Source organism: Macaca nemestrina, chromosome 9 (genome assembly GCF_043159975.1).
Source record: "Macaca nemestrina isolate mMacNem1 chromosome 9, mMacNem.hap1, whole genome shotgun sequence".
In the NCBI taxonomy this organism is placed as follows: domain Eukaryota; kingdom Metazoa; phylum Chordata; class Mammalia; order Primates; family Cercopithecidae; genus Macaca; species Macaca nemestrina.
The window spans coordinates 73,115,989-73,186,295 of record NC_092133.1 but is presented as its reverse complement, the minus strand read 5'-3'; the positions used below and the strand labels follow the sequence as shown (position 1 = coordinate 73,186,295).

Sequence of the window (70,307 nt, the reverse complement as noted above, 5' to 3'; positions counted from 1 at the left end):
GTTGGTTCCAAGTCTTTGCTATTGAATAGTGCCACAATAAACATACATGTGCATTTGTTTTTATAGTAGAATGATTTATAATCCTTTGGGTATGTACCCAGTAATGGGATTGTTGGGTCAAATGGTATTTCTGGTTCAAGATCCAAGAAAAAACAACCTCATCAAAAAGTGGGCAAGGGATATTAAAATACACTTCTCAAAAGAAGACATTTATGTGGCCAACAAACATGAAAAAAGCTCATCATCACTGGTCATTAGAGAAATGCAAATCAAAAAACCACAATGAGATACTATCTCATGCCAGTTAGAATGGTGATCATTAAAATGTCTGGAAACAACAGCTGCTAGAGAGGATATACAGAAATAAGAACACTATTTGTTTTTCTATTCAAAGGGGTTTTTACTCTTTTAAAAAGTTAGAAAATGATCAGGAAAAAATAAAGAGGAGAGTTACCTAGCCGATATGGCTCCTTTTAGCTCTTGTATCCACCTCCACCCTAGAAGCCCAGGCATCTTATAGCAGGCCACCAATTGCCTACTTGGTGTCAGTGGCCTCAGCCCCTGACTGCAACCACATGACATACTTCATATTTTCTGGATTTTCCAGTTATGACTCCATTTCTCATTTTCTTATTTTCATTCTTGCTATGCCCATATAATTTTATAAATTTCTGAAAATGACCTTGGCTCTTTTAAAAGGTGATTCTGTTTCTCCACACTAGCTTTGGTGCCCCATAGGCAACACTTTTCCAATTCAGTCCAGCCCCCGATCTCTCCAGCATACAGGTGGAGTGTCCACTGAGCTCTATTGGGGCCTGGATCCTATAGGGAAGATGTGAGTATCCTCCATGCTTTAGAATATATGACCACTGCATAGATGCCTTCCAAGCCTTTCAAGCTCCAAACTCATTCATCATGTCTTCTGAAACCCAGAGGGCATTCAAATCAGTGTCCAGCCAAGCACTAACCCCAATGGCAGCCCATCACAGTGCACAGCTAGCTGTAACTCTCAATCCCTCAAATTTGAATGATACAGAAGATGAAAAAAACACCATATTCACAATAATAGGAAAATAGTAAGAAAGACATACTATAGTGTATCCATTCAATGTAATCATATGTGGACAGTCTAAATTGATACTTACAAAGAATACTTAATGATGTATGAAAATTTGTATGATTAAATCTTGTGTAAAAAAAGTAAACTCAATTATACAATAGCCTCCTGAGAAGTAATGAATAAGAGGCAAATTTTTTCAGATGCTGCAAACCTTTATGATTGTCTTGGCTATCTCCAGTGAATACAAGATGGCTGCTGCAGTTCTAGCCATCAGGTGTGCATTCCAGCAGGAACAAACAGGGAAAAATAAGGAGAGAAGAATATTACCTTAATGAGGAAAGCAAAAGCTTTCTCTGGAATTTCTTCAGAAATTCCACAGACAATTATGTTTATGTCCCATTGACCAACACTAGGACACATGATCAGGCCTGGATGGAAAGTAGATAGGGATAAGGAGGTTCGGAACAGGGACTGGATCAGCCAGTCAACACTGAGTACCCCTGGTGGTAACTGAAAAGTCACCCTGAACTTAATCTAGTCACGTCCCTGCCAGACCACAAAATTATTCAAACAAGCCAATCATACCTTCCTAAGTGAACGAAGGGTCACCCCACCCCTGTGTCACTACAAAGTCTGCCTGCTACAACTCCTTCCAATTCTCTCTGCTCCCAAGCAATTCTCGTGTGGTTCTGCAGGCCTGTGGTGTTCTCCCACTCTGGGCTGCGTGTATATATGGCTAAGAAGCCTGCTGTTTGTCTCAGTTGTATGGTGTCAGACGTGTGTTCAGCCATCTCATATTATTTAGGGCAGAGGGTCCCTCCCACAACAAGGAGGTGAATAGAAAGTGATCAGACTACTCTCCCATTTCCCTCTCTCCCTCCCTTCTTTTCTTTATTACTTCCTTGGCTTCTTTCTTTCTTCCTTCCTTCTTTCCTTCTAATACTACATGCCAGGTACTTCTCTGGGCACTGGCATTACAACAGTGGACAAGACACACTCAAGCCCTGCCTTCAGGTAGCTTACCACCTAGTCAGAAAGATATCGGCTTTTATTGTGTATTTTCTGGGGACACATGAGAGGAGCAACAAATCTAGAGCAGTATATATGTATGTGTGTGTGTGTGTGTTTGTGTGTGTATACACACATTAGAAAAAATTGCGGTATGTGAGAGGGAAATAGCCAAGCAGAGGGGTTAGAATGGTGAGAGAGGAGATTTTAAAATTCAGGGTGGCTGAAGCTGAGAGTTTAAGGAGCTTGAGAACATTGTAGTGAGGTGCCTCTACAAAAGAATTGGCTGGGGGAGAAGGTGGAGAGAAATGTAGAGGCCAAATCTTGGAATGTCTTCCCAGCAGAGAGAAGGTTTTCATGAAGGAGCATTGGAATGGTGGAGAATAAGGATAATATCTGCTTCTAGGAAAACCTCAAGGGCTGCAGGGTGGAGAATGACTGGGAGGGTACCACAGTGGAGAGGAAGGTAACTAGGGAGGCTGTGGCAGTAGTTGGGGCAGGAGAATATCATGCACTGAGCCAGCAGAGTGGCAAAGCTACAGGGAGAAATAAAGGGAGTGTCTATGAAGTCACTAGTGACACACATGGGCTCTAAATTATTTTATACTTAAGAGTTTTTGTTTCTGCCATCCTCATAAAGGTCAGAGAAGTAAAATTTACCTGTTCACTCACAGAAGAAGGGTCCAATTGTCAATCACACACTTCATTTTCTGCAATTTCATATCAGTTAGAATTTTCCGCATATGCACTAGAAAATGCAACTACAGTGGCTACAAAAATAGAAACTTTTTCATACAGAATGAAAGGCAGTTGGGTCAAAGATATCAGAGTAGATACTACTCTTGGAGTTTTTCTCATTCTCACAAGATGGCTGCTGCAGCTCCATCCCTCATGCTTTCAAGGCAGTAGAAAGAGTAAGTTGGAAAGGCTGCATCAGCATTCTGTGCCCTTATATCAGGAAAGAGAAATATTTTACAAAAATCCTCTTCCTGAAGGCTTTTGCTTCTTCTTCATGGACTCTGGTCAGCCTTAGATGCATAGGAAGCTGAGATAGCAAGTACTGGTTTCCTGAATTCTATAGAAGGAAATAGAAAGGGAGAAGGGGTTGGGAATCATAACAGTGTTTGCCACAAGTACCTTACAAGCCTGGGTTATATTTGAGAGTGGAAGAGAAAGTCGTGGTGGCAAGCATGTAGCAGAGGTCAGCCACAGTTATGAATTTTATGAAAGGTTTGCTGGGAAACTACATTTAAGAAAATATATATAGTGACTATGATTCCCTCGACAGCACGACTGAGTGATTTGCAATGTACTTGCATTTCATGGCCCTCGTTCCAAATACTGTCGCTCGCTTTCATGTCAGACACTTGAGTTGTTTCAAAATCACCAGGCTGGCCCACTATTAAATTTTACACACACACACACACACACACACACACACACACACACACACACACTTTAGAAGCCCCTCATGTATGGTAAGAAGTGTGCTTGCTCTTCCGATGGCTGCAGCATCGACTTATTGGTTTGTTTGGGCAAATATGCTTTTTGAAAGATTGGAACTAAAGGAAGATTAAAACTGCCCTCTGCCCCAGATCTTGCCAAAAATCTGGAATCTAAATTCCATTAAAGCAGTTTTGCATCCATGGTATCTGATTCTCATGGGAATCTTGCAAAGCAGGTTTTGCTCATCCTTTTAGAAGAGAAAACTGATCCAAAGATACAAAATGATTTGCTTAAGATCACCTAGTAGAGTGAGGGGCTCAGAAACACTTCTTGAGTTCAAATCTCAGATCCTTCAAATGCCGGATAGCTCAAAAGACTGTGGGAGTAGCAGCAAAGCAAGGTGACTGGGAAATGAAGTTCAGCATTGATAAGCTTAACTGTAGTTTAGGAAAATCTGGAAAAAAGCTGCTCTGTAATGTGCTAACAGTGTACCCCAAAACTTAATTGTATAAAACATCAACTGTTTTATTATGCTTATGGGTTCTGTGGTTCAGAAACTCAGACACATCACAGTGGGGAGGATGGTTTGTCTGCTCCGTGATGTCTGGGGCTTCAACTGGGAAGAGTAAAAAGGGTGTGGGCTACTGGCTGGGGGCTGGAATCATCTGAAGACTTTCACTCACATGTCTGACTCCTGGGCTTGGATGACTCCAAGTCTGGGCTCCGATGGGACCCTTGACATAAGCACCCATACATGGCCTTTCCACATGGCTTGGGCTTTCTCACAACATGGCGACCTCAGGCTAATTGGACCTCGTACATGGCTGCCCAGAATTCTAAGAGAATGGATTCCAGCAAAGAAAGCAAAACTGAATGACCCTTTATGGTCTAGCCTTGGCAGTCACAGAGTGCCTCTTTTACCATACTCTGTTGGGTGAAGCAGTCTCAAATCCACCCAGATTCAAGAGGAGTGGATTCCTCTCACTAGGAGGAGTACCAAACGATTCGCAGCCATGTTTTAAAACCAGTGCAGGGGCCCATCTACGTTGGTGACCTTTATCTTGAATGGACATTTGATATGAAAAATGTATTCTATTGTCTTTCTAGAGAGTATCTGTAAATGCATTTATCTGGCCCTAATACTATCACTTACTAGGCATACAACAATAGGAATCATGCCTAGTTTCCCTAAGTCAAAATTTACATGTCTTCAAAATGGGGATAATACTAATATCTCACAGAAGCATTGAGCTTCCTTGAAGGAAGGAAATGAGGTGCGAAGTGCCTAGCAAGGACCCTTTCGATATTTATTTAACACATACATCTGACACTTACTATGTGTTAAACTCTGCTCTAAGCATTTCGCAAAAATTGTCTCATTTAATCCTCATTTATCCTCATGACATAGATACTGCTATGACCCCTATTTTAGGGATGAAGAAACTGAAATGCAGAGAGGATAGTTAATTGTCTATGGTAACAAAGCACATAAGTGACAGACCAGGACTTGAACTGAGCAATACGGTGCTAGAGTCCATACTCTGCTTTGTAGTACACAGCATAGATGTAAATGTATACTTGCTTATATGGTTTCTTGAGCATGCATAAGTGGCAGCATAAGCCCAGGGTTTCATTTTTGGAAAGACTGTTCATCTAGACCAGAGATCCACAAACTATGACTGTGGTCAAAATGTGGCCACTCCCATTCGTTATATATTATCCAGACTGCTTTCATGCTGCAATAGCAGAGTTAAATACTCATGACAGAGACCATACGGCCTGCGAAGCTGAAAATATTTATTATCTGGTCCTCTGCAGAAAAGGTGTGCCTATCCCTTTCCTAGACCATACCCACGACAATCCTTTATCCCGTGTTTCTTGGAATTCAAACACGTTATATCTTTGTTCTGATTAATTCCTTCATTTAACATGTGCTTATTGTGTTCATAATATGTGGCAGCCATAGTTCTAGACCCAAAAGCTACCTGGCAAGTAAGAGACAAAATCTTTGTCTTCACAGAGTGTATGTTTCTGGTTGAGGAAAATAAAAAATATATAAAGAAATAAGCAAAACCCAGAATGATTATAGAGTGTAATGATTGCTGTGAATGAAATGAACAGGATAACTGAGGTTACAGAGGGGACTTCTTATACATAGAAGCCATTTTAGTTGAAAACTCTATAACTGCAGCTAAAAGCATTCTAATGAGAAAGTATGCGGGAAGGAGAAATAAATTGTGATCTCTGAGAGAGAAATAGAAAGCTTCCTAGAAAGTGTAGGAGGATGGCTGCTTAGGGTGAGTGCCACGTGCGATGTGATACTGAGTTGTACATGAAGCTGGTCAGCCTGATTGCATGACTTTTCTTCTCTTCAATGTGAAGCAATGTGGATGCAGACATGCAGAAAATATGGAGTTCAATAAAAGTTGAGATTTTAGAAGATAATAATGAAAGGAAATAAGGTGAGAGGTGACATGAAAAATTTAGCCTGGAGACAGATTTTGTTTGGCTCGTTCACTGTATTAAAACTATACATTTGAATGCCTTTAGATGGAGTGCAATCAATTTGGTTCATCCCATCTGGACAAGTTCTTGCTGTGTTTTCTCTTGCCAGTTTTACTGGTTTATGTTGCCTGCCTGGCCCTGTAAGCTTGTGAGATTGCAAGAACTGAATTGTGATAATAGATGATGGACTCTTACCCGCATGAGGGGGAAATGGAAAGACAGGGAAAAGTAAAGGCTTATAAGAGAGTGGTTGGATTAATTAATTGGACTGAAGTTTTGATGAGGCCAGGAAAAGTTCAAAAAAGTTTTTCTAGCTATGTGATGCAGTCATTAGGAAAGTCTAAATGCAAATCACTCAAGGGCAAGCCTGGGCTACAATGCAGGGAATCCTTTTCCTGACAAAACAACTCCTCTTTTTTCTCTGTATCTGTCCATATTTATACATATTCAAAAGCCACATCCTCAGAATAAATAGAACACACAAAACACCCACATTTCAAAGCAACTATAATTTTAAAAAGGTAAAATATCAAATTCCAGTGAGCAAACTTTTGCACTCCCACATTTGAGATCAGCTGGGGCAGTTCAAAAAAACCTCAAGAGAAGAATTAGCTCATTGTATAGGCAGTGGTTAGAAGTTAATGGGTACTATGAAAAACTGACAAGTCAGATGGCAAAAGGTTACATAAGGAAACACTGGACTAGGGGTATTCAATAAAGTATATGTGCAAAGGTAACCAACAAAACAATAATATAAACCTTCCAAAATGGAAGAAATAAAAGGAGAAAAAAAAAGAAGAAAAAAATTAAACATACACATTAAATGAAAAATAGCAAATAGAATGCAATTAAAAATTATTTTGCCAGAGTTGGAATTAAACATATAGTCACATTGATAAATTAGAATGGATGCTATCCACTTAATAAAAGAAAAACATTTGAAATATTCACAAAATAAGACTAAAGGATATGTTGTATATAAGAGATATACCTAAATTAAAATGATTTGAAATGTTTGGAAAAAGGTATGGGTGGATAAGGGTATACTAAGTAAGTAAGGTAATTGGAATTAAAAATACAGTAAGTAAAAGGAATATATCCTTATAGTAGACAAAAGAGAATTCAAACCAAAAAATTACATTAAATGCAGAAAATTTTTAAGGGCTAAAAGCCACGATCCACAATAAAGATATATTATAGCTATCTATGCACCAAATAATGTAGCAGTCACCTTTAATGAGCAAAACCCATAGGAGATTCAAGGATACACTTTAACAATAGAGAATTTTAACATACCAGTCCCAGTTCTTGTGAAGAACTATCAAGTGGACAAAAATGCATAAGAATATAGAAGACCTAAAAATACATAAGCAAAATGTAGATCTTATGAATATATATTGAATTTTATACATTATTATAAGTTGAATTATGTCTCCCAAAATGACAAACTGAAGTCCTAACCCCCTGTGCCTTAGCACGTGACCTTATTTGTAAATAGGATTGTTGCAGATGTAATTAGTTCAGATGAAGTTACACTGGAGTAGAATGAGACGTTAATCAATTGTGACTGGTGTCTTTACAAGAAAAAGAGAAGAGACAGAGACACGCAGGAGAAGACAGTCATGTGACAATGAAGGCAGAGATTGGGTTGATGTACCTACCAGGCCAGCACTACCAACAATTGTCAGCAAACACCAGAGCTAGAAGAGACAAGGAAGGAGTCCCCCCTACAGGCCTCAGAGAGAGCATGGCCATGGCTTGATCTTGGACTTCTCCTCTCTGGGACTGTGAAACGATATATTTCTACTGTTTTAAGCCTCCCAGTTTGTGGTTCTTTGTTATGCCAGCACTAGAAAATGAATACACACTCTACTCATAGAGAATACAGTTTTTCAAAGGCTCATATAACCTAACCCCCCACTCCACACACATCAAAAGGAAACATCAGTGAATCCCATATGTTAGCAGTATTACATGCACATGCAACAGTCTCTGATCAAAATACAGTTAAATGAGAAAGTGTCAATATAGTAACAAAAAAAGAAAGAAGAAAAAAGCCATGTTAATAAAATTCAAACAAAAGAAAAAAGGGTTAATAAAGTACCTGGAAAGTATAAAAAAGTAAACCCTCCATTATAAAAACTCTTGGTTGAAAGAGGAATTATGGGGAAAAAAATGAACACAAATGAATTAAATTCTAAACTCAAAAAAGAAAAGAAAACCAAAGTATGAAAAAATAATTCCAAGATAGGAACTAAAAAATTATCATTACGAACAGAAAAATGGCAAATCTAATTAACAGATAAAATCCTGTTTTTTTGAAAAATTAACAAAATAGACAAACCACTAGCTAACTTAATCAAGAAAAGAAAAGGAAGAGAGATCTCTAAACAAATAATTCTGAAAATACAGGTGAAATGGAAAATTTCCTAGGGAAATAAAGTTAATAAAATTGACACCATTAGGGACAGAACACTTAAACCAATTTTCCTAAGAGAAATAGAGACAAAGTTATCAAGAAACTATCCGGCAAGACGGAATCTGACCCAGATGGTATCATAGATATTAATAGTGTGACAGATGCTATCACAGGCAAACTTCATAAAACCTTCAAAGACTGGGTAGCTCCAATGCTCCATATATTGTTCCGGAGCATTAAAAATGAAGAAAAACTTGTTAATTACTTTTATGATGCAAGTGTAACATTGATATGTAAACATGATAAAGAGAATACAAGAAAAATATAGACCACTACCACTTTTAAATACATTATCTTAACAAAATGACTGAAGTTAATATTGCCAATCATGGGACAAATTTGCCAATAAGAATGGGCAAGGAAGAGGTAAAACTTCCGAATTACGCACCGAGAAAGACACAGTATCACTTTTGTTATATTCTTAATAAAAAATGTAAAACACCAGTTTAGTCATAAAGAAATATCAGACAAACTCCAACTGAGGGACATTCTATAAAATAGCTGGCCAGTACTCTTTTAATTTGTCAAGTTACGACAGACAAAGACTGAGGAACTGTTTCACATTAATGGTTATTAAGAATGTTACTGAAATCCCAGGTTCCCCCCCCCATTCCCAATTTAATAATGAAATAAACACTTTTCTTAACTGGATAATTTTTTTAAAAAAATAGTAAACTCATTGTTGTTCATTAGAAAAAATTAGTAAGGGCTCAAGATATCACCAAAATATTTTCTTTGAGGGGTGTGTGTGTGTGTTTGTGTGTGAATTGACCAAGGAAAACACATAGCTCCCTTCAAAAGTGTTATTCAGGTACCTGGGAAATTCCTGTTGACCCCTTTATCTGGGCAAATGGAATAGTCATAATTAACCAAACGTACATGGTCAGCAAATGTTTCTTCTTGGATGCAGGGTGTTACTGTTTTTCTTGCAAGGGATAAACGGATAGCAGCTCATGGGCTGGATTGGAAATTGCAAAATGTGTTTAAAGAAAGTCTCATTTTTGTACAATGCCTGAGCCCTTCTGAGCACTCACATTGCTCCTCCTTAAATGATCCACACTAGCACTTTCTAGCCCATCACCACGGTTTGATCAATAGTCGTGCTGCATATGAAGTTATGTCTTACAGGATGTCAATATTAACCTTTCAAGTGTGCATCTTTCATGATGTATCCATCAATAGCACTACTAAATATGTTTTATATGCTGCAAGCACTTATTTCCACCAGGCAGGGAAACTGACATTTCAAAGCTAACTACCTTCCATCAGGACACTCTGCCTCCTGAAATCAAGGAGGCATCTCACCTGACTGAGCTGGAACTGACCAATCCTGTGCTTATCATGGAAACTGCAAGGCAGCACCTCTATACCCTCTGCAAGGGCAAATATTTTTAGCCCAACACAGCACCTAAGATTGTCTTGAACACTGAGTAAATGCTCAGTAAACATTTACCAATTGGTTTCACCATGAATCAACACCATTCATTTTTTGATGACTACACTTTTTCAATCACTTGTTACATGGTAGGTACTGAATAAAGGGTTTGCCAATTTTAAGTAATTTCATTTAACCCTCAGACAAATCTCAAAGGTAGATAATATTATCCCATTTTATAGATAAACAAGTAAAAATAGGTAGGGTAACTTCCCCAAAGTCACTTAGCTGTAATAATACAAATGGGAGAGCCAGTATTTGCAGCTGTGAATGACATGAAAGTGATATTGAAGCATTATTGAATGTATCAGCACCACCCATGGGGAACAGACCTTAGGAGCCCTCCCTAGTATTTCAAGTCTGTCCTGTAGTTAGGGGCATTATGTGCTATTACCCTAGTTATTAAAATAACTCCATTATCTAAGAATATTTTGTGGCAAGGTTACTAGAAACAAAATTTAAAATTTTGCCTGAGGCACCATGATGCCTATAGTAGTTTCCTGTTACTATGATAACAAATTGCCACAAAATGTGTGGCCTACAACATCACACATTTATTATGGTACAGTTTTGGAGATGAGAGATTCACAGTCCACCTCTCTGGGCTGCAGTGAAGGTGCTGACAGGGCTGACAACCCTGCCAACAGGTGGCCCCAGGAGAGAATCTGTTTCCTTGCCTTTTTCAGTTTCCAGAGGCCACCTGCATTCCTTGGCTCATGGCCCCGTCCTCGCATCACTCCAGTGTCTTGCTTCTATCGTCACATCTCCTACTCCTGTCTCTGATCATTCTGCCTCCTTCTTGTAAGGACCCTGGTGGTTACATTTGCCACACCCAGATAATCCAGGATCATCTCCCCATCTCAAGATCGTTAATCTCATTGGCAGAGGCCCTTTTATCATATGAGGTCACGTATGTAAAAATTCCTGGAATTAAGATGTGGACATATTTGCAGTACAATATTCAGCCAGCCCCAATACCACAGGTATAAAATTTCCGAGTGAGGTGACACACCAAAATGGAAATTTTCAAAGTAAATAGCCAAGCCCAATTTCTTGACTCTTGAAATCCCTCACCCACAGTGAGGGCATAACATGATCAAGAGTGGATTTTGAGAGGAGGAATTCTTCGGTGAAAACGGGGCTATGAGCTCTTCCCCAGGGGAAAGGAGAGGAAGTACCAATCACCTCACTTTATGTCTTTCAGGGAACCACGCAGGGAGCTGATATATGTCCCCTAGAGTTTGGCCACAATGGGGACCATATCTGAGGACTCTCAGAGCAAAGGGCTGTGGCTGCTGGCATCAGCATCAGGGCCAAAGGAAGAGGTTAGCACTTGAAAAGAACATTAGGTATTCCCTATGTCCCCATGCTAGACCATACAGGAAAAAGAAAGTGACCCTTGGGCCATTTGAGAAGTCTACCATTGAGTACTACCTGGAGGGGCAATAGGACTGCAACAGAGAGACACCTGTGAGGGGCAGTCCTCCAACAAATTAGGTCCCAAGAGAGGCCTGAAGGAAGAGTTGCACTTCTCATATCACAGGACTGCAGTTGGAGGAGCCCAACAAAACACCTCAAACATTTTAATCACCACTTTAAACACTAGCGGGATGGGTACGACATATATTATAATAGTGCCCTTCAAACAACGGCTCTCTCTTTTCCCCTTCCTGCTTCAACCTGGGATGGAACTAGTGAGTAGCAGAGGAAGTAAGCAGAAAAGAGTGAACATGTCAACCACAACTCCCTTCCCAGTGAGTTTTCTGCCCTCTGACTGCCCAGGGAGGCTGAGGAGGTTTAATCATCTAATTGAGACTGTATTTGAAACCTACAGTGACCATACATTCTTCGATGACCTAAAAGTCAGCAGAGAAGGCTGTTGTAGTTTTATCCAGTGGCAGGGAAAATGTTGCCTCATTTAATAAATTAAAGAAAATGGCAGCTGACTTTATATTGGGAGCGGTGAGGAGGAGGAGGGAAGGCATTTAACAATGCAGCTCAGGGCAGGAGCCTGAGAAACCAATGCAAATACTAGGGCAAAGCGGAGCAGAGGAACACCGGAGGGCTGGAGAAAACAGCAGGGCTTTGGACAGGGAAATAGGTTAGGTCAAGGGGAAGGCAGGGAGTTTCAGGACCTCATTTGGTTTCCCTTCAGGACATTTGCTGAATCTTGGAGCTGCACAGGATAGAGGCTAAAAGCTTAAGTGACAACTCTTTGAAAGGGAGAAGAGAATTCTTAGCACTATTGTGTGACAATAATCAGAGTTCAGGATATGCCAGTGGGAAGAACCTAGGCTCTTGGTTGAAAACCATGAAACCTCAGGGGCAAACCAGATATAGTCTGTGTCTTGCCAGGGCTTTGACCCATCTTAGACTCAGGACATGGATTGGATCAAGGGGGTCAGCCTTTTTACTCTATTTTCCCTGCAAAGGGAAACTTCTTCTGCAGAAGAAGTTAGCATAAACTTGCATCTCTATGTTTTTAGTATATATATATTTATAAAATATATTATATATTTATGTTTAATATATATTTGATTATATACTTAATATATTTATAAATAAATATATTGTTACAAAATTATATAATTATAAAATAAATATATTGTTAAAAACAAAGAATGTATACATAGGTACTCGCTGTTCTTTATCATCAGAGAGATCCAAAATAAAACCATCATGAGATATTGAGAATGGCTAAAATTTTTTTTAAAAGCTGACATTATCAGGTGTTGGAGACTATGTAAAACAACTGAAATATCTTATATCTAAGGATTCCCTGAAAGTCTTTGACTAAGGGTTGGGCTATACTTGCACAGGACAAGATTATTTGAGGATTTCCAAAAAGTAGGCTCTATGGAGAGGAAAACAGAACTTTTGAAAAAATATTTGGAAATATTTACTATAACTAAGTATACATATATACTACAAGCCAATAATTCTACTCTTTGATATATACCCATATAAATGAAAGCTTATATCTATGAAAATTCATGTACAAAAATGATTATAGCAGCTATATTGATAATACCTTCAAACTGGAAGCAATTTCTGTGTACATAAAAAGTAGAATAGTAAGTAAAATGCAGTAAATTCAGACAATGGAATAATACATACAATGGAAAAAACATTCCTACAGATTACCGATACACAGGACAACATGGATGTTTTTAAAGGCATTGTAAAATGAATGACGTTAGACACAATAGTATATAAAATATTATTTCATTTACATGAAGTTTAAAAACATCTGTAGCGATAGATAATTCGAATAGGTTATCCCTAGGAGTCTAGTGACTGGGTAGGACTGGAAGCAAGATTGCTGGGATTCTGAAATATTCTGTATCTTTGATCTAGGAGGCTGTCACGCAGTCATCACACATATATTATAATTCATCAGATTGTAAACTTAAGAGGTTTGCATTTCATTGTATGTGTTATAGCTTGATTTTAAAAAAACTAGTCACACAAGAACACAGGACTATGCAGCCAAAAACTAAGATTAAAATAATACAGAAAATAGATATATTGTGATTAGGCTGACAAAGGCTTTAAGATAAATGTGATTAATTTAGTGAGGACAATAGAGTTAAAGATGGACAAAGTATATTAAGAGATAGAGAATTTTACTAGACAAACAGAATATGTTTTGAAAATTAAATATAATTTCTAGAATTAAATAATGCAGTATCTGGATTCAGCTTTTAGCTATGATGAAGAAATGTACTGAACTAGGCCTTCCATTATTAATAAATAGAAAAACACAAAAGTTTATCAAGCATTAGACAGCAGGGAGCACAGGTCTGTGGTCCCTGAAGAAGAGAAACTGAAGGAGTGGACCCCACTCAATAATGATTGTCCTAGATCTCTGCTGAGAGATAACTTTCAGATCATGGTGCAGGAAGCTGAAGTGCTAGCAGAGTTCAACACTCTTGCTGAACTGAGAAGGCAGAGATCTGAGTGTGGGGCAGCTGAGAGTCTGGAATCTGAGGATGGGGCATGAGAAAGGAAGAAGTTGTGCAAAGAGGAGATTCAGAAGCACATGTGGAAGTACATGAGGTCACAATTCTCTGGAAGTCTGTGACTACAGGCTGGGTGTTACTTGCACAGGACAAGATTGTCTGAGATTTCCAAAGAGCAGGTTCTACAGATATGAGCAGAACAGAGAAACTGTTCTGTGATAGAGAACAGTGAAAGTCTAGCCCAGCTGTAGTGAAGGAGGTTGTAGTGAAGACATCCCAATAACACCTTATTGCCATCCTAAGCACCCAGATAAGATACTAGAAAGGCTACATCTTACGAATAAGGACCTACTCTAGAAAGTCTATTCTAGAACCTCCCTAATACAGTCTAAAACCAAAATCTGGCAAAATTCATAGAAAGGGCAATTTAGAAGAGAAGTCATTCCAAGTTAAAAAACAAGTTCAGGAAAAAGTTCAGAATTTTCACTGATCTGGTCCAAGAATGGAAAACTAAGCCTATACAAATTAAAGTTGATCAGTTCATAATTGAACCTCTTACCTGAACAAAAATAAACTATCCTCAGAATAATATAATAAAATCTACAGTCTCTACAATGTATCATCAACTATTTAGTAGAAAACAAAAACCCACTAGAATTGGAAAAAAGTAAAAAAAAAACTGTGACCTATAATCAAGGAAAAAGAAATAGTCAGTGGAAACAGACCCACATTGCCCCAGATGTTAGACTTAACACACAGAAACTTTAAAGCAGTTATTAAAATAAATTCAAATATCTAAAATAATATATGTTCAAGGAAATAAAATATAAAAATATACTCTTCATAAATGAACAGATAAGAAAACTGTTCAGAGAAACGGAAGCCATAGAGAAAAAAAATAAAAATTTTAGATCTGACCCAGGCGCGGTGGCTCACACCTGTAATCCCAGCACTTTGGGAGGCCGAGGCAGGTAGATCATGGGGTCAGGAGATTGAGACCATCCTGGCTAACATGGTGAAACCCTGTCTCTACTAAAAATACAAAAAAAAAAAAAAATTATCTGGGCGTGGTGGTGGGCGCCTGTAGTCCCAGCTACTCGGGAGGCTGAGGCAGGAGAATGGCGTGAACCCAGGAGGCGGAGCTTTTAGTGAGCAGAGATCCTGCCGCTGCACTCCAGCCTGGGCGACACAGCGAGACTCCATCTCAAAAAAGTCTGAAAAATTATAGTGAAATGGAAAGAAAAATAGATGTGTTTGGCAGCAAAAGGGAGATTACAGAAGAAAGTGACAACACATATAGATAAATAGAAATTATCTAAATTTAAAAACAGAGAAAAAAATGGGGAACTGTAAGCAGTGCATCAGGTACCTGTGGGACAATATTAAAGAGCCTCAAATAGATATAATACAAATCTCAGGAACAGGAAAGGGTGATGGTAAGACAGGAAAAGGTTACGAAGAGTTAATAGCTCAAATATCCCAAATTTGATTTTTTTAAAAACCCACATATTTACAGATTCAAGAAACCTAGGAAACCCAAAGCAGGATAAACACACATAAATCCCTAGGCACAATGCAGTAAGATAGTTGAAAACCAAAGCTTTTTAAGAGAAAGCATTGAAAGCATCCAAAGAAAAACACACTTTATATACGGGAGAAAAATAATATTAACTTCAATGAAGACCAGAAGATAGTAGAATGAAGTATATATCTAATGAAAATACACTTTAAATTGAGGATTGAACTGTTGGTTAAACAAAATCTGAAAGAATTTGTCAATAGCAGATCTTCATTGTAAGAAATGCTAAGGGATATTCTTCAGACTAAAGAAAAGTGTTACCAGATAGAATCTCATACTTACAGGGATCTATAGGAAATAACTAATTTTTATTTAAAATTCTTGTTTTAAATTTTAAAATTAGTACAATATGTGTATCTACTCTTTGCAAAAGGAAAACATTGGAAACATGCTAAATGCCCACCTGTTTTGTCATTTAATTTTATATACATCTATTCAAGATAAAAACTACAAAGACATTAAATATAAAATTGAAGATCTAAATGACATAAGAAGATGTTCATGGGACCTTAAATTTTTTGTTTCCTTTAAAAAGCATTCTTTTCTTTTCTTTTTTTTTTTTCCTTTTTTAAACATACATAATTAGGGTTTAATTTATTTGGAACCTCATATGCACATGGGCCCTGGGTGTTGTCTATTACACGCAAGCCTGCCTATGTCTCAACTACAAGCCTTAAAAAAGATCAGTCAGTAACAGATGGAGACCTGATGTGACAATAGCTCATGGAGACAACCTCTAATGCCCTGAGTCCAGGCCTCTTCCCCCAGCCCCTGTTGCTGAAGACATATTAGGGTGGTTAGCCCTTGAGCTCACTTTCTGGATCTGAAAGGGTCATTTTTATAAATAGAGTCTTCAGAGATAGACAACCTACTTCCTGATGTATCAGAGAAGAGGCGGAACAACCTGTCCATGTTCCCTGTGGGGATCTAGTCGTGGCATGGAGGCTTGTCTACAGCCTGATTTGGTGTGCATGAGCGTCTCAGCGATTATGTTAACATTTCCACACATAGTGTATTACTTTCCCATTCCTGCTGTAACAAATTACCACAAATTTGATAGCTTAAAACAACACAAATTTGTTATCTTGCTGTTCTGGAGGTCAGAGGTTCGAAATGGATCTCGGTGGGTCAAAATCAAGGCGTCAGCAGGGCTGCGTTTGTTTCTGGAGGCTGTAGGGAAAATCGATTTCCTTGCTTTTCCCAGCTTCTAGAGGTCTGGTGTTCTTGGCTTGTGGCTCCTTCCTCCATTTTCAAAGCCAGCAGTCGTGGGTCAAGTTCTTACTGCATCTTATGGCTTTAGCGCTCCCTTCCCAACCTTCGATTTCCCTCTTTCTACATTAACCCTACTGCAAGGATAAATTCTATCATAAGGTGAATTTATTACCATCCCTTATCCTATCTGCTGCCTTGATTCCCTTTTGCTGTATAATGTAACATATTTACAGAGTTCTGGGATTAGAAACGTGGTGGGAGAGGGCATTATTCTGCCTGTCCCACAGAGACCTGTCTTCCCTCCTGCATCTCCTTGTCCTCAGTCAAGCCCCAGACACTGGTCTTCAATGAAAAGGGGTAAAGTAGAGGCAGGTTTGGGAACAGGTGCACACAGGAGCCTGGAAGAACTTTGACTGGCTTAAAAAGCAATAATTTGATTATTTCTGAGAAAAGTGTGTAAAATCTATCCCTATGATTGTGTGTGTGTTGCTATAGTTGGATACATATGAGTTCATGATTTTTATATGCTCTTGATAAAATTCTGCTTTTATCTGCAGTCCTTTATATTTCTATCTGTAATTTTTGTGTCAAGTTTTATGTCATTGATATTGACAATGTCACACTAGTTTCCTTCTGGTAATATTTGCCTGTTTTTTCCCCCAAAATTGTTATATTTAACTTTTCTGCATCATTTTTTGTGTCACTAGCTTAAAACTGGATTAGGTCCCCCCTCCATTCAGTTAGATAGTACCTGCTTTTAGTAAGTACATTTAATCTGTTCCTACTTATTTTGACTCCTGAGGTGTTAGTACTCTTCTGCCATCTTATTTTGCCTTTCTTTTTCCGATCTTTCTTTCTTTTGTCTTGTTTACCTTGTTCCCTGCCTCTGTCAGTCCCTCTTTCCTTACTGAAAATAATGTACTATTGAAAAATTATAATTAAGTGTATTTGTTAACATTTTAGGAATGGAAATACAATTCTAAAATTATTTTTATATTATTTCCTGAACATAGAAATTAATTATCATGCTTTAACTACCCATTAACACATTATTTAACCACCTCCTTTTGAGCTCTCAGTTTGATCTAATAGAACTTAAAACACACAAAAGAAAACCCAAAAGACTTAAAATTATTTGTTAATATATTACGCAGATAAACTTTTCTAACAACAGTAAAATAAAATTAGAAATAAATATAAGAGACAGTAAAGAACAAATATAAATTTGGAAATAAGCAATCAGGCCTTTAACCCTTGGATTAGAGGAAAAGCTGCAATAAAATATACACACAAGTAGAACAGAATTACAATGGCAATATTGTAAAAGCTTCTAAGATGCAGTTAATGTATTACTCAAGGTAAATTTATGTCCAATTTATCTTTTTTTAAAGATATTTATAATAAAAAGACAACTGAAAACAAAAGAGTTATTCCTATAATGATGTAAGGAAAGACAAAACAAAATAAAAGTGTACTTTGAAGTAAGTTAAATGAAGGGCAAAATAAAGCCAGAAGCAGAAAATGAAAACAAACAAGCAAAAAATAAATGAAAAAATAAAAGAATGACAATGCACATAATAAACTGAAATTTTAAGGGAAAAGAGATCAATAAAATAGATTTTTATCCTATAATGTATAGATCAGGAAGACAGAAATTAAATAAACAATATTGGCAATGGAAAAGAAGGCTAATGTATAGACACTGCAAATAAAAATTGTTTAAAATGCTATGGATAATTAAGATCATAAATTTGGAAAAATTAGATGAAGTGGACAATGGTTTAGAAAATTACTGATGGCTTAGAAAACAACTTGAATATTTGGATAAACAATAACCATTAAAAATCAATTTTAAAAGTCTCTCTTTTCCAAACAACAACAAAATAATTTTATAGGAAAGTTTGTTATGCTTCAAGAAATATATATGTTATAAATTGTTTTGGAGAATAGAAGATGGAACACTGTCCAGCTCACTCTCTTAAATTAATATAACTTTGACAGTATACTCTGACAAATAAATAAAATTATAGACCACTTTCACCTGTAAACATAAATTCAAGAATCCTATATATAATATGATTAATTGTAGGTCAGCACTGTATTAAGTACATATAATATAAAATAGCAAATGAAGTAGTATGAATGTATCTTTATAAAGAAAATATATATATATATAGCTGTATATGGTTTATATGCTTATTTACTTGTGAAAACTATGCAAGCATAGTTTATTATGAAACAAAACTATGCATTGCATGTATGGTAATATGGTAACGTTGTATTACTATGAAATACATTAAATAAATGTTATATTTATGGATTACATATTTAATATGTATTTTAATATATTTATTAAATAATACCTATAAAGATGTTAAATATTAAAATGTTTATTAATATATATTTACTCTATATGTGTATTAAACCAAGTAAGGATGATTTAATATCAGAAAATCCACTTATATGAGTCATGAGACTAAAAGAGTAAAGAGAAGGAAATATGATCATTTTAATAAACATAGAAAAGGAATTTAATGCAATGTAACACTCATTGTGGAATTTACAAAAGGTAAAGATCTTATCAAAGATCTTTGCAAAATGAAGGAGTTTGGCTCAGTGGCTCAGGCCTGTAATCCCACACTTTGGGAAGCTGAGGTGGGAGGATCGCTTGAGGCCAAGAGTTCTAGACTAGCCTAAGCAACACAGTGTGACCTCATCTGTACGAATAAATAAATAAATAAATAAAAATAGCTGTGCATGTTGTCATGTACGTGTAGTCCCAGCTCCTCATTAGGCTGAGGTGAGAGAATCACTTGAGTCCAGGAGTTCAAGGTTGTAGTGAGCCATAATCATACTACTGTACTCCAGCCTGGGCAAAGACACTGTCTCTAAAATAAAATAAAATAAAATAAAATAAAATGAAAAGCAAAATGAAGGAACCCTTCCTTAACTTGATAAAATATTATTTCTCAAAAACTGATTGAAAACAACATACTTAGTGGTGAAACTTTAGAAACCTTTAAAACCTTTAAAGTTTGATGCACAATGAATATTCCTGCTATCACTGCTTCTATTTAACATTTTATTAGAGCTCCTCACAAATGGAATAAGAGAAGAAAAAGAAAAACTGCAAGTGTTGGAAAGAAAGGAAGCAAACTCTTTTGCAAGAATCTTATTTTCTATATTAAGAAATCCAAGAGAATCTGAAAAGTATTAGAAACAATAAGATTACTAGATAGAAGACCAACATATGAAAATTTATAATATTTGTATATGCTAGCAATAACCAATTAAATTGTAATTTAAAAAATATAATTTCCCACTACAATAGAGGTCTTAGAACATCATAGATAAAATATATTTTAGTGGTAAACTTAAAAAATATCTAAATAAGTAGAGAGATGTAACATGCATATTGGTGAAAAGTTTCAATATCCCTAAATTTTTCTTTTTCTCCAAATTTATGTATCCATTAAATGCAGTTTCCTTCAACAAGTGTGAGGGAAAATAACTCCAATTAATTCTAGAAAACAAATAACAAATAAAATAATCAGGAATGCTTGCTATAAATGTAGTACAAATGCCAAAATAGGCTAGAGTCTACAAATACTTTTCTGGAAGTCGAATTTTGATGACATGTGATAATATTACCATGAAGCAATGGGCTTGCTTCCCAATGTGCATAGAAGCCAAAACTATGGCACTGTTTTGTTTTGTTTGTTGTATAGAAAACAAAGGCTTTATCGTGAGGCCCACTGGTAATGAGACTGGAGGTAATGTTCAAATCTGTCTTCCTGATTTGGGGTGTAGACAAATTTTATGGGTTAGGGAGAACAGGTTGGTATGTGGAAGCATTGATAAGGCAGGCTTTGATTGAAAGAACTTCAAACAAGACAATTTGTGGAAAGGCATGGAAAGGGGTCTTATCACCGGACATTCCTAGACAATGGACCCCTCTCTTTCAAAAGTATTCCAGGGTTCACATTCTGGCCATATCTCAATCTTTTGGTTTCATGGGTGTGGGGGCTGAGACTCATACAGATATACAGATATCAGACAAAACACACCGATAGTGTAATCTCCAGGGAGGGAATAATTGAGACTAGGACTCAGGTCAGGTATTGAAGTGGGTTCAGATGTACGTGTGATATTTTATTCCTTTTTTAAAAAAAAAAAAAAAAGCTTAAAGCAAAAATAGCAAAATGTTCAGATTTGCTGTACGTTAACATATAGATAGTAGGTACATACATGTTCATTATATTTTACTTTTCTAAATGAGTGAAATTTTCACAATAATAAAAATATGAAAAGCAAAAGTTAATTGCAAAACTTCATACTCTGAGTCAGTTTTGTTTAAATTGTGTGTGTGTGTGTGTGTGTGTGTGTGTGTGTGTGTGTGTGTGTGTGAGAATTTGCTAGGATTGCCATAACAAATACCACAGGCTGGGTAGCTTAAGTGAAGAATTTTCTTTTCATACTTTTGGAAGCTAGAAGTCTGAGATCAAGATCAGCAGGATTGTTTCTTCTAAAGCCTCACGTTGGCTTGTAGATGGCCATCTGCTCCCTATGTCATCATAGAGTCTTTCCTCTGTTTGCATCTGTGACTTAATCTCTTCTTATAAAGAAACTAGCCACACTGGATTAGGCCCCACCCTAGTGACTTCATTTTACCTTGATTACCTCTCAAATGCCTTATCTCCAAATATAGTCACTTTCTGAGGTTCTGTGGACCAAAATTCCAGCACATAACAGTGTGCATAAGAGTATATGTGTGCTCTACAAAGAGAATAAAGTACCTAGGGATATAGCTAAGAAGGGAAGCAAAGGACCTCTTTGGGAAGAACTACAAATCACTGCTCAAGGAAATCAGAGAAGACATAAACAAATGGAAAAACATTCCATGCTCGTGGTTATGAAGAATCAATATGGTAAAAATAGCCATACTGCCCAAAGCAGTTTATAGATTTAATGCTATTCCTATTAAACTACCATTGACATTCTTTACAGAACTAGAAAAAACTATTTAAAATTCATGTGGAACCAAAAAAGAGCCCGAATAGCCAAGACAATCCTAGGCACAAAAGAACAAAGCTGGAGGCATCACACTACCCAACTTCAAACTACACTACAAGGCTATAATAACCAAAACAGAATGGTACTGGTACGAAAACAGGCACATAGACCAAGGGAACAGAATAGAGAACTTAGAAATAAGACGGCACAACTACAACCACCTGATCTTCAACAAACCTGACAAAAACAAGCAATGGGAAAAGATTCCAAATTTAATAAATGGTGCTGTGATAACTGGCTAGCCATATGCAGAAAATTGAAACTGGACCCTTTCTTTATATCTTATACAAAAATCGACTCAAGATGGATTAAAGACTTAAAAATAAAACCCCAAACTATAAAAACTGTAGAAAAAGATCTAGGCAATACTATTTAGGACATAGACACGGGCAAAGATTTCATGACAAAAACATCAAAAGCAATTGCAACAAAAGCAAAAATTGACAAATGACATCTAGTTAAACTAAAGAGCTTCTGCACAGCAAAAGAAATTAACATCAGAGTGAACAGACAGCCTACAGAATGAGAAAAAATTTTAGCAATCTATCCATCTGACAAAAGTCTAATATCCAGAGTCTACAAGGAACTTAAATTAATTTACAAGAAAAAAAAAACCATTAAAAAGTGGGCAAAGGACATGAACAGATACTTCTCAAAAGAAGACATTTATGCAGCCAACAAACATGAAAAAAAAGCTCAATATCACTGATCATTGAAGAAATGCAAATCAAAACCACAATGAGATATCATCTCATGCCAGTCAGAATGACGATTAAAAAGTCAAGAAACAACAGATGCTGGTGAGGTTGTGGAGAAAAAAGAATACTTTTACACTGTTGGGGGGTGTGTGAGTTCAACCATTGTGGAAGACAGTGTGGTGATTCCTCAAGGCTCTAGAACCAGAAATACCATTTGATTCAGCAATCCCATTACTGGGTATATACCCAAAGGAATATAAATCATTCTATTATAAAGATACACACTCATATATGTTCATTGCAGCACTATTCAAAATAGCAAAGACATGGAATCAACCCAAATGCCCATCAATGATAGAGTGGATAAGGAAAATCTGGTACACCATGGAATACTACGCAGTCATAAAAAGGAATGAGATCATGTCCTTTGCAGGGACATGGTTGGAGCTAGAAGCTGTTATCCTCAGCAAACTAACACAGGAATGGAAAATAAACACCACATGTTCTCACTTGTAAGTGCGAGCTGAACAATGAGAACACATAGACACATGGCGGGAAACAACACACATTGGGGCCTGTTGGCGGGGGGTTGGGGGGAAGGAGAGCATCAGGGAGAATAGCTAATATAGGCTGGGCTTAATACCTTAACACCTTGGTATTAATACCTTAATACCTAGGTGAGGGGTTGATCTGTGCAGGAAACCACCAAGGTGCACATTTACCTGTGTAACCTGCACATCCTGCACATGTACCCCAGAACTTAAAATAAAAGTTGAAGATAAAAATGAAGTGTGTGTGTGTGTGTGTGTGTGTGTGTGTGTGTGTGTGTGTGTACACAGAGTATTTTTTCATCTTCTCATCTTCTCCTTTCCCGTACAGGGTCTCAGTCTTGATGTAAATTTATCAGCTCAAGCTTGTCTTGCGTCTTTCTCCCAGAAAGTTAAATCACATACACATGGGCATCCCCTGTGAGCATCTGATTCCTTTCTCCACTGTGCTACCCCAAACACCCCTGTCCTATGAGAGGGTACCCACTAGGAATTTGAGAACATTTTTCCCTTGAAACATCAACTTTATATCACTTCAAATTGAGCCCCACAAAAACAACTATGCCACATGTACCATGGATTATACTGTTGGCTTACTCCATGTGTTCTCTCTTATGAGGTTCTTCTTGTTAGGTTTTCTTTTGTCACAGTATTTCTGTCTTTAAAAAGCAAACAAATAATCACTGGTGTGCGGGAAGTAAGAATCTATATGGACAAGTGTTTTTAAAAGAATCAAATTAAAAATGTCCTCATTCTCAGCAAACTAACACAAGAAAAGAAAACCAAACACCACATGTTCTCACTCATAAGTGGGAGTTGAACAATGAGAACACATGGACGCAGGGAAGGGAACATCACACACCAGGGCCTGTCAGGGGGTGGGGGGCTAGGGGAGGGATAGCATTAGGAGAAATACCTAATGTAGATGACGGGTTGATGGGTGCAGCAAACCACCATGGCACGTGTATACCTATGTAACAAACCTCCACGTGCTGCACATGTACCTCAGAACTTAAAGTATATTAAAAAAAAAGATCTCATCGTACCTAAAATGCAGTAAAAAAGAAAATCTTCCTTTGCACCTAACTGTAAATTTTCTATTCTACTTCGATTTAGTGTTTTTCTTTTCCATTGATCATCTCCTCTCCTCCTTATAGGTAATTAAAAAAACTAATTCATGTCATGTGACCTGAAGGAGTACAGACTCATTTAAAGAAAGAGCACATTATTAGAGGTGAGAACTGAAGCTGTCTCTAAAATGTGGTTTAAAAACTATTTACTTTATCTGTGGTGTCTGTGTCTAAACTCAAATGGCTACATTAGAGGTGAACCCACTTTTTGCAAGAATTATGATTGTACAGATCTAGAGAAAACTCAGCTTAAATTATGATCATTGACACTGAACCACTGAGTACAAACTAAAGGAATAAAAAAGTCCTAATCTTCAGGAGGAAATTGGAGAGGAAGGATTTTAGGAATTTTAAAATTTGTAATCCCATCTATTGAAAATCCACATCATCAACAATTATTTTCTGAGCATAGATTGGGTGCACATTTTCCCACTTCGTACTTGAGTTACATCTAGTGACCTAGGGAAGTCCAGAACAAAATGTAATACACACTCATGCAAGCCCCCTCAGCTGTCTTCCAGGATTATTAAGTACCCAGCACTGTAAACTCCTACTTGTTTCTTTAAAATTGTTAAAGCAGAAATGCCAGCATGTCAATAGCTAAGCAATATCCAGATCATATATTATTTCTTTCAAGAGGCTGGAAAAAAGCACCATGCATGCCCCAGTGAGGACAAGACTAATCACAGACCCAGTGCCAAGCTGTGGAGATTTCCCTGGAGAGCTCATCTTTTCATTACATGTCACAGCTTCTCTCAGTCAACATGCTCTTCAGAGCAGCTTCCCTTCCATCAATAGGCATCACCATTCTGGGGAAGGAGCTCTGTAACACAATCTACCTAGTAGAAGACTGTCCTGGTACAACAGTCCACAGTAGCAGCACACTAAGAAAACAGAGAGAGACATATCAGCATGTAGACCAACAATTGGGAATTCATGGTGACTACCTGCCTTGAGTACTTGGGCAAAACAATGTGGGCTGCCAACAGCCCACGTGTCCCTGCTTCTTATACTGTTTGTTGTCTTCTTCATCCATCCACACATACAGGTATGACAGGCTTTGGAAGCATGAGTGTGCTCCCACAGATGTGTGCATACACCAACACCAACACAAACACACACACACACACACACACACACACACGGACACATATTTAGGAGGAAGAGTGTCAATACAGTTTGTCAGTCTGCTTTTGAAATTCCTGCTTAGCTAGATCCAGATACATAACCCTTAGGATCATAGAAGGCTGCAAAATTTTGCATTATCGCCTTTCTCATAGACTGTTCAGATGAGGTTAACTCTGTCATTCCGATATCATCTGTAAAACAAAATCTCTTCTCAGCTTTGCTCATTTGCCCATTTCTGGAAGTCCAGATAAATGCATTCATTTATCCATTCAGAATCAGTGCAACTGACCCTCGTGATGGTGGAGAACACTGAGCAGTGATGGCACGCAGTGTCAAGAAATCACGGCAGCACATGGGTTGACTTGGCCCAAGGTCACCAGAAATCAAGAGCTGCCTATAGTGACAGAGGCCTCAGGCAGATCAAACAATGATGGATGGACCACAGATAGAGCACAATGCTGGCCACAGGGTGAAAGAATCTTAGGGTACTCTAGGGTTCCTGAGGGGTGGGTGAACTCTTTCCAGCTCTAAAATTCCATGGTTGTTGGCTCAGAGTTGCCTCCGTCTTGCCAGCCACAAAAAAAACGAAACATTCACTGAAGTGGTATTGAATTGACCCTGCCAGGGATGAAATGTTCTTTCTTTTCTTGTTTGTCCCCAAGCTGTACTGCATTCCCCTAGCCACACTGCTGGGAGAGCCAAGATGGATGATGAAGCATTGTTAAAATATTTCGCTGACAATGAATAGAAATGAAGAGATTGTCAGCAAGGACTTCTGTAAAGGTGGCAGGGACGACAGGAGAGGGCAATTGTTTTCTGAAGTACAGTTGTCACTCTGTGTTAATAACTGCACATGACCTTTCCGTGACAAAGGTTCTTTGCTGGGTTCCACAGTGAGTGGCCAGAATGATTTAAAATGTGAGCCTTGACAAGAGGGGGACAGTGCATTTGAGTGAGCAAAGCCCTGCACTTTGTTTTCTCCAAAGCCTTTGCTTGTCATGGAAGCTCTGTGGAAGGCGAAAAAGAAGGGAAAGGTGAAAAATACCACAAGCACCACTCCCCAGAGCACGCTATGCTTGGTAACTGAAGAGTTTCATGCTTAAAACTGCAATTCCAGTTTGTTTTAAAGATCAACGAAGGCTCCATTTCTTCCTTTTGCCTCAGGGATAAATGACTCAAAATAACTTATAAATATTTGTGAATCTCTCTTTACCACTAGACCTACCCTAACCTCCCAAGTTAGACTCCCCTCTCATTAAAATTGATTTCCCAGTTCAACCCCCACTCTTCCCTTGATGTCTTTGTCCAATGCTTGTTTTGTATTCCTCCTGCCAGCTTTCCCAGAGCTTCATGTGCACTGATAGCCACTATACCGTGAGCTGCCAGCACCAATCTCAAGCTCTCTGGAGAGCTTTATGCTATATTATCCTCAGCTGTTGTTTGGCTAGGATCTTCTACTTCTGTGTGAACCCATCAAGCTTGCCTTGTCTCTAGGAGTAATAGAAATTCAATAGAAAGATGCTGATTTAATATGGAGACCTATTAGTCAAAGTCTAGTAGGTTCCAGGGAATAGCAGGAAGGGTCAACTGTGAGCTTCCCTCCCAAGACACTTTCAGTCCAGCAGTACAGAGGCAGCCAGAGGGGAGCTCATGGAGGAGGCCATTTAAGAAGACACCTTCCAAACGGAGATTGCAGGAGCAAGGGACCTAAGAGCAAGGTAGTCCTAAAGGCAAGATGTCTTAACTTTGCATTGGCCAATCTGAGGCACAAAAGGTGAAATGATTTCTATTAGCAGAGATCAGCAAAGTTGGGAAGGTGTAATACTAGCAGGAACTAATAATAATGTTCACAACATTTCATGAACGCGTGCTAAGACTCAGGACCTGTGCAGAGAGCTTTACATTCAGTCTTTCATGTCATCCTCACTTTAAACTGAGAGGTTGGTTCATTATTATATAAGAGTAACTTTTATAATTTCCACTTATAAAGTAGAAATTAAGCGATTAAATTACTTTCCAAGGTCACAGAGTCAGAGAGTCAGAGAGTTAGGCTGAATCCAGGGTTCTGCCAGCACAGTCTGTGTACCTTTGGCCTTCTACCATTTATGTAACTTCCTTCAAATAAAAAGAAAACAATAAACTACAATCAACTGAAAACGCCTTACCCGTGTGCCTGATTTCCTTGCTTGTTGTGAATGCCGAGCCTGGCCTTTTCTGTGTTGGGACTCCAGGTGTCATTAAAAGCATCCATCACAGAAGAGATCTTTCCCTAAAGGGGCTTGGTTCCCTCACTCGTAAAATGAGAGGGTCGGACCAGGTAATCTCAGAGGTACTTTCTGGTTCTTACATACTATGATTCCAAACAAGGATAGCCATCCTTGAAGACTGTAAATTCCAACCCTTTTTACAAGCCCTAAAGAGGAAGGAGAGGAAAGAAAAATTGATCACATGCTTGTGCAAATTTAAGTAATAGAGAACAGAGATGCTACCCTTGTGAATTCCTGGGTGATATGCATGACTTGGAAAAGGAAGAAAAGTATTTCATGTAATACCATAGGGCACCTTTAGCTCAGCCTTTCTTCCCGAAATAAAAATACAACCAAGGTTTTCAAGTTAGTTGGTGGATGGATCACCCTGTTCTCCCTCATCATTCTCCTATGATTCAACAAACATTAGAGAGAAATTTTTCTGCTTAAGTTCCTTCCTACAACAGAAGTAAATATCTTACTTTTATAAAAATACATTTCTTAAAGATAAAATACAATTCTACAATGCTGTTTCAGATAGATTTGCCATAAGTCAGATACCCTCGTTCAAATAATGGACTATGAACATCATCCATCTTGGGGAGTCACGAAGTACAGAACTTGGTCTTATTAAGGTGCTCTGTTATGAGGCCCAGTCACTGATACAATGAATTGTTTTTCAACAGCACTGTGGCTGCCACCATAAGTCTTCAGCTTGAATGAAAAGGCAATTAAGAAAGGAACTTGGAACAAGAAACCCAAACTAAATACTCTTCTTTTTCCAGTTCTAACATAATTAAAATGGTGTATAACTGCCAGCTGGCTAAAACTAAATAAAAATGTGCAATTAAGGGACACCAGTGAGACCAGCTATATCTCACAAAACTCTCTTTCCTGCTAGTGCCACTTTATTCTTACTTTACTTTCTTGCAGGAGTTTCTGCTAAGCTGTAGTAAACCCTGCATGTAGGCAATGGAAAGGTTGCATATCCTGATTTCCCATTTCACAACCCTCAGCTACTCTAGAGGTGGTTGGCCCTGAGGGATTTAATGCACTTCCTGCTGCTTTGCACAGAGCCCATTGGCCTGAAAGTGTTCAAAACCCATAGCCCATGTTACCTTCTTATGTAACCATGATAAGAAAGCCTTAGTCTTCCAAGAAAGCAAAAAATCATACTCCATCAAGGATTGTAATAGCAATATATCATTGCATTAAAAAATACTATAAAACTTAGTGACTTAAAGAAAATTATATATAATTATTATCTCATTTTGGGTCAGGAATCTGGTCATGGCTTAGCTGGACCATTGACTTGAGGGTCTCTCACAAGGCTGCCATCAAGGTTCAACTGAAGTAGGATTTGCTTCCCAGCTCATGCAGCTGTTGTTGTCAAACTTTAGTGCCTGGGGTCCAGTAGCACTAAGCCTCAGATTCTTGCTGGCTGCTGGCTGGAGGCCACCCTCATTTCCTTGCCATGCAGTCTCTTTAACACAGCAGTTTCTTTCATCAAGGTCAACAAGACAGAGAGTCTTGCTAGCAATCTTTTATAACCTAATTATAGAATTGACGTCACGTCACCTTATATATTCTCTTGATTTGAAGTAAGTTACTAGTTTAGTCAGCCAATGGCACTCAGCAGGAGCAGATTACACAAGAATGTGAACACCAGGAGGTAGGGATTATTGGGAGTTGTCTTAGAAGGCATCTACCACAAGAACAAATAGGGTTCCAAGACGTGACCATCCCCAAATGATAGAAGCCAAGATCTAATCAATTAGATTAGCCTCCTGCCCAATTTTTACAGCAATATTAACATTCTAGGAAAAATACACCCTTCAGTTACAGGTGCCCTCCTCCTACTTCCAATATGACCTACTCATGTGTGATCATCACAGATACTACTTGGAAATAGAATCTTTTCTTTTATAGTAGCTAAGCCTAGAATGCTATATTATTTCTCACATAATTTACAAAGGTAACTCTTACAGTTTAGTTGCTGTTGATGTGACCTACAGATACACAACACTTTTAAATTTACCAATAAATCCTTGTGGCAACTTGGGCAAGTTACTTTTCTGTTTTGGACATAAATTTCCTTTCCTGAATGGTATTTCCTAGGTTGTCTTCCAGGGTTTTTATAGTTTTGGGTTTTACATTAAAATCTTTAATCCATCTCGAGTTAATTTTTGTATACGGTGTAAGGAAGGGATCTAATTTCAATCTTCCAGTTATCTCAGTAGCATTTATTGAATAGGGAATCCTTTCCCCATTGCTTGTTTTTTTCAGGTTTGTTGACAATCAGATAGTTGTAGGTCTGCAGTCTTATTTCTGGGTTTTCTGTTCTGTTCCATTGGTCTACATGTCTGTTTCTGTACCAGTACCATGCTGTTTTGGTTATGGTAGCCCTGTAGTATAGTTTTAAGTTGGGTAGCATGATGCCTCCAGCTTTGTTCTTTTTGCTTAGGATTGTGTTGGCTATTCAGACTCTTTTTGGTTCCATATAAATTTTAAAATAGTTTTTTCTTGTTCTGTGAAGAATGTCAATGGTAGTTTAACAGGAATAGTACTGAATCTATAAATTGCTTTGGGCGGTATGGTTATTTTAATGATATTGATTCCTTCTATCCATAAGCATGAGATATTTTTCCATTTGCTTGTGTAACCTCTGATTTCTTTGAGCAGTGCTTTGTAGTTCTCCTTGTAGAGATCTTTACCTCCCTAGTTAGCTGTATTCCTAGGCATTTTATTATCTTTGTGGCCATTGTGAATGGGAGTTTGTTCGTGATTTGGCTCTTGGTTTGAGTGTTGTCAGTCTATAGGAATGCTAGCGATTTTTGCATATTGGTTTTGTATCCTGAGACTTTGCTGTTCTTGCTTATCAGCTTAAGAAACTTTGGGGCTGAAACGGTGGGGTCAACTTGTAACGGGGAGCTGTGTGTCAAAAATTCCCACACAATAAATATCATGGGGAACTTTGTATGTGATACTGAATCCTGATATTCTAGAGCATTTAAAAAATATAACTCCAACAGAGTTCCTTTTGAACTTTCTTTGGTTGAACACTATAAAATGTATTTCTTTTGCATTTAGTGGCCATGATGTATAAAAATGTGTATCTTTAAACATTTTATGACAGGTCTCAAGAACTGAGGAACTGAACAGACAGACTCATCTGCCCTATTTTGTGCTTCTTCTGGGACATACACTCACGCCTATGTTGCCTTTTTGAAAAGTACAAGATCCCTAAAGACATTCACACTGTTGGACCTAGTACAGCTACAAGTTGGCAATTATCATAGGAAAACAACCAGAGATATACAGGGATGTATACTCCAGTGTTATTTTTAATATCGAAATTCAAAGCAATTAAAATGTAAAATAGTTGCAAAAAGGTTAAATAAGCACTTTAGGTATATATATAATTAAATTGTCTGCAGCTTTAAAACTCTTGCTTATTGGTAGTAAAATGTTACCATGCCCATTTTACCAGTGAGGAAACTAAAATCAGAGAAATTCAGTTCCTTGTACAATGTTAAAGTGTTATAACCTCTAAGTTGGAAAAGCAACCTCTGGCCATTTAGTCCAACTCTAATTTAATGTGAGAGCCTTCTCCATATTGCCCTAAGTCATTTTCCAATATGCCTGCTACTTCCAGTGGATGGTATGATAGACAGAATAAGGGACCCCAAAGATATCTTCATCCTAATCCTGGGGAGCAGTAAATGTGTTATTTTACATGGCAAAGATGAATTAAGTCTGCGGATGAAATTAAGGTTGCTAATCAACTGACCTTAAAAGACAGATTTTCTTGGGTTATCTGCATGGACCCAGTGTAATCATAGGGGTCCTTAAAAGTGAAAAGAAGAAGCAGGAGGCCAGAGGAAATTGTGACTATGGAAAAATGGGTGATTGCAGGCTACCTATGGAAGCTGGAAAAAGTGAGGGAACCATCTCCTGTAAAACCTCCGAAGTAATGCAACCCTAATTGATTTTTGTCCAGTCAGGCCCATTTTGAACTTCTGAACTTCAGGCGTGTAAAATAATACATTTGCATTAATCTACTAAGTTTGTGGCAATTTTTTAGAGTACCCATAGGAAACTAATACCCAGATAGCTCTTCACTTCCCCAAATGGCTTCCACATTTGAGATCTTGCAAGGCAATGTAGAAGATTGAACTAAATATTTATTGACTAGGATAAACCTGAGAGATACACTTTGCAATGAAAGATAGACTTCATAATACTCTTCTGATGTCTCATTCAAATCTGAATGCAAAAGTACATTTTAATTCATGGGAATTATGTTCTATAACAGATCTCACCATGTTATCTTGCAATTACATTCCACATTGGTTGCAGAGGCTACCTCCCAAATGTGGCGGTACATGGTATCTTGAGATCCCCTGGTTTCTTAAGAATTCTTAGACATAGATATGGTGATTAATTAAAGGTCTCATTCAGTGAACAGATTGTAATAACTGATGAAATTGAAGGCTTATTTAAATGCTATTCATAACCTATATCCTGGACATTTTCAGTAGGGATTTAATAAAGAGTGTTTTACAATTTACCAGACTTAAATTGTTAGAGAGGAAATAAAAGTCATCACCTTATATATTAATCGTTAGATTTCATAGTTGGTCATAGTTATTTTATTTATTACCATTATCTGCATAAAATACAATATTCAAATGCATATAGACAGTCACATGTATTCAGGGGCTTATAATCTAGGAATAGGAAGCTTGGTTTCTCTGTGTGCCCTTTGTTGACTTTCATGAACCCAAAAATGCATTTCTAATTTTGTGGGGACATCACCCAATAATGCAACTGCTGTTAAAAGATCACAAATTAAATGGTAAGAACCGAAGGCAACATGGAGTTTTTCGAGAGCAATCTTAGAGCTTGGAGAATTCATAAACCAAGTAAACCTTCTGACATAACTATAAAATGTGGTATAAACCCTAGAAAAAAATGGTCATCTTGAAAGGGTAACAGCACTTTTATGAGAATTCCAACCGCACCATGGCAACATCAACCCGTCAAAGCAAATGAAGGGTAGTAAAAGTAAAATTAAACATGATGAAGGGGACACCAGCTTGCTAACAGCTTTCCAAGCAGTAAAGCTTTCAAATGTTATCTCTTCATTGGTCTGTTCAATCACACATGCCTGCTACCAAGCTTTATCATATTATGTATCTTTCTCATCACTGCAGCCTGCCACAGCTTTGATGGACTTGTCTGTGTATTCACAAAGGAGGGGAAGAGAGCGCTCCCCATCCCCCACCGCACCCCTCCTCGTGCGCCCTCATTTCTCTTCTGTAATTCTTCTCTCCCACCGTCCTCTCTTGCCCTTGTTCGGATGTCCAACATGAGTCTCTCTGGCATCCACAAAGGTTGTTGTGCAGCTCCGAGCTTTGGGGACTAAATATAGATCAAAGCCCCATCCTATACGCAGTCATCCAAGAAACAGGTTCCAACGTGCGTCTGACTTTGTCTTCTTTTTGCTTTCAGAAATCATTATCCTTTCTTCCTCATGGTTCTTTTTCCTCCTTATAATCCCTCTTCCTTACCCCTTCTACAACCTCCTACCGGGAAAATTGTGAGGGCATTTTCATGTGTTAACTAACGGACTCGTTAATCCCCTGGTCTGAATACCTTTCCCTGTTTGCACGGACCCAGAAATCTCAAGGTTACGTTTATTCCCTGACCTATTCCACCACCGGGGAGTCAGGACAAAATTCTGCCCCTTTCTTTCAGTGCTGTAAACCTCTCTTAACTCTATTTCCCAGTTCGAAACAAATAAGGTTCCCATTCATTGTGCGTGTGGTGTTTGCATATGCCAAATTCCTCAGCCTTTAGACCATATGAGTTATTCAACTGTATGAGAAGAAAAAAAGAAACACAAATGACTAAACAGCCAACTTAGGCCTCCCATCGCCCACACAGTGATGGGGATATAGGAGAAAAAATAAAAAGCCCGGATGCCACGCTGTGGTGCTTACAAATAGTCAATAGGGGGTGGAAAGGGAAAGGAGAAACCAAGAAAAGAAAGGCGAGGTTGCTGCAGCCAAGTGTCTCATAAAATTGCCATGTTTTAGCCTGAGTTTATTGTCTGTTAGTGTTGGTAATTGAATTGCTTTCTCCACTGTGAGCTAGTATGGGAACCCACCTCCCTTTTCTATGATCAACATTGAAGTGTGTTCCCAGTTAAATCCGCCTCTTTGATTCATTCATCCATTCAACAAACAGGGAGCCTCCACTATTTGCAGAGTAGGACTCAGAATGCATTTGAAGTCTGAGAAAGGGCAGCAGAGAACCTATGTATGAGTACTTAGAGAAGATTCCTACCAGCACATTGAGGGCTGCACAATAATACACTCTTCTCTGCATGTCTGCCTCATGAGTCCAGTCTCAGGTATTTGGTTGCCCTAGCTGTAGCCTCCAGCTGGGAACCCAGGTGTCTGTTTTTGCTATTTTTCCATCTCTAATTCTGTCACTAAAGAATTACTGTATAGTTCTGCACCTCCTATCTACAGTTGCTGCTTAAAGCACAGGTATTTATTTGGGGGATACACTAAAAATATAAATGAGATTGTGGTTCCAGAAAGAACCGTGTCATTGTGTGTATGCATAAACACACACATGCATGTACGTGTTCACACATGTGCACGGACACACACACACATTAGTTGTATTATTCTTTACTTCAGTTGATCCTAATATAATTAAAGCAATTAATATCTCTTCCCAAAATGTAAGAATTTGGTTACGTGGTGCGGTTTACAATGTCAAAGGCAACACATTGTACTTCTTGGACGGTTGTCATGTAAAGAAGGCTGCATCACAGAAATTTAGGGTAGAGAACAGGATTGAGGTCTCAATAAGTAGAGACCTGTTATTCTAATCACAGCCTTTCGCCAATTTGCTCTGCGACCTTGGACTAGTCACTTTTATTTTAAAATATAAACAGACACATAAATAAAATTACAAATAGGTTTCTATCTATAACTTTAACACCAACTATATGTGAAAACCAGAAGTTTTAGTTTGCTAGGACTACCATAACGAAATATTACAGACTGGGTGGCTTAAATGACAGACATATATTTTCTCCCAGTTCTGGAGGCTGAAAGTCCACCATCAAGGTATCTTTGGGTTTGATTTCTTCTGAGGCTCCTCTCCTTGGCTTGTTGATGGCCACCTTCGCACTGTACCATGATGATGGCCACCTTTTCTTTGTAAACATGTGTCTTGGATATCTCTTCATCTTCTGATAATGGCTTTAGTTTAACTTGATCACCTCTTTGAAGACCTTATCTCCAAATACAGTTCTATTCTAAGGTAATGGGGTTAGGACTTTAACATACGAATTTTGGATGGACACAGTTCAGCCCATAACATTAGGTGTTAGGGCTACAAACTAAATGGGTCAAAAGGCAGTCATTGAGACAGAAATAAAGTTCATTACACTGCAGTGTAAGAAGTGCAGCAATAGAGGAGCCACTGACTGGGTAGAGTGAGGGTACAGAAGTGAAATCAGCAAGTAAGTTTGACAGGGTCTAAGAAAATATCAAAATGGAGACAGTTTTTGCCCTGGGTCTTGCAGTCATAGTAGGAATTTTCCAGGGGAAGACTAAGAAAATGAAGGGAAAACATGAGGAAGTGGCAGGGCATTTTATAAGGGTAGATATTTAAGGTCAACCCAATGGCCTGTGTAGGCCAGTGCTATCTCACAGTAAGAACCTATTGTGATACTTGGGAGGAGAGAAATGTTTCCCACACATCCTCAGCCAATTAGACCCTTAACTGGTCTAAATCTCACTTGAGCCTATTTGAACCATGGTGAATGTTGTAGGTCTGTACTCTGTGTGCAGTGCTGTCTGAGGGTCCCTGGAGGATAGAAGAGACATGAACCCTGTCTCTTCACAATCTAGATAGGAAGATCAAACAGTTGAAGTAACTGGGATAACATTACAAATCAACAAATGGATAATTCCTAAAACTACTCACTTCCTCCCCTTAAGGTATATGTTTTCTCCTGGATAAAAAGATGAATTTTAGACGGAATATTCTCTAGGCTCTGCTAAATGATCAAATGGGCTATGACAGGGTTTCTCGAACTTGAGTAATATCCTAAAAAAGAAACACAGATCTTCTCCATGTTGGCTTAAATTATTGACATTACTTAAGAGCATAGACTCAGGAGCCACACTACCTGGGTTTGAATGTCATATCTGCCATTTACTAGTTCTAAGATATTGGTCAAATCATTAAACCTCTCTTTGCCTCAGTCTCCTCATCTGTAAAATGGGGATAATAACAACACTTATATTCATAATATTGTTATGAAAATTAAACGTGTTAATATTTGCAAGGCACTTAAAAAAGGTTCCTAGTATGTTATAGGTGTTATGTACATGTTAAATAAAATTTTCTATAAAAGTATAAGGTAAAAGTAGGAATGAAATCTTTATGCATATAGCTTTTGGGTGTAAAAACAATTTGAAAACTCCTCAGCTATAAGGTAAAATAATTTGAAAATTAAGACAAAATAAAACTAGGAAGCAAATGAAATTCAAATTTACAATATTAATTCAATGTGACGAATCATGTTTTTGTTTAAACAAAATCATAGAAGTTGTCATTAATTACATAAAGATTTAGACTCAGATCTAGTTCTACAGTGATTTTGCTTCTGTATTTTGACTCTAGTAATCATGCAGAGGAAGTCTGTGTGCATGCATAGTAAGATTTTCCAAATGCTATGAATACCTTTAAGACTTTGTTTGCTAAATCAGAATAATCAGACCTCATTCTTTATCAGCACTCAATTAGTGAGCACTCCTGGAATGCCAATTTTAATTAAATGTCATCATTACATTATTAGCAAACCCTGCATGAAATTGTTCCCTAAATCAAAAAGTTGCTCAAGTCAGAAAATCGGAGGCCATTCATGATTTCAACCTCTTTATTCTCATCCTTGAACTGAGCAAATCTTGACAAGTATTTTTTGACTTTGTCTTTTTCTTGTCTACCTTGCCAACAAATGTGGCAACCATTTCTCTGGGTTTCTGCCAAGCCTCCTAACTACTCTCCCCCTCCACTCTTATGCTCCCAGTTTTTCTCCTTACAGAAGTTTACAGAAACTTTAAAAATATAAATATTATCCTGTCACTCTGCTGACCAAACTCAACTCTGATCAGCTCCAGGGCCCAGCATTGTTGGCAACGTCCCATCTCTCCAACCTGTCTGAAGCCATCTCCCCTCATACACTACCCCAGCCATGCTGGCTTGCATTAATTTCCTGCTCATGTAGTCAAGACTTTGCAGGCCTTGTAGCCTTTGCCCATGATCCATGATCCTTGTCTCTGTGGAATGTTCATTCCACATGGCTGGGTTTTTCTCCTCCTTCAGATGTCTGTGTAAAAGCTATCTCCTCAGAGAGGCCTTCACAAGCCTTTCTAATGACATTATTCCTGATCCCAGTTCATTATTCTTTATCACATGATATTCATTTCCTTTATAGAATGTGTCACCATTTATAATCATAGTGATAGGGACAGGAGGCAGGGAAATTCTGGGCAGATGAGGGAGGGCCCTTGGCCAGGGCACTGCCCTCAAGTCAAAAGGCCTAATACCACCGTCCAAAGTGAGAACTTACATTCTTGTTTTCTCACTCAAATGTTGCCTTTTCCAAAACCACCCATGACCCCACCCTGCCCCACCCCCCATCCTGTGCCCATATAAACCCCAGGCTCAGCCAGCAGAGAGAGGAGAAGCGGCTGGACATTGGAAACTATGGTTGGATGTCAGAGAGAAGTGGCCAGGGATGGCCAAACTCTAGGGGAAGATTACCGTCCCGCTCTGTCTTCTTTTCATCTCCCCTTCCCACCAAGAGCCACTTTCATCAGCAATAAAATCACCTGCATTTACCACCTTCAATTTGTTCATGTTACTTCATTCCTCTGGGAGACTGGACAAGAACTTGGGTGCCACAAGTGTCGGTGCAAAAGGCTGTCACACTGACCCTCCACTGAGCTATTAACACTTAAGCCATCTGCATACAGCAAAGCTAAAAGGGCACTGTAATACTTCTTCTGGGCTTCAGTTGCAGGCACACTCCCCTAGATGCTGCTGAGGGACTGGTACAGAGTTCACCCTTGCTGGTGCCCAAAAGCACTCAGCCCAGCTCCTGCATTCGCTTATCTCTACTCCCGCTCCCACAAGGGGTGGAGCAGTGAGTGCTTGCCCCTGCCAGCCCCCATATACTCCAGTTCCTGCCCTCGAAGGGGTCAGGAAAATATCCTGCTTTGATAGGCTTATTTATTTGCTTATTTACTTTTCATTCCCTTTGTGAGAATGTCAGCAACTTAAGCTCAGGCATCAAGGTGGATTCATTTACCTATGAGTACCGAATACATAGCACAATATCTGGCATATAGTAGGCACTTTAAAATACTTCATGAAGAAATGTTTACTCTAAATCCATTATTGGTGGAATTCAGATCAGAAGAATTCATTGTATATTTACTACATTAACTCCAAAATGTACTTCTTCAAGTGGTCCATATAGATAGGATTTCAGTAATACATCTTTTTGAAATGTGAATACAAGGCTGGGTGCAGTGGCTCACACCTGTAATCCCAGCACTTTGGGAGGCCAAGGCGGGCGGATCACAAGGTCAAGAGAGACCATCCTGGCTAACATGGTGAAACTCCGTCTCTACTAAAAGTACAAAAAATTAGCCAGGCGTGGTGGTGGGTGCCTGTAGTCCCAGCTACTCAGGAGGCTGAGGCAGGAGAATGGCATGAACCCGGGAGGCAGAGTTTGTAGTTAGCCGAGATCACGCCACTGCACTCCATCCAGCCTGGGGGACGGAGTGAGACTCTGTCTCAAAAAAAGAAAGAAAGAAAGAAAGAAAGAAAGAAAGAAAGAAAGAAAGAAAGAAAGAAAGAAAGAAAGAAAGAAAGAAAGAAAGAAAGAGAGAGAGAGAGAGAGAGAAAGAAAGAAAGAAAGAAAGAAAGAAAGAAAGAAAGAAAGAAAGAAAGAAAGAAAGAAAGAAAGAAAGAAAGAAAGGAAGGAAGGAAGGAAGGAAGGAAGGAAGGAAGGAAGGAAGGAAGGAAGGAAGGAAGGAAAGAAAGAAAGAAATGTGAATACAGAATCTTGGGCCATGGTGCCAGTTTTTTGTTTTTGGCACATTGTATTAGTTTTATGTGGTTGCTGTATCAAATCACCACAAAGTTAGCAGTTTACAACAACCCAACTTTATTCTCCTACAGTTCTATCATTCATAAATCTGACATAGATTTCATAGAGGTAAAATCAAGATGTCAGTAGGGCTGCAATCTTTTCTGGAGGCTCTAGGGAAAATCAATTTCCTTGACGTTTTAGCTTCTAGAGGCTGTCCACAATCCTTGGCTAATGTCCCCACCCCTCCACCTTCCAAGCCAGCAATGATGAGTTGAATCCCTCTTACATTGCCTCTGTCTCACCCTTATTTGGTCATGTATCTCTTTCTGACTTCAGCCAAGAAGGATTCTTCACTTATTTATTTATTTATTTTTTGAGACGAAGTTTCACTCTTATTGCCCAATTCTCCACTTTTAAGGAGCTTGCATGATTAAATCACACCCACTAGAATAAATCCAGGATAATATCTCTGTCTCAAGGTCTGTGACTTCAATCTTATCTGTAAGGTACCTCTGTCATGTAAGTAACATTCCCAGATTCTGGGGATAACTCATCTCTCTCAGCATTATTTTCTACTTAACTGATTATAAAACCTTCAGTCCTCAGGTATGCTATAATATTTTCATTATCCTGAAATTATCATAAACACACAGCATAAAATGGACCCTAAAAGCAAGTGGATATCCTTCCCATGTGGTCATCCAGATGGCATGGGATAGCTGTATACAAATATATGGGTGTGTAATCAAACCACAATGTTTAAAAATTTTCCTTCCTCCACAACAGGAATAAACCTTGAGAACATTATGCCAGGTGAAATAAGCCAGTTGCAAAACAAATACTGTATGATTCCACTCAGATGAGCTAACTAAAGTAGTCAAAATCATAGAAATATAAAGTTAGAATGGTGGTCTCCATGAACTGGGGAGAAGGCGGCACAGGGAGTTATTGTTTCGTGGGTATGGAGTTTCAGTTGGGCAATACGGAAAAGTTCTGAAGATAAATGGTGATAATGGCAATGGCATATATACACATATAGCACTACATAGCAATGAGAATGTACTCAATGTCACTGACCTGTGCACTTAAAAACTGTTAAAATAGTTATTTTTATATTATGTATATTTTATCTCAATAAAAATATTCCCCTCGCAAATGTATGAACTCCTGAGAACATAATATATTCAGACCCATGGGGTTAGAGTCCCTAGTTTGAGTAACACGGTGTATCATACATGCTTATAATCATTGAGAAGACAAAATAAGAGGGTTGTTGCATGGTAGGGCTACTTACAGAAGTGTGGGGCTACCACACTTCCTACCTTATTTTCAGGTACTCATTCATACATGCACCTCTTTTTATATTTCTGTTGAACAGAACCTAGAATTACCTGTTGGTAGGATAAAGTTCCTCAAAAGTGGAGATTTCACCCCAATTATCCTATGCCTTTTTGAGTTCCAAACTTGATGTTCCAGTCAAGTATAACCTGGAAGCTTCTTTCTCAAGGCATCTGTTATGATATGGCCTGGCTCCTCAATGGTCCAAATCAATGTATTTCACCATTAGTGAGATAAGCATCTTAATCAAGTGCTTCACATATGGGCTCTGGATTTAGGGTCATCCTTACCTCCACAACAGAAATGCCTGCTGTGTTGACCTATGGGCCATCAACCCTTAATTGAGTTGTGCAGACTCTATACCTAAAGCACAAATCATGGAGCACAAGCATATTATGAGAAATGACCAAATTCAACCTCCTTATTTTACATGTTGAAAAACCATGCACACGTATGTTTATTGCGGCACTATTCACAATAGCAAAGACTTGGAATCAATCCAAATGTCCATCAGTGACAGACTGGATTAAGAAAATGTGGCACATATACACCATGGAATACTATGCAGCCATAAAAAGGGATGAGTTCGTGTCCTTTGTAGGGACATGGACGCAGCTGGAAACCATCATTCTCAGCAAACTATCGCAAGAACAGAAAACCAAATACCGCATGTTCTCACTCGTAGGTGGTAATTGAACAATGAGATGACTTGGACACGAGAAGGGGAACATCACACACTGGGGCCTGTTGTGGGGAGGGGGGAGGGGGAGGGATGGCATTGGGAGTTATACCTGATGTAAATGACGAGTTGATGGGTGCTGACGAGTTGCTGGGTGCAGCACACCAACATGGCACATGTATACATACGTAACAAACCTGCACGTTGTGCACATGTACCCTAGAACTTAAAGTATAATAAAAAGATAATAATAATAATTAAAAAAAAGAAAAACCAATGCTGGGCTTCCCAAAGAGAACAAGAACCTGAGGACATCACCCTTCTTGGAGCATCTCTGTTGAGTGGAAAGGGTAAACATGGAAAGTCTGTCTCTTCTTGCTAGGAGCACTGCGGTTTAGTTCAAGACACTCTGCGATGATCCCAGTACGTCCTCCCTTTTGTTCCATGACCGTAGCTCAAAGGTAAGGGCCTTTCTTGACCCCTTGGTTAATGCAGAGGCAGATCAGACCCTTCTATCCTCTCTGCTCCCAGGATGTTCAGGCCACCAAGCTGCCTCAGCCTTTATCACAGGTCAGTGCATGTGTTTATATGTCCATTTCCTTCTACTGAAGATTTCCCAAATGATATAAATAAATGTCTTTCCAACAAAGAGAGTCTGTGGTCAAATCATTGTTGAAATGCAGAGTCAACAAGGTCTCTCTGGGACTTCTTAGTGCATTGAACCTATGTGCATTGTGGATCTCCATCAGGGTAATAGGTGGGAGGTAGAAATTCACACATTTGTGACGTGCAAAGTTCTATTGTTAGGGCATAGCAGGTGGCCCCTTGAAAAATACTGCTTTATCTCGGTTTGAATGCCCTGTACCCAGTTATCATGTGTTAGTCTTCTTTGTGCCCAAAACATATAGCACTACACTGAGTACATGACAAGTTAGAAAACATATTTAATGAAAGAAAGAGTCATGTTAGGTATTTTTTCAAATTCTCAATTCGCTCGTCTTAGACCTAAGATTAAATGTTATTTCACTTGGTGGTTTTAAAGTGTTGGAAAGGAGGAGTATTTGAATGAACATAAATTGATAAACTGGAAAACACTTGGTGTAGTTTGTGTTGCCGTCAATATCACTACTACCACTACCATTCTATCACTACTAATAAGTGATACATGGAGAATTATTTCTTCCTCTGTAAGTATTATATATAGCTCCTAAGTTTTCTTATGAATATATATATATATGTAGTTTTAGACTGGCATATGTTCTAAGAAATGTGATGTTAGGCCATCTCATGGTGGTGCAAACATCTTGGAGTGCACTTACACAAACCAGGAGAGTATCGCCTACTACACACCTAGGCTATATGGTATGGCCTATTGCTCCTACACTACAGACCTCTACAGTATATCACTGTACTGAATGCTGTAGGCAATGATAACACAATGTTATTTGTGTATCTAAAGGCAGAAAAGGAAGAGTAAAAATACAGCGTAAAAGATAGAAAATGGTACACCTATAAAATGGAACTTGCAGGACTGGAAATTGCTCTGGGTGAGGCTATGAGTGAATGTGAAGGCCTAGGACATTACTCTATACTACTGTAGACTTTATAAACAAGTATACTGAGGTTATATTAAATTTACAAAATTATTTTCCTTTTTGTATAATACATTAATGTTAACTTACTGTAACTTTTTAACTTCATAAACTTTTAATTTTTTTAAAACTTTGTGACCCTTGTGTGGTAACACCTCAAAACAGAAACACATCTCACAGCTGGGCAAAGGTATTTGCTTTCTTCATATCCTTCTTTGATAAGCTTTTTCTTTTAAATTTTTTAAAGCTTCTTACTTTTTTTTTTAAAAACTGAGATGCAAACACATACATTAGACTAGGCCTCCACAGAGTTAGATCATCAATATCACTGTCTTCCACCTCCATGTCTTCTCACACTGAAAGGTCTTTGGGGTCAATAACACACATGGAGCTGTCATCTCCTATGATACCAATGCCTTCTTGGGATACCTCCTGAAGAGCCTGTCTAATGCTGTTAGGAAGTTAAATTTTTTAAAAAAGTAATATAAGGAGTATATACTCTAATATAACAATAAAAAGTATAGTATAGTAAATACATAAACCAGTAACATGGTGGTTTATTATCATCATCAAGTATTATGAGACAGGTGTGGTGGCTCAAGCCTATAATCCCAGCACTTTGGGAGGCCAAAATGGGTAGATCTCTTGAGCTCAGTGTCTACTAAAAATACAAAAAAAAAATTAGCCAGGAATGGTGGTGCAACCCTGTGGTCCCAGCTACTTGTAGGGGCTGAGGTGGGAGGATCACTGGACCCCGGAGGCAGAGGTTGCAGTGAGCCAAGATCGCACCACTGCACTCCAGCCTGGGTGACAGAGTGAGACCTTCTCTCAAAAAAAATTTTTTTATGTCCTATACATAATTGTATGTGCTATACACTTATACAACTTGCAGTGCAGCAGGTTTGTTTATATCAGAGTCACCACAATTACACGAGTAATGCGTTGTTTTATGTTACCACTGTTCCATCATCAGGCCACAGGAATTTTTCAGCTCCACTGTAATCTTATGGAATCATCATTGCACATATGGTCCGACATTGACTGAAATGTCATTACGCAGTGCATGACTATAGAATCAGGTAGAAAACACAGTTGAATGGATCATTTGCTGAATTCTTGCTTTCCAAGTAGCCTATGCCTAAAAAAAAAATAGTACCCAAGTATCTAAATAAATATTTAATTGGAACCCTCATTCATCTGGTTGCAGTTTTGGTTGTAGTAATAATTGTTATTACTATAATTGTATATATGATCATTATTACTACAATTAAATGTGTGTGTATATGTGTGTTGTATATTTATGTGTATATGTATACACACATACGATGACATATGTCATTTATTGAGCAACTATTATGCGCCGTTTGTGGTGACCAGTGCTTTACAATATTATTCTCATCCTCATAGTAACCTACAAAACTGGCATTTTAAGAAGAAATCAAGGCCTAGAAATGTTACATAACCACCCAGAGGTGTAGGGACCCTGTGCTTTAATTCTCTGAAGAAGCCTGGAAATATCTGCTCAGCTTAAAACAGACTTGGTCATACCTTGCATTTATCCTGCTTACTGTGATGAGTTATAGCCTATGCCTAGAACAAGAAAATTCAAACTGAATAAAGGGCAGAGAGTAGCCAAGCAACAGAGAGTAATATTTGGAGCCTAACACTGTATTACTGTAACTCAAGACCATCCAAGGCCCAGAGGAAGGGCAGTTTGCCTAAAGTCATAATGAACATTTCCATAATGTTGATCATATGCCCAGCATTATTTTCAGCTTTTTACTTCATTCAGCCCGTGCTCACAGCATCCATATGAGGGTTATAATTATTTAAATCATTTTACAGATAAGGTAAAACAGAGGCCTAGAGAGTTGGAGTAATTTGCCCATTGTCACAGGTAGTAAGTGGCCGGCTGAGATTTGGACCCAGGCAAACTAGATTTAGCAATCCAAGTGCTTAACTCCTGCACCAGTACTAGTAATTTCAGCACATCTAATGCCTCTTTAAGTCATGTTCCTCCTCAGTTGCCAAGTCCCAATAAATCCAAGGTTTCTTCTAACCACGTTATGTCATAACCATTATTACCTTGTGATGTCTCATTACCGTAACTGTTTCCCAAGTGGCTTTAAGCTGGTTCTCCCATCTGTGCCTCCACAAACCTCCACTGTAGTCGATGGGCCATAGGCATTCAGCTGCTCCCCCTTGCAGTCCAATTTTATTCCTCCCCACTGCTCAAACAACTCCCAGAGTTTTGCTTTCTGATGCAAGGTTTACAAGGGCATCATAATCACACAATTACCCTCCAACAGGCCATGCTGACAATGCAATCATCTGTCAGGAAACGACCTAAGTGGCTCCTGCATGGGACTGTCTGGACTATACTAGGCAAAATCAGGTTGGTGCCATCATTCCCCCTAATCAAAGGAGGACAATAGAGCTCTCCATTACCCAGAATGGGAGCAGAGTTTTCTCAGCCTTTCCTGTTCACATACTGAGATTCACAGAGAAGCCACAAATGGAGGGGAAAAACATCTCAAGACAAAATGCCTTTGTCCCATTTCTTTAACTAAAGAGAGTTGAGCATGTCTTGTCGAAGGCTCTTGGAAACCAATTAAAATGTTCTCTGCACATCTTTTCACTGAGTAGTGTAGTCCTAGTGTTATCTGGCAAGTTTATATTCTGCAAAGCCAAAATGTAGTCATTTCATCTAGTCAATGAATAAGGGAAAAGATTGATTTAGACACCTATAGGACCTTTAGGGCACAAAGCCCCTGTGTCCTACTGATGCTGAGTAGGTAAGGAAAGACCATTTATCTCATTGCATTATGAAAAATTCCTCCCTCACATTGTAATATGAAAAATTACCAATATACAAAAAAGTTGAAAGGATTTTACAGAGAACATCCATATTCAACCCCACCCTACTTAAGTTTTATTATGCTTCCTTTATGTCATATCTATCCATCTGTCCACCCCACTGTCCCGTCTCATTTTAAAATGCATTTTAAAATAAATTCCAGCTGGGCAGGGTGGCTCATATGTATAATTCCAGCACTTTGGGAGGCAGAGGTGGGAGGATCACTTGTGTCCAGGAGTTCAAGACCAGCCTGAGCAACATAGTGAGACCCTGTTTCTACAAAAAGTCCAGAATCAGCCAGATGTGGTAAGGCATGCCTCTAGTCCTCACTACTTGGGAAGCAGAGGCAGGAGGATCGCATGGGCCTAGGAGGCAGAGGTTGCAATGAGCTGAGATCTCACCACAGTCGGGGTAACAGAGCAAGACCCTGTCTCAAAATAAAAATAAATAAATAAATAAATAAATTAATTAATTAAAATAAATTGCAGACTTTGATACTTTTCCCCAAACACAGACTATTAATTAAATTCAATATTTATTTGAATTTAAAAGTACTTCTTTCTCACCTTTCAGTTTGGAGACAAAAATTGCTTACAGTATAAGGTAGAAATGTTAAGTGGAATCTTCACCGAGTTTGAACACATGCATACGTCTTTGTAATCCAAACCCCTCTCAAGACATAGAACACAACCATCAGTCTAGGAAATTCCCAATCTGTCCTCAATCCCACCTCTCTAGAGTCAACTACTATTCCATCCCCACCTCCTGTCCCATAGATTAGTTTTGTTTGCTCTAGAGTGTTATGCAAGTGGAATCATAGAGTTGGTACTCTTGTCTGTGAAGTTTCTTCCCCCAGTGCAATGATTTTGAGATTTATCCATGCCATTGTGTGTATCGGTCTTTGATCCCTTTTTATTGCTGGATAGTATCTTCTTGTGTGGATATACCACAACTTTTCTATCCATTACTTGTTGATGAACGCCTGGGCTGCTTCCACATTTTGGATATTGTGAATAGAGCTATTATGAATACTCACATACAAGTAATTTCCCTTAGGTAAATACTTACTTAAGAGTAGAATTACTAATGATAGGGTAGGTTCATGTTTAGTTTATAAGAAATTTTGAGACCTTTTTGTCAAAGTGGTCATATCATTTTACACAATGTTTGAAAGTTCAGTTTGCTGCACGTCCTCATGGCCCTTGGATGTTCAATCTTTTTAATAATTCTGGTGGTAGTGTCGGAACCTCATGGAGGTGTTAATTTGCATTTCCAAGATTACTAATGATGTTGAGCATTTTTTCAGGTATTGATGGCCATCCATATGTCTTCTTTTGTAAAGTTTCTGTTCAAATATTTTGCCTCCTCCCTCATCCCACCTTTTTTTAACGTGAGGGCTGGGTCAAACCTTGGGTCTCTGTCTGGGGAGACAGATTCAGGAGAGTACGTGCATGTGCAGGCGTTAGGAAGCTCCGATTCATCCCCGCATCTCCACCACCTGCCCAGACTCCAAAGAACCAGAAGAGATAATTTTTGAATAAATGTTGGTTGCACTCCTCATTTGCTGGGCTCTGCCAACAGGCAGCAGGAATTGACGGCTTGTTAGTAAAGCCTGGCCCCTTTGTGAGATGTTTTCAGAATGATTGATTTACAATAAAGTGGTTCCTGGTGGGTGCATGCAGGTGGAACTGATGCGGATCGATTCCAGTGGCGCTAACTAATCAGCTGTTTAAACTGGCAGGGAGAGTGCTCAGTGACAGACACAGCGCGACCATCATTTTCCCCCTAAGATTACAAATTAACTTGTTCAGGTTTGCTGGGGTGTGTGACAACTTGGGGCCAGCCTCAGAGGCGGGGAGGATGGCTGTGGCTTCATGAGGCCTCTCTGGGATCCGCCTTTCCTATCAGGCTAGACTTGGGCAAACAGCTCTCTGGCTGGAGCAAGAGCTCTCATGGAAGATACCGGGATTTTCCTTCACTGAAATCCACCCTGCACCAAGTGAGGGGGGGCAGCTGAATTTCAAAGGGTCCACCCCTCTGTTACTCTTTTCCTTTTTCTCTTAGCCTTTTGCTTGATCCCGCAGCAGACCTTTCCCTTCCTCCTTTCCTTTCTTCACATAGGATGAACATGGAGGGAACCAACCTCTTCTTTCTTCCCTCTGCTCTTGAAGATAATTCAATATCACCAAATCTGGCTGGGCGCAGTGGCTGAAACCTGCAATCCCAGCACTTTGGGAGGCCGAGGCAGGTGGATCACTTGAGGTCAGGAGTTCGAGACTAGCCCGGCCAACATGGTGAAACCCCACTCTCTACTAAAAATACAAAAATTAGCCGGGCATGGTGGCGGACACCTGTAATCCTAGCTACTCGGGAGGCTGAGGCGGGAGAATCACTTGAACTCCTGGGAGACGGAGTTTGCAGTGAGCCAAGATCATGCCACTGCACTCCAGCCTGGCCGACAGAGTGAAACTCCATCTCAACAACAACAAAAAAATCACCAAATCCAAGCTCTTCCCAGTTGAGGAGGGCTATTACTGTGTTTCATTTTGTTTTGCTTGTAAGGCTCTTCCTTTTATAACAGGATTAAATTGTGGAACCGTTTCAGCATTCAAATCTTTGCTTTTATAATAGTAATTGCAAAACTTAATCCTGAAAACTATGAGGTTGTAGGCTGAAGAGGTCAGATTCAATGTGGAGAGCAAGGAAGGTAACCTTGGAGGAGCTGGTGTGACCTTGGCCCAGTCATGGCCACCAGTAGGAAGACCTGGTCTGGCTGTAGACTCTGAACAAATTCTGGCCTCTTGCATCCGGTTGATATGTCCTAACTCACAAAGGTTTGTAAACCATTATCTTATCCTCACCATAGCTCAGTGAGAGGCACAGGGACTGCCATGTTATATATGAAAAAGTACAAATTACAGGACACCCTCACATAGATTCTAAAAGCCATGAAACCTGACCTCCAGTGCAGGTCTTTGGATGTTAGTATTTCCAATTACTGCTATAGAAGATTGAATTAGCAGGCCAGATATTATATATGTGTTTTATGAATTGTCCAGAAAGGCATTTCAGTATTAGAAGGTGAATCTGTTACACTCCAAATTTCCACTTCAGAAGGAGTTGTTTCTTTAGAACTTGATACCATTATTCTTAGGTGCTTCCGGAAGAGGAACCAGGTAAGAGCTGGGACAGGCTGCATCCAGATATTAAAACTTAGTGTAAAGCTCCAATAATTAAATCAGTGTGGCCCCAGAGATAAACAAGCAGACAAATGAAGTAGAATAGGTGGTGGCTTTGTAATAAACTACAGGATTAGAGAAAACAAAATATGATAAAGGAGGCATGAAAAACCTGTGGAGAGAGGATGGGAAAGATTAATCAACAAATGGCTCTGGGGCAACTGGATAATTCTTAAGGCAGAAAAAGTATATTTAGATAGTATGTTAGATACTATCTAACACCATTAGATAGTATGATAAGGAACAGATGCCACATTCCAAGATAAATACCAAATATTTCAAGATTTAAGTACAGAAATCCAAATTATAAAAGGTTTTAAGGATAGGCATGGAGGCTCATGCCTGTAATCCCAACACTTTGGGAGGCTGAGGTGGGTGGATCACAGGAGGTCAGGAGTTTAAGACCAGCCTGACCAACATGGTGAAACCCCGTCTCTACTAAAAATACAAAAATTAGCTGGGTGTGGTGGCTCATGTCTGTAATCCCAGCTACTTGGGAGGCTGAGGCTTGAATCCCGGAGGGGGAGGTTGCAGTGAGCTGAGATTGCGCCACTGCACTCTAGCCTGGGCAACAAGAACAAAACTCTGTCTCAAAAAAAAAAAAAAAAAAGTTTTCGAAACATTTAGGTGATTATTTAAGTCTTGGAATTAGCAAAGATTCTAAGAGGAAAAGCAAAGAAAAATGAATATTCATAAATTTACGTTAAAAAAGACCTGTATATGTACAAAACAATACAAATATTAAAAACAAACCACAGACTAGAAGGAATATTTGCAACAAAGATGCTTAAGGGTTAATCTAACTTAATATATAAAATCTTGTTAAAATAGATAAGAAGAACAGGAGGCTCAGTGCATAAATTGAAGCCAAGGATAGGAAGAGATAAGTTATAATGGAAGAAATAAAAATGTTAAATTACCTTTTCTTTGTAAGTTCACCAGTAAACAAAGGACTAAAAATTGAGATAATGGGATGCCATTTTTTATCTGCCAAATTAGCGAAGATGAACATACGATAATACTTAATGTTAGCAATCATATGATAAAACAGACACTCCCATGCACTTATGGATGAAGGTTAAATTGTACAACTTTTCTGGCCTATATGTCATGTTGCTATGGTTTTCTCTGGTCTTATCTCAAATTGCTTTCTCCTTTGCTCTCTGTTTCAGGGTAAGGAAATATTTTTTAAGTTGGTGTCATATAGATTTTCCATATTCCTCAAAAGCTCTCAGACTTCCCCATCTGCTCTCCCTCTGACTTTATCCTCCTCCTTTTCATTTCTCTCCTCTTTCCCCTTTCCTCCTCTCTTTCCCCTCTCTCCTCCTCCTCCTTCTCTAATTTCCTTGCTCCTTCCTTTCTTCCATGTTTATACCTCTTCTCCCCTTCTGTTCTTCCTCTTCCTCTCCCTTTTCCTCTATGTCATCTCTTGCATGCCACTTAGTTAAACCTTACTCATCCCTGAAATCGCAAATCAAACATCACCTAATCAATATAGTCTCCTTACTCTAAAAGGGTCGCATTATCTGGTGATTTGCTCTCGTAACACCTTGTAACTTTTCCTTGGAACACGAATCACAATCAGACCTTATATATTTACAGTTATTTGATTAAAATGTTCTCCCTCATAGGATTACATGAACTATGTCATTTTTAGCCATCACTGAATCCCCAGTGTCTAGCAAGGCGCCAGGAAGTAAGTTGATATATGTTTGTTGATGTCTTGACAGCTGACTTTCCAAAAAGCCACCGGAATAAAGCTAAGCTTACTAAACCTACTGCAGTAATGGAGAATGCCAACTTAACAGAATCTTAGTCATGTCTCAGAGAGAGTGGTCATGGGTAGAAATCTTTAGGGTTTAGAGATCTAGGCTCCGGTGATTTAAGGGAGGTATTTCAGTATAAGAATTTCACCAGGAGTGACTAAACCTTATGATGTAATGGTTTAAAATAGGTGATAATAAATAAAACAGTGGGACAAGGATCTTTAAGCAAGTCTTGGCAAGTAAAAGTAGTTTGATTCACGAGCTATTTGCACACACAGGCAATCTATTGTTTCGACAAGGGATCTGTTTGTCCATATGTACAAATTAATTATTTATATTACTTAGTTCTCAGAAATTTTCTGAAGCTACACGTGAAATTATTTATTGGTTTACCGCCTTATCTTCATGGGCAACAATTTCCTGGAAGAAAGAGTAAATTCATATTGATATAGCTGGCTTCAGTTCTCAGTCCTGAGAATTCAGCTTTGTGGCAGCAGGAGGTCTCAGTTTTCAGATGAATAAATAGAATGCCATTTTGGTAGTATATAGTGAAGTCCTTAAAAATGTTTTTACAATATTTCCTAGTAGTTCCTTCCTAAGAGTCTATAATAAAAAAAATCAGATATACAAAGTTTTACGTGCAATGGCTGGAAGTGTCTCTGTGGGAAATTAGGGCGACCATTGAGAAGCAAGATGACTCAGTCCTTGGGAGAAAAGAAGGGCCTCTCCTTGGGAGAGCTTAAGGAGGGAGAAGCGGAGGTGAAATGAAAAAGTTGTGAATAAATTCTCAATTTTGCTTTTGATCCACTTGTGGAAACCATGTTCAATATCTGTTGAAGGTTTCTCCTCTTCTCTGCTCAAACCTGGTCACATGTTCTAAGAAACACATGCAGATAACTCAAGCTCCAGAAAAGCATACAATTAAAGCTGTGACTATAGTCAGTAAATGAATGGTAGACGTGCTGATCTCACCTCATGTCAGAATAACAATCTCCTGGTGAGACTCCAGGGTGGGGAAAATGCTGCAAATTCCATGTGGTGCCAAGGCTAAGGTTTTTTCTGAATATCTAGAGCTCTTTCTCTGACTCTTCTTTATCATAACAATGCATATAACGTGCAAAATACACTCACTTCCTTTTTTCTTTTTTGTAAAAAGGATTTATTTATTTATTTTTTTTGGACTGAGGTCTGTGGCACTGAGTATGTGGGAAGTGAGACCCTAGATGGTTGGCAAGACAGTAAGAGTGTGAATTGTGGTTCTATCAGTGAATAGCTCCTTAATGGCTGGGCTTATATCCCAAGATATTTTTCAAATAAATTTCCTAAGATTAGGCAAATTGCCAGATGATAATAGAAGAGGGCAATCAATGTTCGTTTTTCGAAAAGGGAAAAGTATGACAAACTATACATCTGAGTTTTTTTTTTTTTTTTTGATCAGTGTTACAGTATGAAATAATACAAGCTGGTTTATGAGTACTGAGGAGGAAAAGCAAGTCCCACCAGGACCCAAGATAAGGTCATTAGAAAAAAAAATAATGACTGACAAACCCTATTTACTGTTCTTGGTATTGTTTGTAGATTAAGAATTTGTAGATATTGTACCTGGATTTTCCCATGGCATTTGACCAAGTTTTCAAAATCGCTTTGTGGACAACTATCGAGCAGGGACACTCCCTCAGTAAGATGACAAGTACCTAGATGAAGGATTGTACTCAAAAGTACGGATTAATGTGTTAGTTTCAGTCTGCAAGAAGATTTCTACTTATGCATATTCAGAGTAACTCTGAACCACCAAGGACTATTCATAATGAGATATAATTTTATATTAAGTAGTGCTAACATCCCAATAAATGAAGGTTATATTTGGGGTCGATTAAAATATTGTATGTCCTGCAATAGAAAATTACTAAATGTCTCCTGTCTCACAATCTTTTCAAAACTCATGAGACTTGCTGTTTTAATGATGATAGATTTGACATTTTAATGATGATGCTGTTAATAATGCTGATGATACTTTCATTTGGGTTACCTGAGTAAACAGTTTCTGGATCAAAATGTACAGTTTTGTTGAGTTATTTAAACAGAGCATACAGGTTCTTATTCTCATATTACATATTGGTGTCAAATATACTTTAACCAATGATTGTTAACTTCAACCAATGGAAAAACAAGACTCAATATTAAAGAACTCTTCAGTATTCAGAAAGTAGATAAGCTGAAGCTAATTCTGAAAGAATTAGTCAAAGTATATGAAAATAGGAAAGATATGAATATTATATTGCTGTATCTCATTAAAAGAGTCATTTGCCTAGCACATGTAATTGTGATCTATCATTCCGGTCACCACCTGGACCATGTTAGGGAGTCTGGCTATTAATGAGTAGATGATAATTCATAAATAGTAAGGTTATAGATGTCAATTCCTTAGTACTTACAGATATATAAATCTCATAATGCATGTGGTAGCCAGATAAAATATAGAATGTCCTGTGCAATACCACAGCATCATGTATTCTACGAGAGTTATGGGAAAATATATTTTGTAATTATTTATTCAGCAGGTATTTATATATTCTCTTGTGTGGTCCCAACATTCATCTAGGTACCAGGGATATAGTAGAGAACAAGACACATGAATAAAAGGAAATGAATGGGGAACAACAGATTGAATAAATGAAATAAAGCAGAGTGATGTGTGAGAGATTGTATGGTGGTGGTGAAGGCATACTTTACTTTGAGTCAATGAAGAGGTGCCCCATAACTTGATTCCTGAATCATCTGGCAAAATGAGCCAGTCATGTGGTGATGAGGGCAGAAAGTTCCGGGCACAGAAAGGGAGAGGAAAAGCCCAGGAGTGAGAATGAGCATGGTGTGTTCTACGAATCAAAGAAGACTTTCATAGTTGGAGTGTTATGAAAGGGTTAGAATGAATCTGATCGAGATTGAGAGGTGGAAAGGGGCCAGCTCACCTGGTGACTGCAGCCCAAGGACAAGATGTTGTTCTTTAGCCTAAGCAAAATGACAAGTCATTGGAAAGTTTTAGGTGAAGACGCGATATTACCTCATTTGTTTTTAAAAGGGTACTTATTAGGTGTTGAAGATATCATGGAGTGTATATGAGTAAGCATGGAAGCAGGGATGTGAGTTAGAAAACTACTGCATTAGTCCAGGCAAGAATGAGGTTGACTTGCACTAGGGAGGAAGCTAAAAGACAAAGAGGGTTCTTTCAGGATGTATTTTGAAGGTAAAGCTAAGAAAACTCGATAAGCTATGGATGAAGTGAAGTATCATGGAAGTGGAGGAAATCCAACCTGGCCAACATGGTGAAACCCTGTCTCTACTAAAAATACAAAAAAAAAAAAAAAAAAAAAAAAAAATTAGCTGGGTGTGATGGTGCACATCTGTAATCCCAGCTACTTGGGAGGCTGAGGCAGGAGAATTGCTTGAACCGAGGAGGCAGAGGTTGCAGTGAGCCAAGATCGCACCACTGCACACCAGCCTGGGCAATGGAGTGAGATTCTGTCAGAAAGAAAGAAAGAAAGAAAGAAAGAAAGAAAGAAAGAAAGAAAGAAAGAAAGAAAGAAAGAAAGAAAGAAAGAAAGAAAGAAAGAAAGAAAGAAAGAAAGAAAGAAAGAAAGAAAGAAAGAGAAAGAAAGAGAAAGAAAGAAAGAGAGGAAAGAAAGAAAGAAAGGAAGGAAGAAAGAAAGAAAAAGAAAGAAAGGAAAGAAAGAAAGAAGGAAAGAGAGACAGAGAGAAAGAAAGAAAGAAAGAAAGAGAGAGGAAGGAAGGAAGGAAGGAAGGAAGGAAGGAAGGAAGGAAGGAAGGAAGGAAGAAAATGGAGGAAACAAGGATGGCTTCTAATTTTGGAGGCTGAGTGAAGTTAGTGGATGGTGGTGCTGTCATATGTCTATTAAAAATATATACTGATGCTAAAGACTGATGCTAAAAATATATACTGATGCCACTTACATGGGCTATTTGGTCAGGCACCTGGTCAGTATTTATGTTCAGAACAGCACCAAGCAGAGATAAACAGAATCAAAAGCCATGACAACATTACTTGAAAACTTTAATCTGGCTATGTCTAAACCCAGAGACATGTTGAAGTTTCTAGTTATGTGAGTCAGTAAACTACCTTTTTGCTTAAGCTAGTTTGAGTTGAGATTTGATCAGTTGCAAACAAAAATTATAGACAAAAATATTGTCTCATTGAATTTGGAAGGGGAAGACAATTAACATTTGAATTCCTTGAGGTTGCCAAGAGTAATAATACAGTCTCAGTTAAAGTTAAAATAACTTTATGCTTAAGGTTGAGAGATCTGGGGCTCAGAGATAAGAGACTTGCCTGAAGTTGCATACATTTTCAGTAGAGTTATGATTTGACCACTGACGTTTCTGACTTCAAAGACCATGCAATTTATATTACGCCATGCAGGAAGAAAACATAGAAACTAGATTTAAAAATAATAAAATATACTTTTTGATTCCTCTATTTCTTTTAGTTTCTTCTAGAGTTCCAAAACTGAGAGAGAATAAAGATGATTCTTGAAGCATCAGAGAAATAGTTGAATCTCCAAGAAGTTTCTTTGGTAGATGTTGTGTAGTGTATGAGCTGTTAAGCAATCAATCATGGGTGGATTTCAAACCTGCTTAGAATCTTAAAGTGGAATATTTCTAGCCTAATTGTCCATAGGCTAAGGCTGGAAAATGTTGTCTTTTTTCCCCCTTGCTCAGGGAGACCAGATTTCATATGTATGCAGGAAATGTGGAGCCAAGCTAACCATTCATTTCCATATTTCCAAGCAGGCTGGGTGAGATTGACGAAGAAGGGCCAGTCGGTATGAAATCACCATCACAGATTCATGCTGGGGAAACTCTTCTTGAGAGCGGTACAGAGACAGGAATACAAGAGGGGGTTCTTCCTAAGTGGAGAGAGGTGATAATTAAACATAATTTGTAGAAGAAAATTAATAGTGATGGACTTGAATCCTTTATAGCAAATGTAAATTTCAAAGCAATTTTGTGTGGAGAAGTAAAAAGCTGTAATATATGTCTGAGTGGTATATGCTGACAGTAATGGTCCTCTTGTGTGGTGAGTTATTAAAGACTTTCATCTCATGGTTTTCAATAATGAAAAGGGAGGCAGTTTGGGAACATTTTCTGAGATTTGTCCCTTATGTTGATTTAGCTTGTATGATCAGTAGGTTATCTCAACAGCTGTATGGAAAAGGTTAAATTTGCTAAAGAGGTAAAAGACTAAAATGTGAGAAGCATGCTACTTTAGAACCATGTATTATTTCCTCTCTGATACTAACAAACTATGACTAGGAGTGACTCATTTAATCTCTCTGAGGCTTCGTCTCCACACCTTGTCCAAATATCTTGTCCATCACTTTTTCCAACTCCAATTATCTCTGATTCCTTTCTTTGATACAAATATCTTCTTGAGAATGAGCTTTTCTTCCCCTCTTTAAGGACCTTACCCTGAAGAAATCTCAGGGACATTTTGCTTAGGTAATTTTCTCTCTGTTTGAGAAATTTTCTTCCTTATATTTGAAATGGATTCAAGAATCGGCTCTAGGACTAGATCTCCTTCATTGAATAAGGTACACAGATAGTGAAGGATTAAAGCCATACTGCAAAGCCTGTTGCTCAAGCCTTCACAAAGGTCTGCAGAAGGAATTTGTCTAGAAACCAACAGTTCTGCTTAACCAGGTCACAATAGAAATAACTATCGGTTTGGGAAGTTCTTGAATGTTCCTGGCTCTGAGGATTATACCACAAGGAAACCAGAGATAGGACTCTGAAATAAGGAAGTGGTCATATTTTTTGATAGTTTAATATATATATTAAATATCAGAGGAGTTAAAAATCAGACTTCATGTTAATAGATTTTATGGATCTTAATAAATAATGCATGTTCTACAGCAGAGATAAACAGAGTCATCTTAAATTAGTACAGTATACTTGTCAAAACGTTAACACTGATTTGCTATTGTTAACTAAAGTCTACACTTTATTTGGATTTAATCAGTTTTTTGCCTAATGTTCTTTTTCTGTTCCAAGATTCCACATGAAAAGAAATGTTACATTTGGTCATCATGACCATATTTTTTTATTTGTATCTTAGTATTTCATTTTTTATGATATTACAAATGTTATTTGTAAAATTTAAAATTTAAATTGTTCATTTGCAGATATAAAGGAAAACAGCTTATTTTTCTATGTTGAACTTGTATTCTGTGACCTTGCTTTACTCACTAATTAGTTCCAAGAGGTTTTTTCATTGTTGTTTGTGTGTGTGTGTGTGTGTGTGTGTGTGTGTTTTCTGTAGAATCTTTAGGGTTTTCTACATAGACATCACGTCATCTGTGAATTTCTTCATTTCCAATATGTATAACTTTTATACTCTTGCCTTATTTTACTCTCTAGGATTTCCATTGTAATGTTGGAAAAAACAGAGAGAGAACGGATATCCTTGCTATGTTTCCAGACCTGTGGAAAAAGTATTCAGTTTCTTTAGCTACGAGGTTTATATACATATATATCTTTTACTAGGTTAAGGAAGTTCTCTTTATTCTAGTTTTTTTGTAAATCATAAATTAATGTTAAATTTGTTAAATTTTATGTATTTCTCCACCTATTGATATGAAAATGTTATTTTTCTTATTCAGTCTGTTAGCATAGTGAATTATATTGATTGATGATGTTGAACCAGCCTTGACTTCCTGGAGTGAATTCCACTTGGTAGTGATGTATTATTTTTTTCATGTATGTCTGAAGTTAATTGATGAGCATTTTGGTAAAAAAATTTTTGTCTCACTTATGAGATACATTAACTTATAGTTTTCCTTCTTATTATGTCTTTATCTGATTTTTATATTAGGGTTGTACTGGCTTGATAAAACGAGTTGGGAAGTGTTCTTTTTTCTTTTATTTTCTTAAAGAGGTTGTGGAGAAATTGTATAATTTATTGTATAATTGGTAGAATTCACCAGTAAAACTACCTGGATCTAGTGTTTTATTTTTGGAAGGTTGTAAACTATGAACTCAATTTTGTTACTAGTTACGGTACTAGTCAGATGATCTGTTTCTCCTTGAGTGAGTCATCATAGTTTATGTCATTTGAGACACTGGTCCATTTCATCTATATAAAATTAGTGGGCATAGGGTGGTTCACAGTATTTCCTTGTTATCCTTTTAATGTCGTTGGGAGCAGCAGTTATGACCCCTTTCTCACTCCTGACATTGGTAATTTGAATCTTCTTTTTCCTTTTCAGGTTTATCCTGTCTAAAGACTTATCAATTTTTATTGATCTTTTCAAATAAGCACTTTTTGGTTTTATTTTCTCTGTTGTTTTTCTGGTTTAACTCTTGTTGATTTCTGCTCCCATTTTAAAAAAATAATTTCCTTTCTTCTACTTGTTTAATTTGTTCTTCTTCCTACAGTTTCCTTAGTTGAGTGACTCTAAATCTTTCTCTTTTTAAATAAGTGTATTTAAAGCTATAACTTTCCCTCTAACCACTGCTTTTGCTACATCCCATACATTTTGGTAAGTTTTATTTTTACTTAGTTTAAAGTATTTTAAAATTTCTTTTGATATTTCTTTTTTATCCAGCCATTATTTAGAAGCATGTTGCTTAATCTCCAAATATTTGGGCATTTACCAGCTATCTTTTTGTTATTGATTTCTAGTTTAGTTTTGTTGTAGTCTGACAGCATATTTTATATGATTTACATTATTTTTCAAAATGCATGGCATATTTTATGGCCCCGTGTATTATCTATCTTCATGGATATTCCATGTGCCCTTGAGAAGAATATGTATTCTGCTGTCCTTTGATGGGGTATTCTACACAATGCCAACTTGATCAAACTGATTGATAGTGCTGTTCATGTCACATATCTTTACTGATTTCAGTCTGCTTGATCTGTCAATTACTGATAGAGATGTATTGCTGTCTCCAAATATAATAGGAAATTTGTACATTTCTCAATTCTTTCTATTAGTTATTGTCTAATGTATTTTGAAGCTCTGTTGTCAGGTACATACATGATTGTAAGTGTTAGGATTTCTTGGAGAACTGACCTATTTTTATGTAATGTCTCTGTTTCTCTTTGCAATATTTTCCAGTTTTGAAGTATGATTTGTCTGAAATTAATATAGATACTCAAGCTTTTTTTGATCCTTTCCCATCTCTTTACTTGTAGCTAAAATCTTTGTATTTAAAGCAGGTTTCTTCTAGACAGTGTATACTTATGCTTCTTTCTCCAATATGACATCTCTGATCTTTAACTGTGGTATTTAGACCATTTACATTTAAAGTGATTATTTATACAGTTATATTAAAATTTACCATCTTTGTAACTGTTTCCTAAGTATTATGTTTGTCCTTTGTTTCTTTTTATCCCCTGTTTCTCTATCTTCTCTGGCTTTAAGTGAGTATTTTATAATTCTCTTTTATCTCCTCTCTTACTGCATCATTTATACTTACTGTAAAAATGCTCTTAGCCACTGCTTTAGGGCTTATTTTACATGTACATATAATTATATATATTATTTTTACATATAAATATATATTATACTAAAATAATATAATATACAATATTATGTATAATATATACTATTATATAGAGAGATGTAAGTTCATATACACATAAAATAATCTAATCCTACTTTCAAATAACACTATACTATTTCAAATATAGTATAGGGACCTTATAACAAAGTATTCCCAATTTCTTCAACATCTTTTATAAAATTTTACTAATATATTTCACTTGTATAGTTACTGTTATAGCTGTTATAACACAATTTTCTTTTAGATGAATTAGGAGTAATAAAAAAAAACATTTTATTTTTACTTTCATTTATTTCTTCTCTGACACTCTTTCTTTCTTTATGTAGTTGCAAATTTTTGGCCTGTGTAGTTTTCCATCTGTCTGAAGAACTCGTTTCAATATCTTTTTGTAGTGCTGTTCTGCTGGCAGTAAATTTCCTGTTTTTGTTTGTCTGAGAAAGTCTTTATTTCCTCTACTTTTGAAGAATAATTTTGCTGAATGTAGAAGTCTATGTTGACAGTTTTTTTCTTTCAACACTTTAAATATTGCACTGTACTCTCTTCTTGCTTCCATGGATTCTAATGAGAAGTCTGCTTTGTTCTTATCCTTGTTCCTATATAGGGAAGGTTTTTCTCCCATCTCTGATTTGTGTCCAGATTTTCTCTTTATCTTTGGTTTTCTACAGTTGTGTTTGGGTACTTATCTTGCTTGGTATTCTCTGAGCCTCTGGACACTGTGGTTGAGTATCTGTCATCAATTTCAGTAACATCTCAGTCATTATTAATTAAAACATTTCTTCTTCTGCCCCACTCTCTCCTCTCTTTCTGCTATTTCAATTATGCATATCTCCCCACAGTTCTTGAATATTATGTTATTTTTTTTTTCTGTTTGTGTTTTAGTTTGAGAAGTTGTTATTGACCAATTTTCAAGTTCACTGATTTCTTCTTTGGCTGTGTTGAGTGTTCTTATGGAGTCCATGGAGGGAATTCTATTTCTATCACTGTGCTTTGGATTTTTAATTTTTTTTCTTTTTTATAGTTTAATCTTTCTGCTGAAATTACCCATTTGATCTTACATGTTGTTGATTTTTTCACTAGAACCCTTAACATATTATTCATAGCCACATTGAATTCCTTATCTGTGAATTTCTACTTCTGTGTCATATCTGAATGTGACTCTGATGATTGCTTCTGGCTTTTCTTGACTTAGGCTATGACTTATAATTTTTGGTTAAAAGTCAACATGTTGTATCAGTAATGGCTACTCAGGTAAGTAGGTTTTTTTTGGGTGGGGGTGGGTTATGTTATTCTGGCTCAAGTTGAGCTGTGTTTCATGTTTGTTGTAGCTTTAGGGACCAGACACTCCAAATTCCTGTAGTGCCATTCCTTTTCTGTTTCCTCTCTTGGCTTTGAGGCTTCTGTTAACACTTCTCCTGAGAGGAGTCTACATCTTACAGATTTTCAGCTATAATCCTGTTATACTGAAGGTTTGTTGGTGTGGTGAGTTGAGAGGGGAGGAAAGGAAGACACCGTCTTTCAGTGAAGTTCTGTCACAGAGTGCAGCCTTCACAAATGTTTTCCTCCTTTCCTCCAGGAATATAGCTCTCCCACCTTCCCTGGCTACCAAGTTCCCAACAATATATTGAAATAAATAAATAAATAAATAAATAAATAAATAAATAATTGAAACTCTGCCCTCTGTTAACTTTTTTTCTTTCTGTTGTTGTTCCCTTTTTTTGTGTGTTACCTTAGGTAAAACACAAGACTAGAAAAGACTTCAGTGGGAAGGAAATTCATTTGCCTAGTTTCAGTAAGTTTTAGCTGTTGTTCTATTGCAAAATATTTCTCCTTGGAGAATAAACCTTTGTTACAGTGAAGGAAATGGGAGGGTTACACTTATTGCTTTTCCCTTCCCCTTGTCAGAGACACAGGAGATTTTTTTTTTTTTGAGGGGGGAGTGATTCTCACTGTGAAAACCTGGTGGGGTTCCTGGATGGAAAACTGGAGAAAGTGTGGGGGTTCTCCTTTGATTGCAGCCCCAGGAATCTCTCGCAATCAAGCTAGTTAGCACTCAGACTACAGCAATTTGTTGAAATTGCTAGAAAAAGTAGTTGTTCTACAACCTTTAGCTTCCACTGGCTTCTGCTTCAGGTAAGCAGATCTCTAGTGCTGCATCTTTCTGGGTCACTTGTCTCAGGGTTTGGAGTAGCAGTATACCCTGTGACCTCAGGTATCTGATGGGTTCAAGAACAGTTGTTAATTTTCAGTTTTCCCAGCTTTTTATTGTAATGACAGGATTGATGACTTCCAAGCTTCTTTCTTATCACAGCTAAAATGGGAAAAGCAATGTCTATCAATTTTAATGGAAAAAGTTAGATGTGCTCCACTTCAAACTTAGAGACATGCACACTTTGCACAAGTAGAAATATAAATTGAACAACTAAATTGCATAAGACATAAGCAACAATTTAAAAACCAACAAATACACAATACAGGTTTTCTGTACTCACCAAAGGATGAAGAGAAACTTGAAGAGTGCAGTTGGTGGAGGAGAGATGCAAGGTGGAGACTCTTGAGAAAGTGCATTCATTATTTTGCACCTCTTTCTTGTTTAACACTTTGTAGCTTGCACTCAAACTCATTTTATTTTATTTTAGAATCAGGGGATATATATGCATGTTTGTTCCATGAGTATATTGTGTACTGGTGGGGACTGGACTTGTAGTGTACCCATTACCCAAATGGTAAGCATTGTACCCAATAGGTTATTTTTCACTCCTCAGCTCACTCTCACCCTCTCCATTTTTGGAGTCTCTAGTGTCCATTATTTCCATCTTTATGTCCACATGTACCCATTGTTTAGCTCTCACTTATAAGTGAGAACGTGTGGTACTTGGGTTTTTGCTTCTGAGTTAGTTCACTTAGGATAATGACCTCCAGCTTCATCTATGTTGCTGCAAAGGATATGATTTCACTGTTTTTAATAAGTACATAGTATTCCATGGTGTATATGTAACACACTTTCTTTATCTAGTCAATTGTTGATGGATACTTAGGTTGGTCTCATGACTTTGCTATTCTGAATAGTTCTGCAATGAACATACAGGTGCAGGTGTCTTTTTAATATAATGATATATATTTCTTTGGGCAGATATTCAGTAGTGAGATTGCTGGGTTGAATGGTAGTTCTACTTTTAGTTCTTTGACAAATTTTCATAATGTTTTCCATAAAGGTTGAACTAATTGACCTTCACACCAACAGTGTCTAAGCGCTTCCCTTTCTCCACATGTTCGCCAACATCTGTTGTTTTTTGACTTTTTAATAATACCCATTGTGACTGGTGTAAAATGATATCTCATTGTGGTTTGAATTTGGATTCCTCTGATTATTAGTGATATTGAGAATTTTCTCATGTGTTTGTTGGTTAAACTCTTACAAATGAAATCAAAGAAGAGAAAAATATATATTTAAGGGAATTAGTGCTAATTCCAAAAGCACTTTGAAAACACAAATAAAAGAGTAGACACTACAGGCTGAAGAGCTGAAGAAGCAACTCCTCTTAATCCTTCTCACTTGGCACATTTTCACAAATAAGATGTTTTCGTTCATGGAACTATAACCTGGATTTAAAGTTGCTCCATGTGGTATTCACTGACTAGAAAGTGTGTTTAGAAAATTGGCGAATGTATTCTTGCTTGAAACTGTAATGCTGAAATACCACATCTTAGAGTACACTAACTTAGTGTGCTTTTAGGTGAAAAAGTCATTATACCAAAAAAGAAAAATAGTTGTGTCCAGAAAATGGTATGTTTTTTCAAGAGCTCTTATGGCAAAACATCATTAATTAAGCAATGCCTACATGAGTTAATTCTGTCATTAGTTATAGTTTTTATTTCTTTTAAAGTCTGAAATCTGTTAATTAGTGACTATATTTCCTCCAGAGCAATGGAAAAATAACAATACATTTTCCTTTTTCTCAACTTTGCCCTTAGCCTCCACCAATGCCCCTGGAGCAACTGCCTAAAAATTTAGCTCATATTATTGTTATTTTTTTTTCTTTTCATCATAAATACTTATTTAGGTCTAACAACAAGTAGTTCTCAATTCTTTGCTATCTCTTCACACATACTCCTGCTTCTTTCTGGACTCATTTTCTTTCCCAAATATAGTTCATCCTCAGATTAGTAGTTATTTTCAGACACAGTCTATAATTTATAGAAGTTCTGAGTCCAAAATCACCTTTAAATGACAATATTTGTGGGGTTAGAATTCTAGAATCAAAATATTGTCTTCAGCATTTTCAAGGTATTATTGTATTTTATTTTAGATTCAGGGGATGTATATGCATGTTTGTTACATGAGTATATTGTGTACTGGTGGGGACTGGGCTTGTAGTGTACCCATTACCCAAATGGTAAGCCTTGTACCCAATAGGTTATTTTTCAACCCTCAGCTCGCTCCCAGCCTCTCCATTTTTGGAGGCTATTACCTTCTTGTAGCCAATATTGATGATGACGAATCTAGTGCTATCTGAATTCCTGAAGCAGTTTCTGAGGCAAAGAAAATAGTTTATTTGGGAGGTGATCCCAGGAAACCCTAATAAGAAATCAAGACAGGAAAGGAAGGGGAGGAGGCTCAAGAAGGTGTGAATGATCAAGCTGGTTACCACTGGGGCAAATGGGACTTGTTCAGGAGAATAAGTCTTCTGACAAGTTTACAAAACAATGTAGAATCTTTGCCTCAGAATTATCCCATTCTAAACGTAAGGAAGCTGAAGTGTTTACATTCCAACTCTTTTTCACCCATTGGTTTAGGATTTCTTCTAGGGAGGCATCAATTCTTGTTTTCTAATCATTGCATTTAAGGCTACCAGATATGGCAGAGAATTGGTGGTAATTGCTATAGTAGATTGCCTTTTTCCCTCTTGGTATGTGTTACAGTTTTCTCTTTATGGTTGATATCCTGATGTGTATCTATAATATGTCACTATAGCATTCATGGTGTTAGTGTTGTGTGTATTTTAGTCCTACTCTGTCATTTCTTGCCATTTAAGGATGTATGGCTTTCTTTAGTACTTAGAATTCTCAGTCTTTCTTTTTTTGGAATATTACTTTTTCTTCATCCTCTCTATTTTCTCTTTCAAAATTTTGTTACCTACATGTTGGGACTTCCATTCTATCCTCATAATAGTTTGTGCATATTTAAAATTGTGTTTTTTTCCTATGAAATATTTGTTATATTGATATACACAAGTCATTTATTAGATATGTTATTTGCAAATATATTCTCCCAGTCTGTGGCTTGTTTCTTCATTGTTTTAACAGCATTATTTATTTTTAGTTTTTTTTAATTTAAGAAAATTATTCAAAGAGAAGAAGTTCTTAATTGTGATGGAGTCCAATTTAGCAATTTCTAGATGGTTTCTCCCCTTAGTGTTATATCAAAGAAAGTCTTTCTCTTACAATTTTATTGAGAAATTGTATAGCTTGGGTGTTATATTCAGGACTATAATTCACTTTGAGTTAATTTTTGAAAGCTATGAATCAAAACTCATTCTTAACATGTTGATATTAACTTCTTTCTAGCACCATTTGTTGAAGTTGTTTTCAGCACCATTTGTTGAAGTGACTGTGTATCCCCCACAAAGTGGATTTTTCTTCTTTTGAAAGTCAACTAATTATATATGTAGGAGTCCATTCCTTGTTTCTTTATTCTGTTTCATTAATCATCTATCTTAACTCTAAGGTCAAACTTTTTTTATTTCTGTAGCTTTATAATAAATCTTGAAGTCAAGTAGCATAGTTTTTTCAACTTTGTTATTTTTCAAAGTTGTTTTAGCAGTTCTAGGTCCTTTGCATTTCTATAAGAATTTGAGAAACATCCTTTCCATTCTACTAAAAAGACTTCTGGAAATTTGATTGGAATTACAGTGAATCTATAGTTAAATTTGGGGAGCACTGACATCCAAATGATACTGAGTCTTCAGATCCATGAGTACAGTATAGCTTTCCATTTATTTCTGTCTTTAAGTGTCTCTCAAATTTAGGAAGGAAAATTCCTCAACATGATGAAAAACCTATAGCTGACTTCATCCACAATGGTGAAAGACTGAATGCATGGATGTTTGCTTTTGCCATTTTTAACATTGTGTGAGACACCTTAACTAATGTGATAAAGTGAGAAGAAGTAGTAATGAACAGATTGAAAAGTAACAAGAAAGACTGGATTTATTTGCAGGCAACATAATCATCTAAGTGGAAAATCCAAGAAATCTACAAAAAGCTAACATGAACTAATTATTGATTTCAATAAGATGGTAGAATATGATCTCAATATACAAAATCAATTGCACTGGCAAGGTGCTGTGGCTCACACCTGTAATCCCAGCACTCTGGGAGGCTGAAGCAGGCAGATTGCTTGAGGCCAGGAGTTGGAGACCAGCCTGGCCAACATGGCGAGAAACTGTCTCTACAAAAATTACAAAAATTAACCTTGAGTGGTGGTGCATGCCCGTAATCCCAGCTACTCGGGAGGCTGAGGCACGAGAATTGCTTGAACCCAGGAGGCGGAGGTTGCAGTGAGCCGAGATCATGCCACTGCATTCCAGTCTGGGTAACAGAGTGAGACTCTGTCTCAGAAATAAATAAATAAGTAAATATACCATTTGTAATATCATAAATATGAATTATTTGTCAATAAGTGTAAGACAATTTGTATAAGAACTGTACATTGAAAAGTACAAAATATTATGAGAGAATTACATCTGGAGAGTGAATGGCATTGTAATGCCAAAGTTTCCAAAATTAATTTATAGATACAATGCAATCTCAGTCTCAATCAAAATACCAGCAGGATTTTTTAAAACATTGACAAATTGATTCTAAATTTTATAGAAATGCGAAGGCCAGAATGGTCAAGACTATTTTGGAAATGATGGTCATTGGAATACATAACCTGTTGGCAAGACTTACTTTTAAGCTATAGTAATTAAAACAGTGTGATAGACATATAGTTTAATGTGGTAGAATAGAAAGTCCAGATATAGTCTCACATCCACATGGTTAACTGATTTTCCAAGTGTGACAAGGTAAGTCAACAAAGGAAAGGAAATCCTTTTCAACAAATGGTGCTGGAACAACTGGACATCCATATGGAAAAAATGAACCTCAATCCTTATCTCACACTATATATAATAAATCATCACAGATAATAGAAACAAAATTACAAGCTGAAACAGTAAAACTTCTGGAAAAATTTAATGGAGATGATTTTTGTGACCTTGATATCTTTGTGTGTTACCAAACTTTCTTTTTTTTTTCTTTCTGAGAGGGAGTCTCGCTCTGTTGCCCAAGCTGGAGTACGGTGGCGCGATCATGGCTCATTGCAACCTCTGCCTCCCGGGTTCATGCCATTCTCCTGCCTCAGCCTCCAGAGTAGCTGGGGCTACAGGCGCCCGCCACCACGCTCGGCTAATATTTTTTGTATTTTTAGTAGAGACGGGGTTTCACCGTGTTAGCCAGGATGGTCTCCATCTCCTGACCTCGTGATCTGCCTGCCTCGGCCTCTCAAAAGTGATGGGATTACAGGCATGAGCCACTGCACTGGCCCAAGCTTTCTTTATAGCACGTAAAAAAGCATGAATCATACAAAGAAATAAATGATGAAGTAGACTTCATAAAAAATAAGAAATAGAGTGTTTTTAAAATGAAAAGCAAATCATACCCTGGGAAAGAATTTGTGAAATGTATCGGATAAAGGACTTGTATTCAGAATAAAGGACTCTTAAAATAAAATTTTAAGTAAAAATGCTTTTTTTAAAGTGTAAATGATTTGAACAGATACTTCACCAAAGAGAGTTTATGGCTAGATAAGAACATGAAAAGATGCTAAACATTTCTACAAAATAGAAATGCAAATTAAAACCAGAGTAAAATACGATTACATACATAGAACATCTAAAAGAAAAAGACCAAGAATCTAAGCATTAGCAAGGATGTGAAGTTGCCAGACCTCTCACACAATTGCTGGTATGAACAACAAGTTATGCAATCACTTTAAGAAACACACGACAGTTTCTAATAAAGTGAAGCATACTTTTACCATCCACCCAGCATTCCCACTTCTGAGTATTCAAGGGAAGTGAAAACATATCTGTCAAAAGATTTGTACCCAAATGTTCACATCCTCTTTATTATGATAGCTAAAAACTGGAAAAAAACAGAGATATATCAGTTGGTTAATTTATAAACATATCGTGCATATCAATTCAAGTGATACTACTCAGCAATATGAAAGCCCAAACTATTGAAGTAATCGATGACACAATGAATTTTGAAAGCATTGTGCAAAGTAAAAGAAGCTTAATACAAAAGATTACATACTGTATGATTCCATTGAAATAAGATTTCAGAAAAGGCAAAACTATAATGGCAGCAAGCAATTCAGTGGTTGCTCATGTCTGGAATGGGATGGGGAGGGTGGAGTTGACTGCAAAGGAATAAAGGGTCAGTTTTTGGAGGAAAAAAGCTGAAAATAATAAATCAATTCAAATAATTTTGTTACCTTAAAATCAGAAGTCACTCTACTAGGAAACTCTTCTGAATAGTCTAGCCGTGTTCTTTGCTTCAGACCAAAGTACTCATTTATTTTCTGGTTTCTTTTGTTGCTGTTTTCTTGAGATTAAAAATTAATTTTTTGGCCAGGTTCAGTGGTTCATTCCTGTAATCCCAGCGTTTTGGGAGGCCAAGGCAGAAGGATCACTTGAAGCCAGGAGTTCTAGTGGGCCTGGGAAACATAGCGAGACCTCATCTCTAACAAAAGGAAAAAAAAAATAGCTGGGCTTGGTGGTGCATGCCTATAGTCCCAGCTACTGAGGAGACTGAAGGGGAAGGACTGCTTGAGCCCAGCAGTTTGAGGTTGCAGTGAGTTAGGATTTATCACTGCATTCCAGCCTGGGCAATGTAGCAAGACCCTGTCTCAAAAAAAAAAATTCTTTACTGGCAAAGAATCTTTAAAATCTCAGTTATGTGGGTGCAATTTGTGGTTGAGGTGGTAAAGTCCTTCCCCTTCCCCCCGGCCACTCAGCTGCCTGCTGCCTGGGGGCTCCAGGACTGACTATAGATCCATCTACCTGACTGAGTTTAGACATGAACCCATAGAATGAAGGGCTTTTTGAATCTTTCCCTGACTTGCCTTCACAGCTTGCTTAGACCTGAAATCTGTCTAGCTATAAAAGATTTGTAACACAACAGGAATTGTGGACTCAAGATATTTCTAACTATTATAGTGCCAGAATGGAGAAGCAGAGGTGAAGGTAATCATTTTCAGCCAATCATGTTAGCTCATCATGCATGTCTCAATGGTTTCATTAGCAACACAAGCACACAGAAGTATTTAAAAGTTTACTTCTATTGGAACATCGTTATCCCACACCTTTTATTTTATTTTATTTTATTTTTTTACCTTCTATAACTGTCATTTTCAGCATTTGCAGGCCATCTCAAGAGAGAGGAAGAAAAATGTGCTGCGTATATCATATATGATGACTGAACCCTGTTGTTATCATCACTCATGGGTGAGATGCAGAATCACAAGGCATGAGTTATCCCTCACCTCCTCATTCACAGAGATAAAAACATAGAAATGCCATCCCAACATTTAAGCAAGATATACATACCAAGAATGGTGAAGAACAATAAATTACCCCAGTAACTCCTATATTCTTTATACAATAAAATGGTAGACTTCAGGAAAGCAACACAAGCCTTTGGAATAAAATCACCATTCTACCAACTTTAATCTTTATATTTATTTGGACGAAAAAGTTTCCCAGTGTGTTAGGTGTTCCAAGAGCCTTAGAGAGCACAGAGAGAATCTCCAAACACATGTACCTGCACGTGGAATGGGCCGATTCAAGCAACGGTTCCCTGGCTAAAGAGCTGAATTTGCTTGAGAAATGTAGGGAAGTGTGAGACATTGCAAACTTGCTGAGCAACAGCTCTGTAAAAGAGCTTTGGCTTTGTAACTGTGAGCTCACATTCTTCATATTAGCGCAAATTCTGTGGCACCACTCAAGTTATTGTCTATGTACAACGGCCTGTTTCTGGATTTGAGGATAGGACCCTCAATCAAATGTTTTCTCATATTGCAGTGCTGTATATCTGAGCCTCTGAAGATCATGACAATGGATTCTGGTCCATGTTTAAGATAAGAGCTATCCCACCAAAGTTTACCTCCCAAGTTATAATTTCAAGGGAATTTGTGAAGCTGTGATGTTAAAATCCCATTAGACACATGTTAGAGTAACCCAATGATATTTACTCCAAAAAATATTTTTTTTTTCCTCCAGGAATAGGCAGCTCTTTAAGGTATGTTCCTAAAATATTAAACGTATTTCACATTGTCTTGCATGCATCAGCCCTGTCATATCTGCACAAAGCTACAGGGGAACTGAAAATATAATAATCAAAAGACCATTCCAGGAAGTTTTTACATATGGACTCTTGTTTGTGGCAAAATCATCTTTCATCCTCAGTGAGACAATTAGAACTACATGAGAACTTTAAGGACTGTTAAGATGATGAAGAGCCACATTCAAGAGTTGCTCCAGTAGCATCTTGGCAAACATTTTAATTTTATATCTCTCAAGTAAGCCCATAAAACAGCATGATCTAAAAATTTTTTAACAAATATATTAATAAAAATTTAAATGTGCATGGATTACTTATGCTGTTTTGAGTTAATTACATAGTAATATTGCCTAGTATTCACCTTAATTAGATTAAATATTGATCAGTGCACTCTCCATTGGTATTTCATTAACACACAATCACTGTCTTGTTATATCTACATGTAACTTTACATTAATTAAAAAGTCCTGTTGGAAATGAGAAGTTATGGAAAGATATACAAAGCTGGCCCTTTTAAACATAAAACGGACTAGAAAACTCACACCTATGAATTGAAGCAGAAAATAAAAATAAAACTCTCCCTACTTTAAGGGTTTAAAGTAATTAGAAGAACAACGATTCATTTTTTTCCCATAGGATGTCAGTTGTGATACCAGCCACACTAAGTTCATCTATCACTCTGTGTTAAGGAAGAGGTTATGAAATATTACACTTATTCCTGAGGATTATGGCCTTTGTTTATTTTTAAAAGAACCTCACTTTTAAACAGCATCATAGATTTCTTAGCATGTGATTAAGGCTGTTTATTTTCATGCTGATGAGCTAAGAGCTATTTCAATGAAGAGGTGCTGTAATTTTTCCCATGATCTGGAAAATAATTCATGGCATTTTTATGTTGTCATTAACTGTCACATCTCTTGAGTTAAATATGAGCCCTGTCATTTGGAAGTCAGAAAGCGGCTCCTAAATTTCTCAATTTCATTAGCAATTGATTCAAATCATTTCCCGAAAATAGTCTGAATTGACATATGAATTGTAGTGGTTCCTCAGCTTGGTGATTAATTAATCAAGCCATCAGGTTCACATTAAACTATTTATCAATCTTACGATTTCCTGCTTTTCAGAAAAAATTAAAAAGCACTCTAATCATATTTTATGAGT

The 70,307-nt window shown here is 37.6% G+C and overlaps 1 long non-coding RNA gene across 1 annotated transcript; it reads right to left on the bottom strand.

The window, feature by feature from the left end:
- Positions 1–25,434: 25,434 nt before the first annotated feature.
- On the bottom strand, positions 25,435–44,532 carry LOC139356070 (uncharacterized). Its single transcript, XR_011607448.1, has 3 exons — positions 44,398–44,532; positions 27,429–27,676; positions 25,435–26,270 (listed from the first exon to the last, which is right to left on the bottom strand). It is a non-coding gene; the product is annotated as an uncharacterized lncRNA (long non-coding RNA).
- Between the last annotated feature and the right edge of the window lie 25,775 nt (positions 44,533–70,307).